This window comes from Quercus lobata, chromosome 9, assembly GCF_001633185.2.
Source record: "Quercus lobata isolate SW786 chromosome 9, ValleyOak3.0 Primary Assembly, whole genome shotgun sequence".
NCBI classification, from domain to species: domain Eukaryota; kingdom Viridiplantae; phylum Streptophyta; class Magnoliopsida; order Fagales; family Fagaceae; genus Quercus; species Quercus lobata.
The window spans coordinates 36610855-36682943 of record NC_044912.1 but is presented as its reverse complement, the minus strand read 5'-3'; the positions used below and the strand labels follow the sequence as shown (position 1 = coordinate 36682943).

Here is a 72089-nt window from a genome sequence, read left to right as displayed (position 1 = left end):
TTTTGGACAAAGTAAGAGTCATGAGCTTCAACTTGAGATTGAATACGAAGAAAAAGAGAACGCTTCATCCGAAATCTCCTACAAAATAAAGCGGGTGGATATATTGGTGTGGGAGCAAAATAATCAAGAAAAAGCCTCTCATGGCCTACCAAATGATTACGTTGGATAGAACGACGGCAACGCTTAGGTTTTGATGCTTCCATAACAAGTTCTTCGATTATCTCATCTTCATTTAAGTCATCAAGAAGGAACTTGCAAAACAAATAGTGATTCATGGATGTAACCTTCAAGACAATTGGAAATCAATTATTACTATAGATGCAAAATTAAAATCAAGTGACATAAACCACAACAAAATGAATATAACTAATTCACGCACAAATCACAACACAAACACATACATCTAAAAAAAAAAAAACTTGGAAATACTATGAATGCTCATTGTTCATAGATTTATTCTAAGACCTGTCATCTCAAAACCAAGCATATGATACTAGGAATGTTCAATGAATAGAAATAATTGGATGAAAGACACTCATAGTGGCAGTAACAGCAAGATATATAATAGCAAAATATACAATAGGCACTCATAGTGGCTATAATACTCATAGTTGATCAAATAATAGTTTCATTGGATCAAAGAATTATATCAATGCCTATCACAAGATCGAATGGAACTTAACAAAAGATAAAAAAGATTGCACTTCAAAGTCTTTGTTAGATTGCACTTCAAGTCACAACACAAATACATTTATATAGTTTAAGATAATTGATCAAGTAACATAAGTCACTGCAAAATACATAAAAGTCTAAACTACATCCAAAATACAATTAAACCCATTAATTACATGATCTTCGTTTTGCCATGATTTCCTCTTGGAGTTGTTCATAAAAAGCTTTTTGTGTTTCGGTTAAGCCACTTGTATCTATCATCATGATTCTCTCTTCCTTTAACCTTTCTTCCCGCTCACATTTTTTTCTTCTCAATCATCATTCTTTCCTTCTCAATCTTAAGTTTTTCTTCCCTACTTTCCCTTTCAATCACAAGTTTTTCCCTCTCAAAAGACATTTTTTTCCTCTTCCAACCGAGTTACATCCTCAATCAATTTCAATTTTTTGTTCAAATATTCCCTTACATCTTTTCTGATGGCTTTATTCTTTCTGATGGCCTTTTCGGCCTTCCTACCAATAGGTCTCTCAAAATTGGAAGTGTCACCAAGTCCGAACCCACAATCCCCTTCACTAATAGATATTGCCTCTGAAGTTGGAGGCACGGATGATCTGGATCTAGCATTGTTAGGATCGGCAAACTTTAGTTGGTCCTTTAACATGAGCCAACAATGGTCAAGAAGAAAGGGTTGCGACGGCGTGGACTGGGCTGGGACAGCGACGGATAGTGTGGGCTGGGCTGGGATGGCGACAGCGTGGAGTGCTTGATAAGTGAGAGAGATGAGAGCTTGATAAGTGAGAGAGATGAAAGCTTGCGACGGCGTAGGCTGGGCTGGGCTGGGACGGCGACGGACGGCGTGGGCTGGGCTGGGACGACGATGGCGTGGAAAGCTTGATGAGTGAGAGAGATGAGAGCTTGCGACTGCATGGGCTGGACTGGGATGGCGACGGTGATGAGTGCTTGATGAGTGAGAGAGATGAGTGTGGGAGATGAGTGCTTGATGAATGAGGGAGATTAGTGCTCTGATGAGTGCGGTGGAGATATAGAATAAAAAAATGAAAAAAATAAGGTGAGTTTTATTATTTTAATCGGGAGTTGGATTAAAAAAAAAAATTTTTTTTTTTTTTAGATGAGTGCTACAGTGCACATCTATAGATAGATGTGCGCTGTAGCAAATCAGCTAAATTTTATGGATTTGGCTCCACTACTGCAAGCCTTTTTTGCTATATTGGTGGAACTAAAATAGCATTATAGTTTTTTAGCTCCACTGCTACAAATGCTCTTATATTATTTCAATTTCCTAAAATAAATAAATAAATAACCCATCATATTTAGGAAATTGAAATAATAGAAGGCATAAATTTAGCATTTAATAAATTAGATGGACATGTGTCATGTTTTTATTTGTGGAGTATATAGTGGAGCAAGAAGAGTGGGATAGAAGATTTGGATTCCACTTCTACATGTATGCCCCAGTTGTGTTCTTTTAAAAAAAGTACTAAACACAACCGGTACATAAGAACAAGAGAAATCGAATACCTTTTTCATAAAATAAAGAGAGCATTCATGCTCTGAATAGTAATAATGCATTTGAAAATTAATAAATATATTTATTCTTGGTTTGTCGTGTCCTATTTTTTCAAAAATTACTGTGTCGCTGTGTCATATCTGTACACCTACATGAACCCGTACCCGCTGTGTCCGTGCTTCTTAGTAGGGCGATCTTGCTGGAGAATGGCTGCAGTGCATAGTGTAATAGAGACATCAATAATGGCAGTGCACTCAGTGTCAATGGTAAAGTTTTATTTAAGCTCATCCTTCATCGGTGGTTTATTTATAACATTGCCCATTTGCCTCTTTCATATCCAGGGATTTGATACCTGCAAATTATTGTGACTCATTACTGAATTAGAATGAGAAAACACCTTGTTTTTGGTCAGTCATCACTTCAGTGCCCTGAGTCATCTCTCCTTATGTTTCTAGTTCAAGAGGGTAACTTAAAACTTCAAGATCATCATAGTTGTATAAAATAACTAGGTTTGAAGATTGATATGGACAAAAATAGTGCTTAAGGCGTGAGCTGGCAAAACCGTCAACTTCTATTGCAAGCTAACGACAAGAAGAGATTTGATAGGGGTAGCGAAGGGAGTCGGCAGGCAGTACCAAAAGGCTGACAACATCAACAAGCTGACACCTATAAAACTGAAGGGAGTACAATAAGCTGACGGTCTTGAATAAGCTAACGGTCTTGATATGGTTTGCTTGCTGCCCACGATTGCATATATAAGGAAAAGTCTTGCCCTCCATGTTTGGTGTTACTCAAAGGGATTCTTATAAGGAAAGGATTCCGCCAAATACGCCCAAAGAGACTCCTATAAGGAAAAAACTTCTACAGCAAGAAAAAGATGTCAACCCTCTACTACTATAAAAGCTCCAATACCCTCACTAGCCAAGGTACGCATAATTTATCCGCTCTAGCACTCTAAAGTTGTGAGAAGCTCCAACTTGACCTTCGAAGGGTATTTGGCCAGCACCACACCGGTGCTCTCTATAAGGTCTTCCCTTTTTGTGTTGTGTAGGTGCTGTTGCGAGCACATGAAGGCCATGTAACTCATTATTGATTTTTCGACATCATCAGTTGGTGTCGTCTGTGGGAAACATTTAGCATACTTTAGCTTATCGCTTCCCGAACAAAGAGTTGCATGGTACTTACTCGCTCGATGGCAACTACCAACAACGTTCAAGGAGACGAGCCGCGACCCACTGCCCTGGAGAGGCAGGTCCAAACCCTCATGGCAGCAGTGGAATGTCTCACCAAGCAAAATCATGATCTTGAAGAACAGTTACGCCAAAGGAATGCGGGACACGGCACCCAGGAAGAAGGCCAAGAAGGTACCAGCGCCGAGCGACGAGACCGAGAGGGACCAGAAGGTAGCAACGCCTCAAGCAAACTGGAGCGACAAAATATGAGCCTCCCATCCCTCACAAATACGACTCCACCACATATTGTCACAGAGATGCAGGCAATAAAGGAACATGTGGAGGTTATGATGAACACTCTTAAGGGACGAGTGTCCAGCGATCTTGACGATCTCGTTAACCGAACTGACTCACCATTCACTGCCTCCGTCAATTCCTTCCCCCTACCGTATAAGTTTCGTATGCCGCAGATAGACAGTTACGACGGAGTCAAGGACCCTTTGGATCACCTAGAGACCTTCAAGACCTTGATGTACCTTCAAGAAGTAGCAGATGAAATCATGTGTAGGGTCTTCCCTATAACGCTGAAGGGCCCAGCAAGGGTGTGGTTCAGCCGACTGACGCCCAACTCCATCAGCACTTTCAAGGAGCTAAGCGCTCAGTCACACTTCATCGGGGGACATAGGAATAAGAAGTCCACGGCATGCTTGATGAGCATCAAGCAGCGAAAGGACAAGACGTTGAGATCCTACATAACCTGCTTCAATAAGGAAGCACTCTACAGGGCCACCAAGTACATGAATGCTGAAGACGCGTTGCTGGCTCGGGAGGAAAAGCCCAGGAAGAGGGAGAGACAGGAAGACACATGGCGGGACCAAGGGCGGAAGAAGGCAAGGACAGTAGACCGAAGGGATGAAAGGCGCTCTAAGCCCCTGGGACGAAGGTTCACAAGCTTCACTCCATTGACTGCCCCAAAAGATTAAGTCCTAATGTAAATCAAGGATGAGGGGGCTCTAACGTTCCCTGGAAAGCTGAAGGGAGACCCCAATAAGCGATCTAGAGACAAAAATTGCCACTTCCACTATGACCACGGTCATTACACAGCCGATTATTACAACTTAAAGCAACAAATTGAGGCCCATATCAAACAAGAAAAATTGCAGAAGTTCGTCAGTAAGGAGAGAATAGATCCACCCCCTCAAGAGCAACACCCCCGATGGGATAATGAGCGACCTAGACCCCTCATAGGGGACATAAGGATGATCGTGGGAGGAACGGTGACTACTGGGTCGTCCAAAAAAGCCAGCAAAACTTACCTTAGGATGGTCCAGAATGTTCAACTGACAGGAGCCGTACCAAAGATAGCAAGGAGAGAAGGCCCCATTATCGGGTTCTCGAAATAAGATGCACGATAACTTCACCACCCGCATGACGATGCTCTTGTTGTCAACATACGAGTAGGAGACTACAACATGCACCGAGTGTTGGTCGACAATGGCAGCTCGGCAGATATCCTATACTACCCGGCATTCCAACAAATGAGGATTGACAAGGAACAATTGATTCTGACGAACGACCCGCTCGTTGGTTTTGGAGGAACAAGGGTGTTCCCCCTGGGCACGGTCACATTATCTGTAATGGTAGGTGATTACCCTCAACAAATCACCAAGGATGTAACATTCCTAGTGGTAGACTACTCGTCCACCTACAATGCTATCCTCGGACGACCCACCCTCAATTCGTGGAAGGCCGTAACCTCAACCTACCACCTAATGATTAAGTTCCCTACCGACTATGGAGTGGGAGAGCTACACGAAGATCAGATGGCCGCATGCGAATGCTACGTGGCCATGATGGAAATGGATGACCACTTCCAAGCCATGAACACAGAAGAACATCGGATGCGACGGAGCCGGTAGAGAAGCTTGAAGAGATACTCCTTGACGACTCCAATCCTGACCGAATGACCAAAATTGGAACCCTCACTAATTCCGCGGTCTGCCAAGCGCTCACAACTTTTCTCAGAAATAATCAGGACGTATTTGCTTGGAGCCATGAAGACATGTCAGGGATAGACCCTTCAGTCATGGTGCATAGGCTAAATGTATCACCCTCCTTTCCACCCATCCGACAGAAGAAGCGTGTGTTCGCCCCAGAGCGAGATCAGGCCATAGCGGAAGAGGTTCGTAAACTACAGGAGGTGAGCTTCATTAAGGAGGTTTATTAGCCCAATTGGCTGGCAAACGTAGTGATGGTTAAGAAAGCTAGCGGAAAGTGGAGGATGTGCGTGGACTTCACCGACCTAAACAAAGCGTGCCCCAAAGACAGCTATCCTCTTCCGTGGGTCGACGTTCTAGTAGACTCTACGGCTTAGCATCAACTGTTAAGTTTTATGGATGCTTTCTCGGGTTACAACCAAATCTGAATACACGAAGATGATCAGGAGAAAACTTCGTTCATGACTAGCCAAGGCCTCTTCTGTTATAAAGTGATGCCATTCGGCCTAAAAAACGCAGGTGCAACATATTAGAGGTTGATGAACAAGATGTTTGCATAGCAAATCGGGAGAAATGTCCAAGTCTACGTTGATGACATACTAGTAAAAAGCCGAAGGGAGATCACTTGGAAGACCTCAGGGAAACATTCAACACCCTTCGCTCTTACAACATGAAGCTCAATCCAAGAAAGTGCGCCTTCGAAGTGACGGCAAGAAAAATCCTAGGATTCATGGTGTCTCAAAGGGGCATCGAGGCCAACCCGGACAAGATCTAGGCCATAATGGAGATGGTGCCCCCAAGAAATGTGAAGGAAGTACAAAGCCTCAACGGCAAAATAGCAGGGCTGAATAGATTCATGTCAAGGGCAACGAAAAAGTGTTTACCTTTTTTTCGCACACCAAAGAAATCTTTCGAGTGGACTACCGAGTGTCAGCAAGCATTCAAGGAATTAAAAGCTTATCTATCTTCCCCGCCATTGCTAAGTCCCTCGCAACCAGGAGAAGAGCTTTTTCTCTACCTGGTCGTCTCCCTTGCCGCCGTTAGTGCCTCCTTGATTAGAGAAGAGGAAAGAGTGCAAAAACCCGTGTATTATGCCAGCTGGGTGCTTCGCGGTGCCGAAGAAAGATACCCACCCATGGAGAAACTCGCAACCCACAAGCTCAAACCGTACTATCAAGACCACACGATGATTGTCCTAACCGATAAGCCCTTAAGGTGGGCGATGAGCAACCCTGAAGCAGCTAGTCGATTGGCGCTATGGGCCATGGAGTTGAGCGAGTTTGACATCCAGTATCACCCATGAACTGCCATCAAAGGACAGATCGTTGCCGACTTCATAGCAGAATTTACCAGCGACGAGGACAAGGGGGCAAAAGAGTCTCCTCTGTGGAGCATACATACGGACGGATCATCCAACAAACAGGCCGGGGGGGCTAGCATCGTACTACTATCACCCGAAGGGGACACGGTTGAATGTATGGTCCATCTCGACTTCCCTACCACCAACAATGAAACGGAATACGAAGCACTAGTAGCAGGACTCGATCTTTCCAAAGCAGCAAGAGCCACGAACATAGTCATTTACTGCGACTCTCAAGTTGTTACTAATCAAGTGAATGGGGACTATGAGTGCAAGGACGACAGAATGAAGAGGTATCTGGATAAAGTAAGAAAAACAGTAGATGACTTAAAGGCCAAAATCATCCAAATCCCAGAGGAGAAAATGAGCAAGCCGACCGCCTTGCCAAAGCCGCTTCAGCAGAAAATATGATCACCCTCGATAATGTACTCTCTTTTGTTTTGCTTTTCCCACTAATAGATTTTGATGACGTGCAGAAGATAGGTACGGAAAGTAACTGGACCATACCGATAGCTTCATATTTGAAGAACGGTGTCTTGCTAGACAAAATGGAGGTCGCGAGAAAGCTGAAGGTCCAGGCAGCGCAGTTCATTTTGATAAAGGATGTCTTGTACAAAAGAGGTTTCTCCCATCCATATCTGAGGTGTTTGGGTGCTGAAGAGGTGGACTATGTCATGAGAGAGGTACACAAGGGAGTTTACGGAAACCACTTGGGGCCAAGATCATTAGTGCATAAGCTAGTATGAGCAGGGTACTATTGGCCTACCATACAGAAGGACGCCGAAGCTTATGTCAAGACCTACGACAAGTGCCAAAGGTTCAGCAACATCATTAGACAACCAACCAAAGAGTTGACCCTGATAACGACCCCATGGCCGTTTGCTCAATGGGGTCTAGACATCATGGACCATTCCTTATAGCAGTTCGACAGCTGAAGTTCCTGGTAGTGGGCATTGACTACTTTACAAATTGGGTGGAAGTTGACGCCTTGGCCAACATTACGAAGAAGAACATACGGAATTTTGTTTGGAGATGCATCATATGCAGGTTTGGGATCCCTAGAGACTTAATCTCAGATAACGAGAAGCAATTCGACAACGACTCCTTCCGGGACTTTTGCTCACAATTAGGGATAAGAAACCACTACTCCTCCCCCACCCAACCTCAAGCTAACGGATAGGTAGAAGTCATGAATCGATTCTTGCTCAAGATTATCAAGACTCGGCTCTAGGGGGCAAAGGGTATATGGCCTAAAGAGTTGCCAAGCATACTATGGGCATACAGGACAATGGTGAGAATGCCCACAGAAGAGACACCATTCTGGCTAACATACGGGAGCGAAGCAGTCATCCTGGCCAAAGTCGGACTCACAAGCTACAGGGTGCACAACCATGATGAGAATAAGAATGACGAGGCCATATGACTATAGCTTAATCTAGTAGACGAAATCAAGGCAACGGAAGAACAAAGGCTCGCACGGTACTAGGACCGCATGGCTAAGCATTACAACTCCCAAGTCCGATACAGAGACTTCCGAGTTGGAGATCTCATTCTAAGGAAAGTCATAGGCACTGCTAGAGACCCTACCCAAGGGAAGCTCGGCCCTAATTAGGAAGGACCTTACTGAATCACGTCATGGCAGAGGAAAGGCACTTATCACCTGGAGACGTTAGACAGACGGAAGCTACCGCATCCATGGAACATCGAGCACTTACGGAAGTACTGCTAGTAAAGATGACGACATGAAGAACGACCCTTTTTTATTTACAGTTGACCCTAGCTGATTTTAATTACACTCTTCAGTTTTATCATTTACTTTAATTTTTGCTACAATACCATTTTTAAGCCCAAAGGGCAGGACTTTTTTCTTTTTAAGAACTACTTTTTCTACGTATGAATGGCAATAAGAGGAGTTTATTCAAAATTGACTGAAGTTTCTATCTACAAGTTTATAGTTCATGAAAAATAGACGACTTTAAGTTTACAAAAGTAGACACCCCTAAGCCCACAAAATAGACGGCTTCACCCTAAAAAGGATGAAAAAAGGTTCATGAAGTCCATAAGATGGACAAGTTTCTAAGTCCATAAACTGGACGACCTTAAGTTCACAAAAAGTGGACGATTCTAAGTCCATAAAGTGGACGACATTAAGTTCACAGAAAGTGGACGATTCTAAGTCCATAAAGTGGACGACATTAAGTTCACAGAAAGTGGACAATACTAAGTCCATAAAGTGGATGACCTTAAGTTCATAAAAAAGTGGACGATTCTAAGTCCATAAAATGGATGACCTTAAGTTCACAGAAAACGAACGACTCTAAGTCCATAAGGTGGATGGGCTCGTCCCAAGAGGATGAAGCATTGTTAAAGTCCCTCAAAAAGACGAGATTATAAAAATGACGAGTTTGTCAAGTCCATAACATGGACAAGGCCGCAAAGTTGACGGGCTCATCTAATGGATGAGATTATAAAAATGACGAGCTTGTCAAGTCCATAACATGGAAAAAGCCATAAAGCTGACGGTCTCATCAAATGGATGAGATTAAAAAAATGACGAGTTCGTCAAGTCCATAACGTGGACAAGGCTATAAAGCTGACGGGCTCATCAAAGGGACGAGATTATAAAAATGATGAGGTCAAGTCCATAACGTGGACGAGGCTATAAAGCTGACAGGCTTATAAAAAATGATGAGTTCGTCAAGTCCATAGAGGGGACAAGACCATAAAGTTAGCAAAATAAATCAGTCCATAGCCAAGCTCATGAAATCAACGAGTTTATCAAGCTTAATAGATAAGATGGACGAGCTCTAAATTGCAAAGAATATAAGTTAATTGCCCATAAGACTGACGAGCCTGTAAATTAATGGGTTCATCATACCCTTGAAAAGGACAAGTCAATCATCAATCCATGAAATAGGCGAGTTTGCAAAGACAGTAGGGATTATAGACCGACGAATTCATTTTAAGCATTCAACACATAACACATCAACAGATAATAGCAACGGGTACAAAGTACTACGGATAAAAGTAAATTGTTTACAAATAAAAGCCCAAAAAACAAAAAGGGCACTTAAATGCATTGTCCACAAATTAAATAGAATAAGGATAGGACTAAGCGGCAGGGGTGTCAGTAGAAACCCCTTCTTCTTTATCCTGAGCAGGAGGATTTTCTACGTCTAAAATCTCAACTGACGGGTTGGAAGAAGGGACAAGAGGATTTGCAACAAGTTGAGCCAAAACGATGCTATCATCTTTAGGATCATCACCATCATAAGCGACGGTGTCGCCAGCAGGTGTTGACAGCACGGACTCTTCCATAGTGATCCTGGATAAGTCCAACTCTGGGAAGGCTGACGCGACTTGCTTGAGGCAATCATCAAACCCAGTGCCATAATAATCAGCATAGGAATCAATAAATGATTGCGACGCCTTGAATTCCGTAATGGCATCGGCCCCAGCCTTCTCCACCTGCTCGCGCAAAGTCGACAGCTCTTTCTGCAGCATCTCCTTCTGACTACCTGCCTCCTCCAACTTCCCCTTTGTCTCCTTTAGCTCATTGTTTAGAGTACGAACGGCATCCTTATATTGCCCTGACTCATTCAATAAGTTTGTATTATGCTTCCTAACCCGGGTGACAACCCCTTCCTTGGCGACACAACGGTCCTAAAGTGCCTTAACACGAACCAAGGCCCGAAGAAAAGTGTAGCCATTAGTAAATAAAAATAAATAAATAAAAAACAAACGAACAACAAAAAAGACATGATAAAATCAACCAGGGAAAAGGGCTTACTCGGGTAAGGTCAAAAAGGGCTGACTCAGCTCCTCTGTGCCCAGCTCATCACAAGGATCCACATCCATCGGCCTTACAAGCATCTTCACTTCCTCAATGGCATAGTCCTTGTGAGTAAGAAGGCAATGAGGTCCCTCAATAACGGGACCAGCTGAAGTCATCATCCCCTTACCTGCACCAGGACCTGACTTAGGAGGTGACTTCTTGGAGTACGCATCCCTAGGAGTGACGGCTACTTTTTTAGGTGGACGGTCATTATCCCCATCAGTCTTCCTCTTAGCCGAACCCTTATAGACGGCCTTGGGGACTGACGAAGATGTCCCCTCTTTTCCCTTAACCTTTCTCTCTTCTTCTTTTTTATGAGCAGCAGCTGCCCTCACCCTTTGCTTTACTACATCCATTTCTGCAAAAGACAATTGACCTACATTATGAAGGTAGACGGTAAGAACAATAACTGACGAAAATGATAGAAAATCTACTCATGACGACGGCTAAGTTCGTCCAATCTGCGAACCTCTAGCGTCGAATCCGGGCCCCCACAGTACAAATGAAGAGTGTCAAGGGTGATTAAGGCTGTGTTTGTTTTGGGTGAAAATTATTTCTGGAAATGCTTTTCCGTAAATGTGGGTGTTTGTTTGCGCATGGAAAATAGCATTTCCGGAAATGCTTTTCAGTTGATCGGGTGTTGGGGTGTAAAATGATTTCCGTTTTTATTTTACCTTCCAATACCATTTTCCAGAAAACAGAGAGAGAGCTTAGTGAGAGTGAGATAGAGGAAGAAGAGAGAGGGAGAGAGCATACCCCTCCGGCCAGCTAAGCTCCGGCCAGAGAGATCGCACCCAGAGAGAGATTGAACCCAGAGCCCAGAGCCCTTCGACTTCGACTTCGAATCGCACCCTTCGACTTCGTTGTTCGACTTCGACTTTGAATGGTTCTTGTCACACCCCAAAACCGATCATTCTCGTCGCACCCCAAAACCGATCGTCCTCGACCCAGATTCGTCGTCCCCAATCGCGATCTCGCCTTCACACCGATCGCGATCGCAACATCGCGCTGATCGCGATCGCAGCACCATGCCGATCGTGATCGCAGCACTACGCCGTGCAATCTTACCTTCGCCTCTGCCGCGCAATCTCGCCTCTCGTCTAACCCAATCGCCTCTCTCTCTTCCTTCTTCTCTCAATTTGACCGGATTATGAATTTTTTTTCTGGGTTTTATTTGTGTTTCTGGATTGAGGGATGAAATTATATATTTGTTTAGTAGCTAAGAAAATGTGAGCAACAAGTAGAAAATGTATTTTCTATGGTATTTTCAACAACACAACCAAACACCAGAAAATATTTTTCACAACAAATTCTAAAATGCAACCAAACACTTAAAAATATTTTCCTTTCCTAAAAATGGCATTTCCGGAAAATAAGTATTTTCCGGAAAATATTTTACATGAAACAAACACGGCCTAAGTCCCTACACTTTTGCTGCTCAAAAGGAATATCAAGAACTCGATGAATGAATTCCTCCTGCTCGTCAGTTATGTGAGGACGAGTGCTAGCTGAAAACAAGGGAATAGACGGTGTTAGAAGCATTAAAAAAAAAAAAAAAACAAAGGAAGAAGAGCAGACAGAATTAACCTGAATCCCTAATGAAAGCCCAAGTATTGTCAAAATAACCACGAGGCATCGTCTCCCATTCTTCCTGACGACACACCCATTCCGTCCCCTTAACAGAGAAATATCTACCTTTCCAGTTCCTGTTAGAGTCTGGCATATCAGACACTAGTTTCAAACCCTTCTCCTGGGCAGTAAAATGATAAGTCCCCTTGGAAGACACGATGTGCTAAGGTCTGTAGCAATAAAAGAACTCGTCAACGGAAAGCTGGCGGTTCCCTCCGCTCAGACAACCCCATAAAACCTCAATACTTATAAATATCCTCCAGGCATTCGGGGCAATCTGGCTGACGAATAGACCTAAAAAATTAGCCAGCTAACGGTGCAAAGCCGTCAATGGTAGTCTAAGCCCCGTAGCAAACATGACTCGTTCAGAGATTTTTGCTCACAACTGGGAATCAAGAATCACTATTCCTCATCCACCCACCATCAAGCCAACGAACAAGTTGAGTTTACGAACTGATCCTTGCTCAAGATCATCAAGACTCGACTCAAGGGGGCAAAGGATATATAGCTAGAAGAGTTTCCAAGTGTACTATGGGCATACAAGACAACAGCCAGGACACGTATAGGAGAGACACCATTTCTACTAGCGTACGGGAGCGAGGCCGTCATCCCAACCGAGGTCGAACTACTAAGCTACAAAGTGGAGAACTATGATGAGAATAGGAATGATGAAGCCATACACCTATAGCTCAACCTAATAGATGAGAATAGGAAGAATCCTACAGAATCACTTCTTGGAAAAGGAAAGGCACCTACCACCTAGAGACGCTAGACAAATAGAAGTTGCACCACCCATGGAACACGGAGTACCTAAAAAGATACTACAAGTAGACGATGACACGAACAACAATACTTCTCATTTCCAATTTACTTCATTTTAGTTAATTTTTACTATCTACAGTACTTTTTACGCTCAAAGGGCAGCTTTTTATTCTTTCAAGAACAATTTTTTTACTTATGCACGCATTTATCACAATAAGAGGAGTTATTCAGATATGACCTATGTATGTATATGTCTTTACAAAACTACATCTATGATTAAGTCCACAGGTGGACGAATTCATTATTAGGCCCGCAAGTGGACAAGTTCATCCCATGGGGATGCCTTGAAATTATTAAGTTCACAAGTGAACGAGTTCATTGTCAGGCCCACAAGTGGACGAGTTCATCCCATGGGGATGCCATGAAATTATTAAATCCACAAATGGATGAATTCATTATTAGGTCCACAAGTGGACGAGTTCATCCCACGAGGATGCCTTGAAATTATTGTCCACAAGTGGATGAATTCATTATTAGATCCAAAAGTGGACGAGTTCATCCCATAGGGATGCCTTGGAATTATATAGTCTATAAGTGGACAAGCTCATTATTAAGTCTACAAGTGAATGGGTTCATCCCAATTATTAACCAAGTCCTTTAAGGGACAGGTACATCCTAACATGTATACGAGTCCCAAGGTGGATGGACATACGCATATCTTAAAATAAGAAAACACATAACAAGAGCATACTAAAAGCGGCGAATGTAAAATATTAAACAGACACCATAAATAAAATCAAGTGTTTACAAACGAGGCCCAAAAACAAAAGGGCACTTAATATTGTCTAAAAATGAGATACAAGAAAAATAAAAATTCAAACTAAGCTAAATATTCTGGACATCCTTGGTAGAAAGGATCTCTCCATCTTTGGCTGAAGGATTCTCGGCATCTTTTGTAGGAGGGTCCTCCGTAGACGGGACCAACGAAGCGACGAGTCCCTCAACAGCAGGTTGAGCAAGGACCACGCCATCATCTTTTGGATCCTGCTCAGTATGAGTAGAGTCGTCAATCTCATCACTAAAGGAATCACCACCTGCAGGAGTTGTCGGCAACGACTTATCCATGGAAACCTTGGACAAGTCAAGGCCTGGATAGACGAACCCAACCTGTTTCAGATAGTCATCAAAACTTTCACCATAGTAGACGGTGCACACTTCAATAAAAGACTGCGAGGCCTTAAAGTCCACCATGGCATCGGCTTTAGCCTTCTTCGTCTGTTCACAAAGGGTCATCAGCTCTGTCTCCAAGCTTTCCTTGGCCTTCAATGCCTTCTCTAAGAGATTGGATTCCTACTTTAGTTTTTCAATAACAGTCATCAGCTCCTTGTTAAGAGTGCAGACAGCCTCCTTGTACTGATCCATCTCCTTGTTTTGAATATCTTGATGCTTCCGAAGCCAACTAATCACCCCTTCCTAGGTGACGCTCCTATCTTGAAGCGCCTTCATATGCATCAACACCTAAAATCAAGACAACCATCAACCAATGAATGAACAACGGAGTGGAAGAAAGACTGAGAAAAACGTACCCTAGAAAGGTCAAAGAGACCCGACGCTCCCAAGTCTTCTGTCGTCTGCTCAGCACAAGGGTCTAAGTCCCTCTCTTTGATGATTGACTCAACCATCTCAACAGCATGTTCCTTATGCGTGAGAAGATGACAAACAGTTCCTTGGGTGAAAGGACCCATCGCCATCATTAAACCCTTACCAGCTCCATGGCTAGGTTTAGGAGGCGACGACTTCTTTAATTGTTTGTCACCTACAAGGAGTCCCGATCCTTTCTTAAGCAGATGGTCATCATTCCCGTCACTCTTTCACTTGGACGATCCCTTGCCAGTGACCTTAGGAGCTGACGTTGAGGTCCTTCTCTTTCAGCTTGCGTACCACGACTGACGCCCTTATCAAAGCCCTTTGTTTCGCTGTCTCCATTTCTGTAAAAGGGTAAAAGACAAACGTTAGATAAGCAGGCATAAGTATGAAGAAAATGAAAGGAAAGAGCCAAGATGTAAGAACTTATGCCGACGAGAATAAGTGTTCAGTCTACGGGCTTCAGGCATCGGCACAAGACCACCAGAGTAGGCATGCAACGTGTCAAGGGTGATCAGGCCCCTGCATTTCCATTCGTTAAAAGGGATCTTAAGCACCCGATGTATGAAAGCCTCTTGCTCGTCAGTTATGGGTGGACGAACGATGGCTGAAAAAGAGAAAAAGCAAATGACATTAAACACCTAAACAAATAAATAAAGAAAAAGTGAAAATGCAGATGGTACTAAACCTGAATCCTTGATGATACCCCAAGTATTGTCAAAGCCATAAGGCATCGTCACCCACTCTTCTTGACAGCATACCCAGTCTGTCCCTTAAACAAAAAAATATCTACTCTTCCAATTTCTATTGGAGTCGAGCATGTCTGACACCAACCTAAGCGACTTCTTCCTCACTGCGAAGTGATATATCCCCTTAGCCAAGGAGATATGCTAGGGTCTATAGCACCAAAAGTAGCATTTTTCAAACTTTCCAGGCAAAGGGATTAGAATGTTATCAGGGATTTGGTAATGATCCCATAAGGTCTTGAAGATATTGTTGTCATCGTCAGCTTAAAGTTGTTGACTGTCCATATCACAGGAAGGATGAAGGGGCGGGTGTGACCATCCCAGAGCTTCCTAAACTTCCACCCTCAGAAGCCCTTCAGTCACCCTCATCCTAACCCCCATCACCTTCTCCCTCATACTCCTCTTCGGTCTCTCCTTCCTCTTTGTCCCCTTCTCCCTTGTCGTATTCGTCCTCTCCTTCCTCTACTCCCTCTCCATCGTAATCTTCTTCATCATCAGGAGAATGGGCAGACAATTCCTTCTCTAACGACCAAGATGAGCCCTCCTCATGCCCATGGCCTAACGGGTAGACTTCGTTGTAACTTGCTCCCTCACAAACTGACGATGACTAATCACTCATTGCTTCTCTATCACCTGACATCTATTCACCTATAAGCGACGGAGTATTCTAAGAACCTATTTAACGAGTCTCTCTATAGAAGTGACAACTAGCTAGAAAAATAGAAGTAGAAAAAAGAAGTGAAAGGAAAAGAAAACTTACGGATTTGTTGACAACTTTGAATGGGTGAGGAGATCCGAAAGTTGACAACAACAAAAATGACGGAATGACAACTCTCTTTCTCAAAGATTTGCAAAGATATAATAAGAAAAAATGAGAAGAGGTGGTGAACTATTTATAGGACAAAAGAGCACGGGAAACAAAGCAACGCCTTTGTTCAGAAATGAGGCAATCCTTCGATGCCACGTGTCCTAGCATTTAATAAAAGCTACTCAAAGAGTCATTAATGGGCACTCTTTTTCCAAACGAATGAACAATGAAGGGAAAGTTACACTCCATAACCCGTCAGCTAAAACCGATGAAGTCATGGAGTAGGGGGCAGCTGACAAGGTTGTTTTTAGAAAGTGATAAACGCACTATATGCAAAGAAGCCGATGACCCCATTAGGCCCGTCAGCTTCACATGCACGTAAGAAAGTATGAAAATGATGATATCATAGGCCGACAGTCTCACCTCCATACCCAACGGTGTCTACACGAGATGACGGGAAGAGAAAAGGTCGACGGGAACAAGAAGAGGCCGACGAGAATAAAAGGCGTGACGGCTCCAGCATGGCCTTACTTGATCTCCATGAACATATGTGCAAGGAAATATCTTGTACCCCACGATTAACCCTAATCAAGAGAGTCCCCACAAGGAAATGATCCCACAAGATACGTGTATTAATGAAGATCTTCTCTCCAAGGAAAGACTTTCCCTACCAAGTGTTAAGACATATGTGATTTACTAGTTAGGAACATATGTCAATTTTTTATGTAATTGGCTAATCCTTTGACAAAACCACTTTACTTGTATTTGGGTAGATCTAGGATGTGTTTAATACTTCAAGAAACTTTGTTTCAAGTTCAAGTGTTAAAGTCATGCAAGTCTGTCCAAGAATCAAGTGAGAAAGTGTTGAATTTTAAAGCTTGATAGTTGCTTGACACCTGGCTTATCTGTCGAGCTCTTCAGTTGCTTTTTATCGCAATCTTGACACCTCTCGATAGCTAGGTCGATCAATCGAGCAGATTTCTGTCCCCTCGACACCTTCTCGACACCTCCTCGATAGTTGTATCTGTCGAAGTTTAAAGCTCAACACCTCTCGATCGATCGAGGTTACGGGAATTCAGATTTTTAGATCTAATTTTCGGCCCATGATGACATGTATGTGTAGGGTTTCTTTTCTCACAACCCTAGATCTATATAAGGCTTATTTTAGAGGTCGTCACATAAGAGAATACAAGGAGAACATATGCAAAAGGTGACTGAAGCCTTATTCTCTCTGAAAGAAGCTACTGCGTCTTTGCACCGTAGGTTTTTGTAACCAAGTGCTTCTTGATCTTCATTGTTGATGAAGTGAAGAACTTTGCAGCCAACATTCTACTTCCTCAAGTTGGTGAGTGAGTCGCGTACTAGGATTTGTACAAAGGAGTTAGTCACGTACTGAGGTCCGTGCATCAAAAAGGGTGGTGTTCATATATTGAAGAGTTCAGAGGTTCTGAAGCGGTAAAAGGTTTTTGCTATGAGTTCATCTACGGGGATTGTAAAGTCTAGGGACAAAGGTTTTGTACTAAATCTGAAACTTCTCTTTACCATAGTAGATTGTTTTTCGTCCCTAAGGTTTTTTACTGTGAAACTAGTTTGTTTTATTGGTTTTCCTGGATCATCATATCTTGTCTTATTTATTTGTCCGCTGCATGATTTTGACATGATATTGATGTTTGTTTGTTTTAACAAGGTTTATTCATAATTAATCTAATTAACAACTTGGGTTTAAAACTTGTTAATTCTATCAACCGGGGTCTAAATTTCCCAACACCAAGAAACGAATGTTAGCTCTACGCTACTATAAAAATCTCAAAACCCTCACAAACCAAGGTATGTATAATTTAACTCAGTTTTGACACTCTAGAGTTGTGAAAGTTCTCTAACTTTACCTTCGGAGAGTATTTGGCCAGTACCACACCGGTACACTCTACAAGGTCTTCTTTGTTTCTGTTTCGCAAGTTTTGTGTAGAGCACGTGAGGACCGTACGGCTCACTGACGATTTTTGGCATCATCAAAACATGTCCTTGAGGAAAAGTGAAAAACTACTTTTCCTTACAGTTAATACATGGCTTCGTAAATTCCATGAGACTGCGAATATAATGGCATTAGATCTTCAATTAATATTAACTTGTAAGCCATATGATAGCCACTTACTACAAAAAATGAGTGCAGACTTACCTTGAACTTAATTATAATATTCAATAGAAAGACATAATTTCAAATGCTCACAGAGCTTTTCCCTTCACAAATTAACCAAGATCTTACCTCTATGTAGTATAACATTTCATCAATGCTCCTATAACGAAATTTACCAATATATTTACTTGGTACCATGTTTTGTTCTGATGATGAGGATTTCCGTCATCATCATTTAAAAAAAAAAAAAATTGGACCAGCCATCTTGAAATATTTTTCAGTTTATGGGAGCCAAATAACCAAAATGTCACGGAGGGAGTGATGGTGGAGCAGTGGTGGTGCCATTGATGATTTTTGTTTTGGGGATTTAGGGTTTCATAGATTTTGATTAGAGAGAGAGAGAGAGAGAGAGAGGTAAAAATAAAGAAAGAAGTTTTTGTTTTTAATTGATTGGGAAAAGGGGGGTTTTGGTCTTTTAACTTTGTGCCACTTAAGTAATACACATGCGAGTCATGTGCTTGAAATTTCCTTCTAACACAATAGTAAAATTAACGTCAAGGTGTAAAGTGTAATAAAAGTCATAGTTTAGGGTACAAAACATGCATCGAATAGTTTAGAATGCAAAGTGTAATCTGTGGTACAGTTTAGGGTGATGAAGTGTAATTTCTCCCAAATTTTAGTTCTTTAAATTAAAAACACAAACACCATAATATTTCTACAACACAATTTTGACAAGTAAATATGATCATACAATAAAATGTAAAAAGTTAATCCCTTTTAATTGTTTGATTAAATAGAATGATATGCAACATTATATACCCTAATTGCTCCAAATTTTGAGTGCTCACAATGAAAACGTCTCTACCCTCTACTTGTCTTAAAGTAATACATTTTGGCTTCTTCCTCTCCTCACTCACCCGGAGGGGTTGTTCATCAAGTGTGTCATGTTTTTCAACTTAGGTTTTCTCATTGGATATATGCTAGTGATTCTAAGTATTGTAGATATGTTGCTCTTTTGTTGTGTGGATCATCATTTGTTCAAGTTTTCCCACAGAGGTTTCCACTGCTGCTTCGAAGGATAGATAATGGAATAGGGTGAAAGATGACATGGTGTAGCAAGTCCATTAGAAAAATTTCCTTTCAACTGAATCTTTCAATTCCCTCCCACTTTACTAATTTTTATTTTTATTTAAAAAAAAAAAAAACCATCCACCATCCACTCTCTGGCCACTTTGTGTTGCCACTCCAATCCCCTCACCCATCGCCATTGAAACCCAAAATTACACATCAACGAGTGAGAGATGTAGGATGTGGCAACTTAAACTTCTTTAAAACTAATATATTTCTGTGGAAAATTTTAAATGAACTCACTGTAAGGGTTGAATTACAGAGGAGACATTTGCTTGTTGATCACCTTATTCTTTGTGCAATGCTATTGATGAAACTGTGCATCATCTTCATGTTTTGTAGCCTGACTCGAGCAGTGTAGTTTAGGACAGAGTTTACCACAGGAATTGAGTCTTTAGAACTAAAGTCAATTATTAAAACTGGTTGGAATGAGATATGAGCATTCCTGACAACTGCTCAGTTTTTTAGGTCCGTTTGGATTGAACTTATTTTTGCTGAAACTGAAAACTGAAAACACTGTAGCAAAATAATTTTTAAATGTGTGCATAGGTCATGGGACTCGTGAACAATACGTAAACAGTACATGAATAGTGCATAAACAGTGCATGAACAATGTTTTTTTGTCCCCTACACAGTAAAATCATGTGATATTACTGTTCACGCGCAGGGGAAAATAAAAGTTTGAAAACGCAAAACGTAAACGCCACATTCAATTGAATCCAAACAGGTACTTTGTCTATAAATTGTGCTGTCATATTGTTGTCAATCTGGGTTTTTAGCAATAAAACAGCATATGAAGCTGTTATGCTTATGGTAGTAAATGATGTTTAGTTTGTTAAATAGCAGTAAACACCTGCTGTACAAATTCACGGAGGCATAGGGATTAAGGCAAAATACAACCATTGACAGGAGCAAGTTTGAGGTGGTGCACCAAACGTGGCAAGGTAAAAAATGGCGGGTTTTAATTTTGATAGAAGCTAGGGCACTAGTAAATCAAAGTAGAAGGGCTCTTGCTTTATTTGTAAAGACTGACAACAGGATCTTAGCAGCCTTTTATAACTGGATGACTTTTTCTAAAACTTAAAACTGTATGTCTTGCTTTGAGAGAAGCACTGTATTTGATGCATAGGGGAATAACAATGGTGATGATTCTTTTCAGTAAAAATGTAAAATGATGGTTTGTAACTTGTGCTCAGGAGGGTGAAAGAATGAATGGACCTTAGAAGATGTGTCTGCTGATCTAGAGTTGCTCATGAGATCCTTCACTGATTTTTTTTTTTTTTTTTTGTGAGGATTGATGCTAGAGTTCTAAATGCCCTCTAAGGCTTGATTACGTGAAATTAAACAACAACAACAACATCATCATCATCATCAACAACAACAACAACAACAACATGGTGGTTTATTTAACGACTTGAGAAACATTTTTTTCCTTGAGAAATCTATTGACATAACCATATTACACAATTTCAGTTCCTCGCTATTTTTTGGGGGTGGGGGTTCCTAATTCCTTACACATTTCAAAGTAGACCATTGGAGATCTCACAATATCACAAATGCACAACAGATACCTTGGATGCTTAACCACAGCAAGAACCACATGCGGGTAAGGAACCTGGTGGTATAGAAATACATCTTTATTAGAAAAATGAGTGTGAAAAAAAATGTTGAAAAAAAAAAGTTGGATTCTCTTTTTTTTAATAAGTGAGTTTTGGCTACCAAGGGGAGATTCAAACTAGTGATCTCTGCTTCATAAGACATGGTATCAAGACGATTGTGCCATCCCTTGATTTTTTTTTTTTTTTTTTAAATAAAAAAAAGTTAATAATCAAAATAAATACGGTGGGCAAAATTAACTTACTGTGGTCCCCTCGAACACTGTCAAGTCCACGAACATTGTCTAATCCACGGGGCGGCCCCCGTGGACCACTACCAGATGGTCCACCTCCTGGCCCCCCTGGCCCACCACCATCCCATTTCTTGCCACCACCAGAGCCTTTCCTGTAAGCATCTGACTTCTCCATCTGAGGCATGTAAGCATTAAGAACATAAATTTTTCTAATAGATTAAAGACCAATTTGATAATTCAAAGCTAGTATATATATCATAGTAGAGAAGACAAGGAAAGTCTAAGAATTACCGATAACATAGTCGTAAAAAACACGCCTATGTAGTTAACAATGGCCCAGAAGAAGTCAATGATTGTCCTGAGCTTCCAGATTGATCGCTTGGATTTCACAACACCTGAACAAGTGTGTGTGCCAAATCTTGGTTAAATCTTGCTCATGCTAATAATAAAGCGGAATGAATACATCTACAGTCTTTTCTTTTGGCCTCAACAGGAATTGAGTTTATATTATCAAAAATTAAACTAGAGCAAGACATGTCAAATTTGGCGACACCAGAGGCATATTCAACCCACAAACTATTCAATCAAACATGACACCAAATCACAAAAGCATCTTATAACATTATGCAACAAAAGTTGGTAATTTCAGTCTAACATTACATTGCAGAACACATTTTAGTGATTTCAGCATCCCAATGATCAACTTTTGTAACAGAATAGGTCAAACTGCCCATTGTGACAACATAAAGTAGAGCAGTGGTAGAGAGTTGCATTGGCAAAAGCACACTCAAAGTGCCAAGCCTTGAGCGCTTTTTGCACCTAAAGCAAAGCACCTTTGGAAAAGCACGCTTATTGCGCATTTTTAATACGTGCAAAAAAAGCAAGACTTTTTTATTTTTATTTTATTTATCTAATCCCATTTGTATGGGCTCTTGATTTGTCATACAAAGACCAATCATATGGTGTAATACAATAGACAAGGCCACCCCTCAATCCTCATTACAAATTCTAGAAGACATTAAAAATATCTAAGGGACCACAGAGTGGTTGACTGGGAGTGCTAGAGCTGCTGGAGTTGAAGAAGAAAGATTCAACATGATATCAAGTTCTAGTTCACAGCGTAATCTTATTCAAGGAGAGTGAGGCTATTATGATGATGATGATGATGATGATGATGATTATGTTGACAATGAATTTGGTCTTATACTTAATGAGGATGATAATTATATACTTTAGGTTTGCATTTCATAGTTTATGTTAGGCACAGAAGTCACAATTGCATTCTAGTACTATTTGGTCTTTACCTATTGGGCATTTTTTTTTTTTAATTCAACCTTGTACTTAATTTTGATGATGGTTGTATATATTTTGCAAAGTACAGGAAAACTATGTAAAATGTTGTTTTTGAACTTTATATCATTAGCTGTTCACCTGATTGTCAAATGGCATTTATCAAATAATATTACTACCTCCATCCCACATTGTTGGTTCAGTTTAGAAAATTCAACTTTTTTAAGAAAACATCATTCAATGAGTTGTTTTTAGGCTAAAAATGTATCAATTTCCAAAACTACCCTCATTAATTTAAATTTTAGTGAAAGAATGGATTGCTATTTTATATAAAGTAAAGGGTAAGTTTGAAAATTAATTTGTTGACTTTTCAAAGAAGACTACATTTTGACACATCCCAAAATGGAATAAAGGACCAACAATTTGAGATGGTTGGCGTAAAAATGAACTTCATCAAGGATCAATGACATCGAAAAAAAATGGATTCTAAAACACTTGGAGAGGAAAAACCAATCCATCTATATAATTTAATCAAAAAATACATCAATAATATTTTTTTAAAATAATTAAAAAAACCAAAACATCAATATCACTTTTTTTTTTAAATAGCATTAGTCTATGTCACATCACACTCACCACCTGCTTCACTCCATTCTGAAAGTATCAAAATATAGGCAACAATTAAAAGCTCTAATCAATCATCACAAGCATCCTTGAATCATTGTGCAACACAAATGATGAGATAGAAATATATTAAGATCCTTAAGAGTCATGGATCACAAATTTAATTAGTTAAAAAGACATAGGAACAAGTTTGCAAACTATACAAACATAATTTTGTTAAATACTATTTAGATTGGAAATTACACACAAAACAGGAAACAGAAGAACATATGCAGGAAGCTAGCCATAACTACTCAAACAACACAACTGAAACAAAGATGTTTACTTTTTCTCAATTAGAAATATTGTTAAAAAGACTGGATCATTGGACCTTTTCTTTTTTTTTTTCAATTAGCAAAGACATTGTTAAAACTACTGGATCATTGGTCCTTGTCCAAAACACCTTGAACATTCAAGAATTCTCAAGAAGAAGATTTTAAGCTTAAATCTAAATAGAAAATAAAAAACTAAAGTAGTATTAATATGAAAATTAAAATATAGGTCTTTCTAAACTAATGAATAGTATGTGTCATAGAGCGGGTGAATCAGTGGATCAATTTTTATTGCATTGCAATGTTGCCAATGCTTTGTGGAGGGATGTGCTTCAGATTTTTGGGATCCAATGGGTCATGCCTGAGTTGGTAATGAGCTTATTATTTTGTTGGAGGAATTAATTTGGGAAGCATGGTTTGGATATTTGAAACTTAATTCCAGGCTACTTGATGGGATTGTTTGGAGAGAACGAAATTGTCGTTTGTTTGAGAACACTGAAAGCTCCTTGGATCATTAAAAATATGTGCTTCAAAGCACTCTTTTTGATTGGTCAAGGAGCTGGGGTTTCACTGATTTTACATCCACTATTGAGTTTTTAGCTTCTCTTAGACCTATATGATTTTTTTGGACTCTCAGTTCCTTTGTGTTCATCATCATGAACTCACAAAGATTCTATTTGATATGATTAATGAAATTGCACTATTACTTATCATTAAAAAAAATTACCAAATAATCAGAATTAAGAACAAAGATACAAGCTGAGGCCAAAAAAGGAACCAGTTCAATAAAGTTTGCAAATGTCAACAGTAAGGTTGAAGAAGAGAAAAATAATTGAAATTTAACTAAAAAAGATATTTCTCTTTCTCTAGTGCGTACAGTGAAGGACTCTTGAGAAATACTCAGAAACTTCTATTGAAAATGATCAGTCACACGCATGAAAAAAGGAGACCCAGAAGGGGAAAAAGAGGGAGAGAGAAAGAGAGAGATGAAAAACAGAGAAATCAAATCAAATTCCACACGCCTCTCCAATACCCCCAACAAATAAATAGAAAGTCATGGCAAAAAGGAACCACCATTGGTTTGCGAATGATCAGTTGGTCATTTCCGAACTCAGCTCAATTGCTCATGTAGAGATGTGCCTAAACTAGATTCCGGGTCATTAAAACTTAATTTAATCAATACAAGAATTAACTAATACCTAATTTTCTGAGCTTGATTTTGGCTCAAATCAGCCCAAAATCAACGTGATTCATCAAATTTCCCATTTTAAATCACAAAAATGCAAGAATATCATACACAACGAAACAAATCCCAAATCGCAAACACCACTTGTTACAGCATATAATCAACTAAATAAATCCTGGCACAAGTTCTTCAAAATCAAGTTGCAGCTCATTTCATTGCATGCCAATTCATGTCAGCTCATCAACAAGACCAGAAATAAAGATACCAAATAATCAAAATTATAAGAGTGAGGTTGGATTTTTTTTTTTTTAATTCAATCTGTTATGCATAATTCTTGGGTTAGTGGTGAAAAAAATCATAAATTTTTTTTCCAGTATAGAAAAAATTTATTCAAAGCAAAACCATGTCCATGTCAAAGTTAAGTTGGAAAATTTTCCCATGGTTCCGGAGCTACAGATTAAAATTCAAAATTGTTGCATATCTGCAAAAGGGTCCTATCAAGCTTTGTAATTAATTTTATATATATATATATATATATATATGTTTAAAAATTACAAAAAACAAATCTGAGAACAAAGGAACAAAGACATTGAGCTATCCAAACGAGTCAATTCATCAAAAGGCATAATTATTCACAGCAAAACCGAATAATAAAAAGCCCTAATTTCAATATTCCAAACAAGTAAATTAACGACCAAAAAAGCAAATAATAGTTTCGCAAAGCAATCCGATTTATGAATTAATCACGAATTAATCAAAGAAAAAGAGAGAGAATGTGAACGAACCTCGTTCGATGTAAGCCATGAGACAGAGAAATTCTAGAGTCTTCGCCAAAGTCCGAATAAAGATAAATTTGATTTGAGAGAGAGAGAGTTGCGGTGCATATAAGGCGACCGACTCGAATTCGACGATAGTCTTTGTGATGACTAGTTTGGATGACGCGTTCTCTCGGTTTTAATTGGCTACTGCAGAAGTCCATTCTAATGCTGGAAGTCTGCGGCTTTGTTTGGATACGACATATTTTACTAAAACTGAAAAATTATTGATGAAAATATTATTTTTTATACAAAATGAAAATTTTAATCTAATCTAATATAAGTGTAAATGTGTATAAAGCTCTCTCTTAGGAACTTAAACTCCAACCCTTACCTCCCATATCTTATAAGCACTTATACTTGTAAAGTGACCATCGCACCAAAGGTGTGCGGTGATTTGGTGAAAGTATTATAGATAAATGTAAAAGTTAGTTGAAATAATATAGTGGAGTCATGAATAGTACCAAAAAGTATAGCGAGACCCATTAATTGTAGCAAAAATAAGCTGAATAGTGAAATAATTTTAATTTTTCATTCCAATCAAAACACACACTACATGTCATTTTTTAAGTGGCCTATTCATATGTGCTTTTCACGTTTTAAGAGGTTTTTTTTTTTTTTTTTTTTTAATAATATGGGAAAAACAATTCTATACTGGTAAGAATTCGAATAGATTCTTTAGGAAGAGAGAAAACGTGCAAGTTTACCATATGCATCTTTTTCTTTTCTTCCGTTGATCTCCATAAGAAGTCTCTCATCATTTTATCTACTGCATCACAAACCTTGATGGGAAGAGCATGGCATTACCTTTGATAGTCCGCCTGTGGACCTTGTAGATGTGTTTGAGGATGATCTCAATGGGTTGTTTTGTAATAGAGTCTGCTCTGTTTGTATTGTTGCTGCTTAGTTTGTAATGAAGCTCTTTTTTCACCAAAAAAAAAAGAGCATGGCATTGCATATAATAGGAGGACTAGGACTCTACAATATGAAGCACAAAAACCAAGCTATTCTTGCTAAACTATGTTAGAGGCTGCCAGTGAACAGGAATCCCCTTGGGCTAGAATGTTGGCTAATAAATACCTATCTCCAAGAAGAATAACTAAAGAAGGGAGGAAGCTACCTTGCTTAAGTATTTGGAAAGCTTGTAAAAAGGGAGGTCCAGTATATGTCAATGGGTTAAAATGGTCAAGGAAGAATTAGGAATGGCAACGAGTCGAGTTCGGGCTGAGTTTTTTCATACCCGGACTCGACCCGCGGGTCTATTCTAAAAACCCAAACCCGGCCCATTTATTAAACGGGTTTTTTTCTTAACCCCAAACCTAGCGGGCCCCGCCAGCCATGCCACGATTTGGGCCTAAACCGTGGCCCAATCCAAAAAAAAAAAAAAAATTTGCCTAAAGCCTTCATACTGTGGCCCAATAATTTAAAAAAAAAAAAAAAAAATTGTTTGCCCAGATTTATTATTTTTGAAAATGTGTTTGACAGATTCAAGACTTGAATCATGAATCTGGGCAAACATAATTTTTTTTTATACTAACAAGAGTATATTTAGGTAGAGAAAATCAAAGAATAAAATACCCACATACAAAAATTGTTGAAACATAATAAAGATTTGAGGATCGGTAGAGAAAATCAAAGAATAAAATTGAAAACTTGAAAAATAAAAAGACCCACCAGGAAATCATGGATGAACAATGACCAAAGATTTATGATTTTCCCTTTCAAAATCACAAAAACAAACACAAATCCTAACACAAACACAAACACAAATATTTCAAATTTATAATTTTCCCATTCAAAATCACAAACACAAATCCTAACACTAACACAAACATAAACAACTCACATGATTGAGACAAAATGAACCCAAAAAAAAAGGGGATAGAGAACGAGGTGGTCTGGTGGAGACACATGGAGGAACTGAGGAGGCTGGAGGCGCAAGTGATGGCCGGTGGTGAAGGGCTTCAGGCTAATCAGGCCGGCGATGACAGATCAGGGGTTGGGGCTGAGTGAAAGGGAGTGACCAAGAGAGTGGGAGAGGGGAAAGAGACATGCAGCTGAGTAAGAGTGAGTGAAATGAGAACATGGTGTTAGGGTTTTTTTTTTTTTTTTTAACTTATATATATATGGGGGTATTTTAGTATTTTTAAGTTACATATAAACGGGTCAGGTCCGGGTCCGGGTTCAGGCTGGGTTTTCGTTAAAACCCGGGCCCGACTCGGACCCGCTTTGGGTTTTTTTTTAAAAAATCCATACCCGACCCTATAATTTATCGGGCCGGGTAAAATCCAACCCATTAGGGTCGGACCGGGTCGGGTATCCGCGGATCGGATTTAAATTGCCATCCCTAGGAAGAATGGTGAGTCAATCAAGGTATGGAAGGATTTTTGACTCCCTAATGACCTCCTACGAAACCTTAACTCGAGAAGAAGATTGTCGGGGGCCCTTTTTCGGTGCATAACCACATGTTGTCCACTAGAGGGTGACTTTACTAGACCTAGGTTTGTATGGGGAGTTGCATCTAGAACTCGACATTGGGCCATATAATCCAATAACTTTCAGCATATTTTTAAGCCTACAAAATGAGTAAAGTCCAAAGTCTTAGAAACATGATAATAGTTGAAATAATAAATAATATGTGTTTGATATAATAGTTTTGATTAATAGTTGTAATAGTAGTTGAAATAAAGTAATATGTATTTAAAAATGAAGTAATCATATATTCAATGATGTAAATTTAGAGATATGGGAGCAAAGTCACTTATCTTTGTTTAGTTTGAAGCTCTAGCTATGTAGCATCAGTGAGTTGATAGTATTCCAGCAAAATGACTCTAGTAGTGGAGAGACAACTTGCCATGATAACTTCAAGATTGAAAGAGAAAAATGGGTGCAACTAGAAGGAGAGAGAGTATGTCAAGTTATGTGTAGAGGCTGGTTAAGTTTGTCCCATTTATCATGCACTTAAATGAATTTCCTCTTTGATAATGCTCTTTAGTTATTGTAAGTTTTGAATAGTATTGCCTTCCATGAGAAGGGCTTTTGTAAGATAGGTGCCTTCCATGAAAAGGGTTTTGTAAGAAGTATTTGTGCCTTCTAGGATAAGGGATTTGATATAAGATCTTGGTGCCTTCTAGGAGAAGGGCTTTAGTATTAGAAGTTTTATGTCTTCCATGAGAAGGGCTTTTATAAGAGAGGTGGAGAAGAGTATTGAGATGAGTTTATGGGCAGCAAAATAGTAGAATGTGTTATATGTAATGGTGTAGTAACTGTGTATGGGTTTGTGTATAAGAAATGGAGAAAGAGATGCTTAGAGATATATGTAGCAAGATAAATGATAGGCCAAGAATGTATTGACTCATTGTAATGAATTAACTGATTAACTAGTCAAGTTTATTAATTAATCAAATTAACATGCGATGTACATGATAGCACAAACAAATCACCAATTAAACTAAGTATGCAGTGGAAAATAAATTAACATGATGATTTGTTTACGAATAGGGAAAACCTACACGGTAAAAACCCTACCGGGTGATTTTAAAGTTACCACTCCCGAGAATCCACTATTATCAAAACAAGCGGTTATAAGTAAAGAAATCTCAGTACCTTATACCAACTTACAGTGGAACCCTTACCCCAATACCCAATTAGACTTGTTTTGTAGTGACAATCTCTCCTTTCAATGCACAGCTCCCAGTACGTGACTAACCAATCACGTGGATCCCAGTACGCGACTGGATCACCAACTAGAGAAGGATGTTGGTTGCAAAGTTCTTTTGTTCATCACACGATAAAGATCATGAAGTTGCTTGGTCACAAAACCCTATGATGCACAAACACAGCAGCTTCTTCAAGAACTAAGGCAAACTAGGTTTCCAATCACACCTTCCTTTACACTTGTGGAATTTGCTCTTGTGTAACTTTTTACAGCCCTTAAAATAATCCTTATATATGTTTAGGGTTGTGAGAAAAGAAAACTCAAACACACATTCATGGATTGGATGAAAATCAGCTTGAAAAACTAAACTTCATAAACCTCGATAGATAGCCATCTATCGAGATAGCTGTTGAGTCACAGACTTCAGCAATTTTTAAATCTCGATAGATGCTAGCTATTGAGTTTTAAAATCCTGCACTTTCTCACTTGAATCTTGAACAAACTTGCATGGCTTTAACACTTGAACTTGAAACATTGTTTATTGAAGCATTGAACACATCTTAGATCTACCCAATTACAAGTAAAGTGCGTTTTGTCAAAGGATTAGCCAATTACATAAAATGTTGACATATGATCCTAACATTGAATCACATATGTCCTAACAATAGATATATTTTCAGCTGGAGAGTAAGAGAATGAATATAAGAGGAGTAATAGTGTTGTAGTGTGTTTAGCAATGTTGATGAGATTTCAGCTGAAGGATGGATGAGGGCTTATAAAGGGAATTTATGAGATGAAGAGTTTAGTCCCTAATTTGGAAATTAAAAACTCAGAAACTTAGAATTTCATTAAGAGCTTAAGAAGATAATTAGAGGGAGAGAGAATAGAGAAGTTTATGAGAGAATTGTTCTTCTCTATTGGTGTTCCTTAAGGTGTTGATGAAGGGCTCTATTTGTAGCTAAGTTTAAGGGGGGGGGGGGGTTTAGCAAGTAATCTCTGCCAAAATCTGTCCCAATTTTCAAAAAATCATTCCTAAGATTTGGCCTAAAATGGTATGTTTAGCTTTAAGGTGTTCTTGCTATTTTGGATAATAGCAGTTAGAGTAAAGACCAGCAAAAAAGGAATGATTTTAGTAAGAAAAAGATAGTTTTTTTGGCTGGTTTTGGTTTTTAGCCAAATAGGGAAAATCTGTCATGTTAGGGCTACTGGGTCAGCTTTCCCATCTGCTCTGAAAAAACTGTCCCAACTGTCTGAAAAATCTATCATAGCTGTCATAAGACAGCTATTGCTTGGGGCTAAAGTACATGAGGTTAGTTGGATGATGTTAGGCTGGTGGAGAGAATATTCAGCATTTATTTCATGAGTTTGGTTGAAAATGGTAAGGTCTCTTTTAAGGATATCTTGCTATTTTTGGTATAGCAACTAGCTGCTAGGATTTGAGTATTAAATGGCTGGTGATGTCACTTTCAGCTAGGTGTCAAATGTTAAACACACTGCTGGTGTTTTGCTAGAAAGGTTTCCTCTTTTGGATATTTATATTTTTGGTCCATGATCCTATTACAATACATCTTTAATAAGTAATAGAATGATAGAATGATTTAATGATAGTTAATGAAGCTTGAGAAATCTAGTCAAGCTCTTATTGTGTTGTGACTTAATCTTGGTGAGTAAGAAGAGCATTTAATGCTCTACTCTAGCAGCTGGTAGGGGCATATTTGGTCTAATTATGGCAGATGGCAGCTAGGTATTAAAATATCATGAATATTTTATATTTGAAGATGTTAGGGTACATTTTTTTTACACCTAATTTTATTTGGATACCACCTATTTATTTTCAAACACCACTAATAAGTTATTGAGTATTCCTAAATATTTTTTGCTCTATTATTATGTTAATCACAAATGTTTCATATCTCATTATCTAAATTGGATTATGATATAAAATATCACAAAAAAAGCCTAAAAACTCATATTTTATTCAATTTTATTATCATATTCCATTTAAAGTTCAAGAATACTTATGCTTGACAATATTTGAGAAGCCCATGATTCAAGTCCATGGCAAAACAATTTTATCAACGGAATTCAAATCCATAATCAAAACCCATAATTTAAACTCATGGCAATTTATTTATCCAAAGCCCAATTTTCATTGGCAACATCTAAACCCAATTCTCATTGGCAATATCAAAAGCCCAACTTACGTTTGCACTATTTAAAACCCAATTTTCATTGGCAACATTAAAACCTAATTCTCATTGACAATATCAAAAGCTCAACTTATGTTGACACTATTTAAAACCCAACTTTCATTGGTAACAACAAAGCCCAATTCTCATTGGCAATATCAAAAGAGCCCAACTTGCCTTGGCACTATTAAAAGCCCAAGCTAACTACTTGGCACTATTCTATCAAAAACCCAAGATTATTAATACTTGGCAAAATACTATATCATAATTATTTCACTTAAAAGTCTGATAATGAACAATACTTTAAATTCTTAAACATATTATTATAATATTACAAGCTTATGAAATTTATGAATTATCTATTCTCAAAACCCAAGGAAATCATTTTGTAAAAGCCTATGGAAAGTTATGATTGTTAGATCCATGACATATATTTATTTCATGTTATAAACCCATGAAATACATGGACATCATTTGCATCGCGACATCCATAATATATGCCTTTGACACTCATGGTAAACATTCAAACCCACAAGATCATCATTTAAGTTATGATGCAATTATTAGAAACTATGAACATTATTGCAACATGGAATTCATCAAAGTAAATATTATTTACAAAAATATTTTGAAACTTGCCCAAAGGCCCATTGCAAGTATTTATGAAAAACTCCAAAATATTTACTAATAAAAGTCCATAAGGAATGAAAACCCGTGGCAACATGTGCATACAACCCAGTCCATGTGAGCAAGCACAAGCAAAAAACACTAGCAAGAGGCAAAGGAGAATGGGCAAACAGCCTTTGTTCATTCCTAACCAAAAAGAGCGACTAGGTACTCATACAAGGGAACCGAGCCTTTGAGAATGGACTAAGGGCTGTCTCATCAGTTTTTTGCCACCATCTGCCTGATGTGAACAGTGCCCAAGGGCTATCATATCAGCTGAAGTCAAAAGGATGAAGGGACTCCATCATCTTCCTTAAGATTGCACCTCCAGCGGAAGAGGAGCTGAAACCAAACTTCAACAAATTGATGCTATAAATGTATGTTATAAATATTAAAAACATTCAAGACGTAATTTATGTGCCAAGCCCATGAATCCCAAAGGGGAAAAATTGGGAACATGTGGTTTGGAGGGCATAATAGGATCTCTAGTGGAACCCCCTGAAGTGGACCTAGAGTTTGACACCTAGCTTGGGGTGTTGAATCTTACTTCTTGGGGGAGCAAATCTCAGTTTGCAGCATTAGGATTTATTCTTGATACACATCATAATCATATTGATTCAACTCAGCCCCAGAAATCATGACATTAAATACAAAGCACTCTAAAATCCCATCATTACCCAAAGAAGCAAGGCAACCCCTAAAGTGAATCTCTTACTTCTGACCAAAAATTCTCAAGAAACTTAACCTTGATTCATCACCTCTGAGTAGTCATACGTTTTTTGGATTCTTATCAATTAATGCTTCCCTCAAGCTCCATTATAAAAATATACACACCTCAGCTCACAAGAGGAGGAAGCCTCTCTAAAAATTTCTGTCATTGACTACTCTGCAGAAATTCAATCCCTATTTGCTTTCTTTAAGCTTCCCCAAGCTCTCTTGAGCTCACTCACAGCATTTCTCAGCCTATAGTCACCATAACACCAACATTCACCACCTTACTTACACCTTCCTACTCCATAAACGTCCCATAACTGATCAGGACAGCCACTCCCTCTGAAACCCTTGGTTTGTTTACTACTTTGCTCGTGGTTTAGCTTTCCTTAAGCTCACTACTCATCATCTTCAGTCTACACTCGTCTAATCCCAAATATTCTTCCCACCCCTCTATACAACAACAGCTCAAAAATGTCCTCCAACTAGACACAAACAGCCCATTACTCACAAAAAGCTTCAATCTTAGTGTAAATTCCATCTCTCTCACTCACTTAAAATAGCCCACATTCACCTCATTCATGCCTTATAATTATACACTCTCCAAAATCTTAGTTTAATACTTGCTGCACTGAGTTGGGGATCTTTCTCTCCCTTCATTCCATCCTATTTTTCCTCTTTTATTTGAAACTATGGAGCCTTTAATAATTGTTTATTATTATTATGATGAAGGATATAATGTATTTGTAACAATTGAATTTTTCCCTCACATTGATGTAATGATGGTTGAAAGTACTATAAATTCCCTTGACCAAGACACACAAGGACCCCTAGGAGTGAACACTTTCCTAAATTTATTTAATCATTGACTGCTAGACTCTAAGTATAATTTCACCCCTATCGTTGGAGATAATACCGTACCGCTAGAGGACTAATTTGAACTATGACGCCGTAAAAAGACTAATAATATAACAAACTAACAACATTAATGTATTTATTGGGCTTTATTGTTGTCTTCTTGTTAGGGTGCAGCCTCTATCTCTTGCTTGGGCGGACTTACACCTTTGGGTTTTATTTCAAGGGCCCATCCTCGAGTTTCGGCTTGGCTACTTCATATTCTATTTAGGAACATCATAATTTTCTCCTCAACACTAACTAACAAAATTATTAGCAAAATAGTGTTATTTTGAAAAAAAAAAAAAAAAAATCCAAAAATAGTATTAAACATGTGTGAGATATATTTAAATAAAAGTGTGCTAATTCTTAGGAAAAAGATTCTTTGGTTTTTTTTTTTTTTTTTTGAATTACAATTTTAATCCTATTTTTTTATTTTTTTATCAGTTTTTTTTTTTTTAAGAATAAAAATTATCTAATTAGATTAAAAATACTCTTGACATTTTTAAAGCCATAACTAACTTTCTAAACAATCTTAATACATAGAAAAGAACTAACTTGCCAATACATTCTTAAAAAAAAAAACTTGCCAATAAATTCTCATAATAAAAAAAAATAGCCAACAATTTTTTTGGGTAGAAATTAGCTAATAAATTGGATTTTGGGATTTTTTAGAAAATAACTACAAAACCCAAACAATATCATTAGTTAGGAAACGTTTCAAACTAATTTGGTTTCTAACAATTCGAGTCCAGAGGACTCGATTTTTGGGTTGTTATTTTATTATTTTGCCAACAGCTGAGGTGGCTAGATTGTCCACGTAGGCCAGAAATCGAGTCCATTGGACTCGGTTTCTAAGCATAGAAATCGAGTCTACTGGACTCGGTTTTCGTTCATGAAAACCGAGCCCAATGGACTCGATGAGATGGAGAGATACAAAACCCAGCAACCCAGAGAGTTCAAAACGCAGAGATGAACAATGAAGAAGAAAGAAGCAACGATGCCAACCCAAGCGCCGATTCTGACCAAACCCAGGTGGTGAAAAGCTTTAGGCGATGCAAAACGTAGAGATCGGAAGTGTCTTGCCGCCGCGACGATGCAAAAACCCAGCAACCTAGGCGCCGATCTAACCAAACCCAGGCGGTGAAAACTTCAGGTGATGCAAAACGCAGAGATGGGACGTGTCTCGTCCCCGCAACAATGCAAAAACCTAGCAACCCAAGCGCCGATCTGACCAAACCCAGGCGGTGAAAGCTTCAGGCGATGCAAAATGCAGAGATCGAACGTGTCTCGCCGCCGCAACGATGCAAAAACCTAGCAACCTAGGCGCCGATCTGACCAAACCCAAGCGGCGAAAGCTTCAGGCGATGCGTAGATAAAAATATGGAGAGTGGGTTTGATTTGTTTTGGATTTGATTTGTTCATGGGTTTTTGGGGCTTGGAAGTGGAGAGTGGGACGACATTTGGAGAAAAAAAGGAAAGGAAGAACAAGAAAAAAAATCTGTGTAAGTTTGAGTGAGGGCTGAACTGAAATCGAGTGCTTTAGGCTCAATTTCCATAAAGGTAAAGCGAGTCATTTGAACTCGATTTCCATGAAGGTAAAGCGGGTCCTTTGAGCTCGATTTCCAGGCCTAAGTGAACAGTTTGTCCAGCTCAGCTACTGGTGCAATGGGAAGTCGAGTGCAATATACTCGATTTATACACCAAAATCGACACCTTTGGACTCGATTTGTTAGTTACCAAAATAGTTTCAAACCTTGCCTAACTAATAAAATAGTTTGGATTTTATAGTTATTTAAAAAAAAAAAAAAATCCTTGGATTTTAGGTCAAAAACCTTCACAACTTTAATAAAGGTGATAATAATGAAATGTGTCCTTCTCCTTCCATGGTTGATTCCGCCTTCCCACCCTGACCACCGACTTGGGTTTAAGAAGAAGTAGGTCTGTTCATAAGTGACAATGGGGTCGAAAAGGCTTCCTGCTTTCAACCATTCCAACAACAACGATAATAGAGAAAAGAAACCTAACCGTAAAGAGGTAATGGCTTCTTCTTTTATCAAACTTTAAAATTCAAACCTTTACAACTACAACACTGACTGAACCCATTTCTATATGAATGACCATTTTTGTGTTTGTACTCACTCATGTTTATTTTTGTAGATTCTTGAGAAGAAGAAGGCAATTGATGATCTTATCAAAGCAGCTTCTGCTGATAAACACCCACTTGATTCTTTCCCATCCTTTCGTCATTTCCACAAGAATGGTAAGTCATCTTCTATCCCATGATTTTGCACCTACATATGTACCCATTTTGTTTGTAGATCACTGGCATTGGTTTGCTTTGTCTATTTTCTCATTTGATTTGTGATAATGTAGCATCCCAATGAGGAAAAAAAAGGGAAATTGAAAAAGATTATATTTTTCGATAGATATGGAAAGGGATTTGAACCTTCAGCGTCTGCTTCAAAGACACGTGTTGGTTTTTTGTGTAGGCGGGATTCAAACCCAGATCCCTTCTTCAACAACGCAAGGCATTATCAGTTTAATTAATTGTAACCCAGATAAAAAAAAAAAAAGATAAAAAAAAAGAATTTAATTAATCATTTCGTTTTATTTATTTCTCTTTATGTTTAAGGTTAGATTGAAGTCTTTTAGCACCTTTGTGATGTTTATGTTTTATTTTCTCTCTTGCATCTTCAAAGTACTTAAGTTTTGTACGAAAATGATAAGCTCATGGCCTTTTAAAGTTTAGTTTGGACCATGATAGAATTTGATTGTTCGAGTACCCTTTTTTTTTTGGTGGTGAAAATTGCAACCATATTGTTTGGTTTCCAAGTCAAGGCTAGCAGTTTTTCACTTTAAAGTTGAATATTTCTTGTAATGCCCAAGTTTATTTGATTTCTAGGCCTATCTGTATACTTGGAGTCAGGGTGTGGGGATAAACTCTCCTCTCCTACTAAGCAATACATCATGGGTCTTCTTAAGGTAATAGAAGGCTTACTATCTCATATCTCTGTAGTTCTCCAAAATGACTTCTTTCTTTTTTTCACATATCATTCCTTGTCTCTGCATGAACGTAATTTGCTAAACTTCAGAAATCTGCAGGCCAATATGGAGGGGCCATATGGATCTCAGTGGCCAACAGAAGAGAAGGTGAAGCGAAAGGAAATGGTTATGCCAGAAGCGCGTTACATATTTGTGCATGAGGCTCCAAATGCAAGTTCTGATGAGATCTTAACAATGTCAGAAAGGAAAGAAACTCTTACTGTTTGTTTACAAAATAGGGGATCCATGGTTGGATTTGTACAATATCGCTTTACTCTAGAGGAAGAGATACCTGTTCTTTATGTGTATGAATTACAGCTTGAGCCTCATGTCCAGGCGAAGGGACTAGGGAAATTTCTAATGCAACTTATTGAGCTTATTGCTCGCAAGGTGCTGAGTCATGTTTTTTCTTCACACAGAGATGTGATAAACACACAAAGCACACACATATTAACAGCGTTATCTGCTTTTTATTGCCTTGTATATTGTCATTAATCTAGAATTTTGCAGAACCGCATGGGTGCTGTGGTGCTAACTGTCCAAAAAGCAAATTTATTAGCTATGGATTTCTATTTAAATAAGCTCAGGTAAATTTTTTTATTTTATTATAGAACCATCTAATTATTTTTATTAAGCAAATCCCAATGACATATTAAACGTATAAGTGGGGAAAAAAATCCTTTAGCTGTCAACTCTTCCTTTCTTAGGCTCAATAATTAGTTCTTAGGGACTGGGAAGACAATTATTGACCTGTGATAGGCCAATCACTTCTCCCTTTTACATTAGAGAATTTTAACATCACATCTTTTTGATTCTCTCTTTCACAAACAAAAAGCAGAAACTTGATGGTTTTTCTTTTGAGAAATGCTATGTTTACAACATTTTCACAAGTCTTATTTTGCAGTTTGTTACTTGCTGTTACTAGTGGGCAAGAAAGTGATTTCATTGGTGAATTCAAATTAAAAACCAATAATAACCTGCCAATTAGGATTTGTTGTGAAGGTGTTGTGAAAATGTTATGGACGTAGAGCTTCTCTTTTCATTTTAAAGCTTACTTGCTCATTTAAGTTCTGATGAACTGTACCCTAAGAAAGGAAAATTACCAAGAGTTAATTCTGTCTAAGAAATTCACTGCTATCCTTGCAATTATGAATTAGTAAGGAACTACCATAAAGAATGTCTTTGATATTCAAATTAATCAAATATTTTAGTATTGAAAGTAATAAAAAATGATCATTGTAATTCATGCACAGATGCATTTATCATGGTAAACATGATCAATATATATATATAATATGATCATTGTTATTTATTCACTTACATGCATCATGGATTATAAATGAATAGAAAAAATTATAGCCATATATTACATTCTAAAAGGTACAGCACACTTTCTCGTGTATTCATTACTATTAATGTGGGAAGAAGTTGTTTCAAGCCTCTGAGCTAGTGAGGAACATTAAACTTTTCTTTTTTCCTTCAGTAAATTTCTTCATTAACCAAAACCAAAAAAATAAAAATAAATATAAAGGGATAGTAAGAGATATTTAGTAGACCCATTTTTCCATGTCAATAACTTTTCATCCCACATGTCACTGTAAAGGAGAATGCCTGTACATAGTTGAGGCCCATAACATTTGATATTAAAGGACAATTTGATCAATAAGAACCTCTGTTGTAATCTTGATAACCAATTTATTTTGTAGCACATTTGGAAATCATTTACTCAGCTTTCAGATTATGATCACATTGTTGGGCTATATCCACAAATCTATAATTGGTCCTTTCCACGCTTGCTTAGGAATTTGTTGAAAAAATTGGTAAAGTTTTTAGTTTATATAGCATTTTATCTAATGGTTGAATGTTAATTTCATGCAGATATATAATATCAACTATTTCACCATCAAGAGTTGATCCATTGGTAACGAATTATTATTACATTACATATGTTACCTTTCTTTTCTTTTCTTTTTTCATTTGTTATTTTTGTAAGATATACTTTTTCTGTTTTTTTCTCTTTCTTTAATATATAAGTAACTGTTTTGAGATAGTTTTACCTTTTTGTGCAGATAGGAGATGAGAAGTCTTATGAAATTCTTTGCAAAGCATTTGATTGTGAAGCTGAAGCTATCTTTGAGGTGACATTTTATCCTTAGTACATGAAGTATTTGTAAATTAGTCGCAACCTCATAACTAAGGTTGTCACGTAGATATAGAAATTTAAAATATGAAATAAGATGCATGTGTGATATCATGCAGGTATCTTGACATAAATATTGGAGCTTGAAATTTAATATATTAGTACATTCACATGAAAAGAAGTTACTAATTGTCTGATCTAAGGTTTCATAGATGATTTGCATTATTGGTGTGCAGTTAAACATCAATGCTAAAAAAGTGAAGAAATTGGTACTTATTTCTTGGACATTTTTCCTCCAAATAAGAACCTGAATAAGTTCTTCTTAGTAAATTTTTAGAAAAAAATTATTTACTATAATCATTAAAGCATGTTGAGGAAGAGAGAAAAGATGAGAGGAGGGGGCGGGGGGGTTGTTGATGGCAATATCAGTGGCATTGGGGTTATTGGGATGGCATGCATATAACTTGTTCTGAAATCACATATTCGGACTGTACTGCCTGGTATGACTGAAATACATTGTACTGAATCGCCATACGGGTATGGTAACCCTTTGGAATGTACTATAAATACCACGATATTATGAATCTTTTGGCTTGTTTTCCTGTTTCGACCTATGTCAGATTGGTATAGGATAAAACAGGGCTTTTAAAAATATTTCCAAGGTGTAAGACAATCAGTAATCATGGCTACCGAATGGTCCTTGCTTGATTATTTGGTACCTCTGGTCCAACACTTCAGTCCACTAAACCACTCTCCAGCAACCTCCCCCAGTCCTCCACACTTCTCTTTCTTGGTTGACCCTTCTCAAAGACTCAAACGTCTAAAGCCCATTTCATTTTTCATGGCTTCGATTGTTTTTTTTTTTTTTTTTTTTTCAGCAACTCTGTTCTTCATGGATTTGTTATAGCATCTTCATGGTCAGTTTTTTGTGTGTTTGTGTTCGATCTTGGATCATAGGCAGTGGTGGAGCCAGGAAATTTTTCCAAGGGGGGCCAACCTAAATATAATAGGGCTCTAAAAAAAAATTACTCAAAATTGATTTTGAATTTATCAAAAATTACAGTCTAAGGAAGCAATATCTATTTATTTGAGTTTAAATATTTGAATCTTTCTAAGGGTTCAATATCTAAAATTTCATTATTTGGGACAATAGATCTTAAACTTATTTTTTTTCTCTTAAAATATGTATATATTGTGGATATTTTCCCATGCATTGCATTACTTTGTAATCTATATAATTAGGGCTTTGTTAGCATTTGAGGAGTCCACAGGAAATGAATGGGCCTAAATGTAGATAATTTGTTTTGGGTTTTTTGTGGTTGTTCTGTACTAGTTCAAAAATTTGAGGCCCAATTATAAAGTTTAAAGGTCTAAATTGAAGATTTTGAGATGTCAAATTATTATATTGGAGGGGGGGCCGATAAGGAAATTGCTGTTCAATATATACAAATTGCACTATTATAAATGGGAAAGTTTGAAAACTCAGCCCCCTCCTCCCCCCCCCCCCCCCCCCGGGCAGGCGGCTCCGCCAATGATCATAGTTGTATTTGAATTCTTTACAAGTTCCTTGGGTTTATTGGATTATAAACTGTTGTCATGTCATGATTTGCTTTAATTATTAATTTTGTTTGTTCAATTCTAGTTCAGTAGATGCCATTAAGAAATTGTTTTAGGCTGATGCTTAGTTTAATGGATCTCATTAAATAAACATGGTAGTCCAAGTCTCTAATGAACTTTACTTGTTTATAATGATTATTTTGCATTTCACCCCTTCACTACAACATTTAAAAGCTACTTTTGTGCACAAATAAGAGTTGTTAAAGACCCAATTACTTTCATCGTTCAGCCTATGGGCAATGAGGGTGATATAGGGCAAATTGTGGAATTTGTCTATGTGAGGAAAAGAAGGCTTAGGGTGAAAAAGTTATTTGGGTTTTGCAGGTATGAGAAAAGATTTGAGTTTGGGTTGCAAGAAGATAAGAAGGAACAGAAGATCTACCCGCAATCTGTGAACAGTGCATGTAAACAATATTGTGAACATTGAAAAAATATCAAAGAGAAATGAAAGAGATAAGAGAAAATAAGAAAAAGAGAAAAAGAAGGCCAACCTGTCTCAATACTCGCACTCAATTTTATTAATAAACTCTTCTCTTGTTTGAATACAGTAACATTGCTTACTATTTTTTTAAAGTAAGAATAATTTCATTAAACGAGACTACTTCATTCACAAAAGGCACAAAGTAGACTAAAGAAATTCAAAAAAGACAAAGGAATTATGTACAAAAGGACCAAGACTCTAAAAACAAGGGAATTGGATCTCTCTTCGTAAAACCTCTAGCTCGAGACCAATCACAATAAGTCACTTACGTGGTCTCCAAATTTTAACTTTCCTAATGGAACTTGAACTCTTACTTTGATTAATAAGGGAAAAGGGGGAGGGGATGGAATGGAATGAAAAGAATTTTTTAAAGTATACTTTTCTATTCCCTTAATTGGGAGTTTAAATAGTAGGGATTGGAACGGGCAAGAGGGATCATGAGTTCCTTCATTTTCTCTTAAAAACCCATATTTTGATTCCACCCAAAATCATGTGTAATTAAAGGGAAAAGAATATTGTTAAATGAAAAATGATTCTGAGTTCCCACTTAATTCACAACCCATTTGTCTGTTATAACCTAGATTTTGATAGCCATATCATATCTTCTTATAACCCGAATTCTTGATTAGATTTGATTGTTTATTTTAGCATTTTACTCTTTTCGGGTCATTGTTTCTTCTTTCTTGTGTAATTCTTGTGCTTGGCATCCTAGGAGACAATTTTGTAACGTTATTGCTATCGAGTCACTAGTTCTTCTTGAATAAAGCTGAGTGTTGACACAGTTCCAATAGGAGTGTTGCCCTTTCTGGATGAATAAATTGACTGCTAAATAAGTGTGAGTGACCCACTTCCTCTTAAAAGTTCCTGATTAGTTGCATAGCTCAGTGACTTTCCGGTGTAATTATTTTTGTCCCCATTTAGGTTGATTTGAAACTTGAAAGCTTAAAATAACAGTCAAAAGGACTTTAGTTAGCATATTTTAGTATGGCCATATATGCTGCATCCAGACACACGGGCCTTCTCAATCAGGACCAAAGATTTTCTACCATCTCAATGGCCCCTGAATGCTCTTCCTGAAGGGTGGTCACTCTGTTATGACCTAGGTGTTGGATAAATTATTTGAATTTAGTTTAGAGATAGAATAAGGCTTCCTAGATAGACTAGTATTGTTATTTATTTGTGTTCAAATTAATTCTTATGTTTTAGGATAGGATTAGTTCCTATGTTTTAGGATTTGTTGATGAGGTTATCTCATCCTTGGTTATTTATGTACGTTGAATGCATTAATGAGAATTAAGCAGAAACTAAACCAAAAACTTTATTATGCCTCTAAAGTTTAGGAGGCTAGTCACCTTGAATCGACTAAGTTATCTTTTTAATTTTCCAGTTCATAACATTTGGTATCAAAGCCAATAGATCCATCCAATTTCTTGAAAAAAAAAAAAAAAAAAAATTCAATCGTATTCTCATCCCACACTATCACACTATCCTCCCATCTACAACCCAAGGCAAAACCATACTTCCAGGCAGCCGCTGCAACACCCAAAAAAAAAAAAAAAAGCCACATCTACCTATCAATAGTCTCAATCCCAGCAAACAAAGAATGGAGAACATGTTAGAGATTGTCAACCAAATGTTAGATAATACCAAGGACATGTCCAAAAGCATAGCAATGATGGAAGCAAAGATGCAAGATTGGTGGGATCAAATGATAGAGGTCATAGATAAACAATCTAATGTACTTTTGGAAATCAAAGAACAATCAAAAGTTCAAGGATCCCATGAAATTTCAGAGAATCAAAAGAGTAATATGTTGGAGGATACACCAGCTATACAGATCGCCTTCAAAGATCAAAGGATTAATGCAATTGAAAAGATAGATCAAAGGGATCTTGTGATTTCAAATTAGCCTCGTTTAATTTCGCACATTGAATTTGTCATTCCTAATGAGTTCAAGGATGTGAAAATCAAAGCTATTCCATTCACAAAAATGATTAAAGAATTGGTGTAGGTATCCATGGTCCAAATTCTTATCTTTCAACTCTTTAGAATTTGAGGTCAAGTTCTCTTCAGTTGGAAAGAAGGATATGGTGTGAGCAAGTATCAATTTCCATGTTTTGGAATCTTGAGGACAAGATTCATCTTGAAGGGGAAAGGAATGCTACGACCTAGGTGTTGGATAAATTATTTGAATTTAGTTTAGAGATAGAATAAGGCTTCCTAGATATATTAGTATTGTTATTTATTTGTATTCAAATTAATTCTTATGTTTTAGGATTAGTTCCTATGTTTTAGGATTTGTTGATGAGGTTATCTCATCCTTGGCTATTTATGTACGTTGAATGCATTAATGAGAATTAAGCAAAAATTAAACCAAAAACTCTATTATCCCTCTCAAGTTCAGGAGGCTAGTCACCTCGAATCGACTAAGTTATTTTTTTTAATTTTTGAGTTCATAACAAACTCAAACTTGTCTATGATGGTCACAACAGCCTTGATTTATTTTCCACAATGGCTAATATCTTAAAATATGTTCCAAACTTCCAAGAGCATTGAGACCTGATCTTTATGTCCTCATTTCCTTCTTCTACCCTTTTTTTTTCCTCCTCCTTATAGCAATATTATGGAGAATACTCTAGTTGATGCATTGTTATATCAACTGAACATAGGTGCGAGAATTAATGGAACATTTACCTCTATTGCATCATATCAACTGAACGTAGGTGCGATACTTAATGGAACATTTACCTCTAGGGCATATGATAAGATTTAATAGAACTTTGACCTCTAGGGCATGTGATAAGACTTTAATCCTTAGGACATATGATAGTGTAAGGTGAAAAGGTTGGTTGAAAATTTTGACACGAATGTTTACAGGGATAAGGTGAACAATCTAACGAAGACTTCCAAAAAGAAAATGCTGTATTTAACTTTTCTTAATGTATAATTTAATTGAATTACATTTAGGATGAACTTATTAGGGATAAGGTGAAAAATCTGCAGCTAAGAAATGGATTACAACATTAATTTCTAACTACTTTAAGATGAACTTATTTGGGATAAAGATAGAGCAAGAAGTGACCATTCTGAAATTGCAAAGCAAAAATGTGCAAGATATGCTACTTCAAGCACTATTGATGAAATCGATTTGATATATCAAATTGAAGTTACTTGGAAAACATGGAACTTGATGAACCAGTGCAATTATGTTACCTAAAATTAATATTAATGGTTCTTGAGCACCTGCACAAGCACAAGCGACAATATATTCTCTTTCTTTTTGAGAAATAATTACAATATGTTGTTAATCCCATAACTCGAACCCTTTCCCTCTTAGACCCCCAAGCACTTTGTGTATGGGGAGGTGTCAATTCAGCTATAAGGCCTTTGGCCAAGTGACAATATATTCTTAAGACCAAAAAAAAAAGGTGCTAGAAGATGAAGGGAATGATGCAATGACTTAAGCATTTAATAACATATCTGTAACTCTTGTGAGGTAACATGAGTTACAAATATATTCCTCATTCCCCCCTTCTTTTTTGCATTGTGCTTGGGCTTGAAAAATAATTTTATTTTGTTAAGTTAATCTTATTCTATTCTTACTGATAAGCAAAGCTAAACTTGATTATGAAACCAACTCTTATCCCTGTTGAGGTTTATATCTTGTGATTTTTAGGGTAGAAATTGCCCTAATGTTAGAATTCATCATAATCGTATTGATTAGATTTCATCATAAACTATTTCTTATAAAATTTTTAAAGATCTTTCAAATATAGAATGATTATATTAATTTCTTTATAAAATGCACATGTGTTATCTAAAAAAAAAAAAAAAAAAAACCTCAATCCATATTGGCGTTCTTGGGTGGATTTATAATGGCTTTAATTACGGACTTAGGCAACCCAATAACAATAAATAACTTAAAACAAATAAAGTAATATAAGTCAATAAATATAATCTATATATATATATATATATAAAACCGAAGCTTTTGAAACTCCCACAATTTTCCACGTCAACACAATATTTAAATTAAATTTAAATTAAATTAAATTTTCCACCTCATCACTGTTTTCCTTTTCCAATGCAAATTAGACTTCTAACCAAATAAGGACACTCTCCCATCGCATCTACTCTCTCCTATTTAAGAATTGCTTGCGTAGAAAACCTAAGCCCCAAAAACTTATTTTTGCCGCAACACAATTTTCTCCTTAAAACTTATTTTTCTTCAAGATTTTTTTTGAGGGCGGCTCATGCTTCACAATTCACATATTCCACTTATGTATTGGACTCCTCTCCTTCTTCGGTTAATGCATCAAGGTTAGGGTTATTTGATTTGTTCAATAAAAATTATAGATTTGTTGCTTTTTCTTATAAGTTTGTCAATTGTTGTTTTGTTTATTTAATTGCTGAGCCTGAATCTTTTAATTAAATCTTCAAATTTTTATTGAACAAATCAAATAACCCTAACCTTGATGCATTGACCGAAGAAGGAGAGGAGTCCAATACATAAGTGGAAAAGCTATAATCATGGATTCCCTTCTTTCTATTGTATTTCTCTATTGCGTAATTATATATAAATATATATATATATAAATATATATATATATATATATTGTTTTATTTCAATACTTTTGAAGCTTTGAATCTTCTGATTTTTAAAATTTTTTTTTTTTTTGGCCTTTTGGAAGTTTTAACATCATAACTTTTGGGTTTTATTTTTTGTATTATCAGAAATTATTTAGAAGATTTCAATGAATATCCATGGATTATTCTTTTTGAGGGTAACCCATCTTTATCTTATATTTCTATTCCTAACTTTTTTTTCCTATATTTTTTCTTTAATTGTCCATGTTTACGTCTCTTTTGTTTTTCTTATTTTTTCTTTAATTGTCCGTGTTTATGTCTCTTTTTGTGTGAGTATGTGTCATCGTATTTGGGTACGTAGGTAAAATCTATAAAGACTAAAGATGCTTTTTTTATTTTGGTAATGAATCCTGTGTTTTTCATAACTTTAGTGAGTCATCTATATATATATATATATATATATATATATAACCGAAGCCTCTGCTGGCACCACAATTTTCCACGTCAGCACAATATTTAAAAAATAAAAAATAAAAACATTATAACACCTCAAAACCCTAACAACCTTACCCCTCTCTCAAGTTAAGAAATATAAAGCCACAGTTTCTGCAAACTCTCTCTCTCCAAACGTAAATATCAAATTCAACCCCTTTAATTTCTCTTTATATTTTTGAGGCTTCTATAGAGTTATAGTAAGTTATGCTGATTTTGTTTTTTGTGTATGTGTATAGATGGTCATAATACTCCGATATTCCAAGAGAAGTTTGTGTTTTCGTTAATTGAAGGTCTTAGAGAGATAAGTGTTGCAGTTTGGAACAGCAATACAAAAGACGATTTCATTGGCAGTGGAAAGTAATTTCTTTGTCTCATATTTTTGTTTTTTGAATTGATGTTGTGTGCTTTTTAGACCCTTTTGGATCAATTTTGTTAATTGGGTGTTTTTTTTTTTTGATAGGGTCCAATTGGGGAAGGTTCTTTCAAAGGGTTATGACGACTGCACTTGGTGTCTGTATACTAATAGGGGGGATAAGTGTTATAAATTACTAACCCTTTTAAGTGTATAATCTATTTCTAAAATTATCTATAATATTTTGTCCTCCGAAAATTTTATCTCTTTAATTTTAGTATATTGTGTTTCTTAAGCTATAGACAGATTTTCTTTGTTTCTTATTTTCAATAATAAATCATTTTATTGCAATACTGGTAATTGTTTGAGAAATCCAATATGTTCATATCTCTATAGAATAGAGAATAGTAGAAGCCAATTTTATTACAATTACAAAGTATAGCATGAAAGATAATGGAATTAATTGTTGTAATTTTTATTTTCTTTCCATGTTTTGAATTTCCATGTTTTTATTGTTAATGAGAAATTAAGGCTCAGTTGCACAATATGTGTAAATTCTTCAGAAGGCTACTTTAAATAGTAAGTCAATGTGTCTCTTACATTTGGGTATTAGTTAGAATTATTTTCAAATGATTGTACCAATAAAAGTGAATGTGTATAAATTTTGTTTAATTATCCCGTGCATCGCACGGGTTAGCGACTAGTATATATCAAGCATATACTTTGGTTTCAATCCCCTCATCACCGGTTGTAATTATCAAATTAAAAAAAAAAAAAAAAAAAAAAAAACAATTGCACTACAATTTTACATGATTATAGCTGACGTCAAAATCAAATATTACTCATATTTTGCTATATTTTCACAGAAAAACTCAATGACTACAATTTCTAATTTGGAAGACTAAAAAATCAAAAGGATTTCATATTAACTATTTTAAATTGGTTGATTTGAACAACAAAGGAATGGGGGGTGGAGGGTTGGGGGTGACTTGATAGTTGTCACATTTGGTGGTGAAATTATATTGACTTTTTTAGAAACCTTCACTGGTGATCTTCTGTAGAAATCGGATGGAAATAGATGGGAAGATGATTACTACTTTACATGGATAACACGTGAGAGAGGCAAGGACCACCCCCCCCCCCTTCTCCAAAAAAAAAAAAAAAAAGGTTCTACTAGTAACTTATAAAATCATTTAACTTAAATATATGGTTATGATAAAGGATTTAAAATTAATGTGAACTATTGGATTTTGTGACTCGCCCCCGGCTATGTGTCCTTTTGACCCTTCGCCTGCCCGCCACCGGTGGAAGCAAGCTAGCCTCCTATGTTGGTTGCCCCTTTCCCCTTTTCATAAGAAAAATGTAAGAATTCAAGCCCAAAAAGAAAAGGCCCCTTATGTTTAGATAACACCTTCTATTATATAATTAGAAAGCAACCTTTCGTGCAGCTCAAGCTTACTTTCTAAGCAAACGTGGGCTTGGGCTCGAAAGCAACAAGCAAGGGATTGAGCTTTAGAAAGCCATTGTGCGTTAGCACTTTAGAAAGATTGTAGCTAGCATGCCCCTATTAGTCAAGCTTTTATTTGAAGCCAACTGAAAAACGGATGTGCGCTACTAGAATGGCTCGCTTCGCTTTTGTTGCAAAGTGGGTGCCTGCTCTTAGTTGGGTTGGGGGAAGAAGGCATTTCCATCGCGAAGGAAGGATTCAATCCAGCCACAGGTTCCCCTATGGCTACCTTGTTATGACTTCACCCCAGTCGAAGACCCCACCATGGTATGTACCAATAAGACCACCAAAAACCTTTGTGGCACCAGTGGAACACAGAAGTCATGGGTGATCATTGGTTCGATGCTTCGGGCGAAACCAATTCCCAGGGTGTGATGGGCTATATGTACAGGGCCCAAGTACATATTCACCATGGCATGCTGATCTGCGATAACTAGCGATTCCAACTTCATGTTCCCGAGTTACAGAGAACAATTCGAACGGAGGCAATCTTTTCGGATTCATTCTGCCTTACAACCTTGCTTCCCAATGTAATTGCCATTGTAGCATGTGTGTGGCCCAGCCCATAAGGGCCATGCGGACTTGATGTCATCCCCACCTTCCTCCAATATATTACTAGCAGTCTCTCATGAGTGTGACACGCACCTTTTTGTTTGTTTCGGAGCCGTTTTGGTGGGGCGTACTAAACCCACTACGTAGCACACCACCGGGCGACTCGCCTGAATGCTGAGTCTTTCTTCGCCGCCAACTCGACGTCATCGTCACTTGTAAGATAAGGCCAAAAACTTGACTTTACTAAACAAGGGAGAAAAGCCTTTTTTGTATTATTAGTAAAGCGCGCTAGCTGCAATCTTTCTAAAGCACACACTAGAAAGTGCTTTGAAAGGCGCCGACTCCCTTTTTACTATAGCACAAGTACGTGCTGGCACTCAATTAGTAGCGCTGGCACGTCACTCGGCTCTTTGGCTTACTTCAGTTGCAAAGACTTTCTCCTTAGGCGCATGTCTCAGCAACACAAAACAAGGGTTTCACTTGTTATAGGACTTGACCAAGCATCTCACGACACAAGCTGATGACAGCCGTGCAAAACTTGTATAAAAGTAAGTACCATCCCGTTAAGGATAGGTCTTGTTTTTCATATGTCAAGGGCTGTTAAGGTTTTGCGCATTGTATCGAATTAAACCACATGCTCCATCACTTATGTAGGCCCTTGTCAATTCCTTTGAGTTTCGATCTTGCAACCGTACTCCTTAGGTGAAGTGTTTCACGCGTTAGCTGGGCCCTTGATTGGCGTAGACCAAGGGCGAACACTCATTGTTTACGGCATGGACTACTAGGGCATCTAATCCCGTTCGCTCTCCAAGCTTTCGCACTCCAGCATCGATAGGGACCTAGAGAGTTGCCTTCGCTTTTGGCGTTCCTTTGTGGATCTCCAGATTTCACCCTTACACATGAAATTCCACTCTCCTCTGTCTCAATCAAGTGAATTGGTTTCGAGAGCATTCCACCAGTTTTTGGCAACTTTAACTTTCAACCTGATTCACTGCATACATGCCCTTTACTCCCAGTCATTCTGAAGAACACTTGCCCCCCTCCTGTGTTACTGCAACTGTTGGCACGGAGTTCGCCGGGGCTTCTTCCTTAAGTCCTGTCATGATTACCCACTCAATGAAAGAGCTTTACAAGAGGCATTGCCCTTAATCACTCGCGCGATATTGTTGGATCGGGCTTTTGCCCATTGTCCAAATTCCCCATTACTACCCCCCGTGGGAGTCTGGGCCATGTCTCAGTCTTAGTGTGGCTGATCATCCGAAAAAACCAGCTAAGCATCATTGGCTTGGTTAGCCTTTACCTGACTATCTACCTAATACTACACGGGCTCATCAAACAGCGCATTTTAGCTTTCTTTAGGATTTGGCCTAAATTGTTTGGCAGATTCCCACGCGTTACGCACCCGTTCACCACTTTGTTCTCACCTCTTGGGCGAGACAAGCTACCTTTAGCTAGGAGCCTATTTTCCTTCTGCCTAGCTCCCTGAAAACGACATTCGACTTGCATGTGTTAAGCATATAGCTAGCGTTCCTTCTGTGCTTGGATCAAACACTTCTTTTGAGTATGATTTGGCCCCGTGGTGGTAGAACTTGGTGAATTGGGCGTACTACTTCCCAACCTCCTATGGACTTGCTTCATTTATGACTTTTTTTTTAATAATGAAAAATAGAAGAAGGAATGAGGATTGCCAAAGGAGTTTGACAAAGTGTGAAAGAAATATCTACTAAATCCTCCCATCTTGGTACCATTAACGCTTGGTCGACCTATACTGATGTATCTGTCAGTACTGGAAGCATCCATGAGTTGTCCTTGGTCAGCACGATGAAACGGGTAGGAAGGAAAAAGCCATATACTATCTTAGCAAGAAGTTCATTGATTATGAGACAAGGTATATGGTTCTAGAAAAGACCTGTTGTGCTCTTACATGGGCCTCGCAACGCCTACGCCACTACATGTTGAACTATACGACCATGCTGATTGCAAGGATGGGCCTGCTGAAGTATCTCTTTGAAAAGTCGACCCTCACGGGCTATATAGCAAGGTGGCAGATGTTACCCTCAGAGTTTATATTGTGTACGTCATCCAGAAGCCCTGAATGAGTAAGGCAAGGGGTAGGCAATAGCAAACCACCTGTGGGCCATCCCATGCCTGACTATGAGCTTTATTTTATTAGTAAGGGGGCGAATTTCTTGGGCGAAGCTATTCTATTTACGGTAGGCGAAGAAGAAGACGAAACTCCTCATGATTGGAAAATCTTCTTTGACAGTGCAGTAAATTAGAACGAAAATGGAGCTGGAGCGGCCCGTTTATGCTATCTTAAAGCTCTCCAAAAGGAGCCCATATTCCCATAGCTATCTAGTTGAGGTTCTTTTGCACAAACAATATAGCAGAATATTCTGCGTGTATCACAGTTGCTTCTTTGAAGCGCCTTCGACTTGAGAATCAAGAAGATTGATGTATATGGAGATTTGTCACTTATCATCTGTCAGACAACTGGTGATTGGAAAAACCAAAGATTAGAAGTGCATTCCCTACTGTCAGTATCTGGAAGATAGCAGCCTAAAGTATAGACAAACTACTTTCAATTATCTGTTGAGGACGAAGAATAAGTTTACTGACGCATTGGCCACACTAGCTTCCGTGATCAATAGAAGGTATTGATATCCAGACCAATAGAGTCAACGAATAGGATTGAAATTAGTGTGAAGAAGAGTCATTCGAGGACTAATCAAGCACAACTAAATAGTAGTCATGTTCACAAAGAAAGGAAAAAATATCGTCAACGCTTCCAACATCCGTAGGAACTAAGTAGGAAGTTGGGCCGGAACTAGAGGACTCTGTGAGACCCCATTTCCTGTCTACCTCTTTGAATCCTTAGTTTTCAGAGCAGTAGAGACTCACACTTTAGCCGCTTCCTTTGAAGGAGGGCTTACAAAAGTCACAGCACTTGAAAGTGACAATAGGCAAATCAACAAAAATGCAAGAAAAAAGAGGAAACTGTACATCAAGCCTTGTATAGCGGGACAGAGAAAAGAAAGGGTACCCCTCCGCCCTTTATTTTTAATAAAATGACTAGATGTATCTGGTTGCAATCAGATGTAGTAGAGAACCTCGTTTAGGAGCCACCATATACGTTTACTCTTGAATTGATTTGTGAGATTTGTGATCGCTCTTTCCCCTCGCCTCACTGGTCCTCCAAATCTTCTTAAGTATTCAAAGAAAAGTTGTTTGATCATTCAATGGATAAAGCAAGGTGTTGATTTCTCTCTTTTCAAATCAAGGTTTTCTTTGAAAGAACCAAAGTTAGCCGAGTACCTCAAGCGGGAGTTTATTAAAAGCTAAAAAGCGGAAGACTAGGGCCCTTTACAAAAAGTTTGGGAAACCAAAAACGAAATACCTAGCTAGGTCACAAGGCAAGCGAGGACAGAACCCCAACTCCAACTCACCAAGGAGAAGGTAAGTACTTTTATATCGTTTCTTCTAGAGTGATATAGATCAGTGCCTGGATTGGGGGGGCATCGGCCCACAGGAAAACGTTTGCAGATGCGATTATGAATCGAACCAGATCAAAACATTCAGCTGTCAATGGACAAACTTTGCCGAAACGTCGAATGCAAACGAAGGATGGCCAAGCCCTGGTTCCCAGGGTTAAAGTATTCCTTAGTATAAGCCTACTCAAATCAGAACAAAACTAGTGGATTCTCTTTCACCTATCGGCAGGCTTTAAGCAACCTTTGCATTTCTTGTTAAGATCCTAAGTTTCCAAATGGGCCCTTTCGGTCGCCCGTTACCTTGGCTTTTTAGAGAATCCTGCTCTTGTGTCGTTGGACTTGTAGCTCGGCAGTTCACCGGGTGGGTTTTTTTATCCTTCCAGTTTTGACTGTCTTTTTGGATAGTTATAGCAACCTATAGACACAGGATGTACCTTGTGTGTGTGTGTGTGTGTGTTTGGGGGGGGGGGGGCGGTGGTCCCCTAGACATATTCCTTTCAGGCAGTGGCTGTTTAGTCCATGGTCCATTAGATGGTCAGTGCAAGGCCAGAAATTGGAACACATTGATTCCGCTTGTTCCCGTCCTTCGCTTCAGGGCCTGTCCCTTGGTGTGGTCAATACTTCATACTGTCAGGCAGCAAGGCTTACACATGTTCACTAATTATGACGGTTCACCAGGCCTCTTTTCTCCTCCCTTTTCTACTCACTCGTAGGGGTTTGGGCACCCATAAAGGGGAAGGGAGTCTATTGAACATCTCAACCATTGGCGGGAATTTCTCCTGCATCCAATCCTCAATTCTTGTTCACCTTAGATGATCATGTTGGGTGGATTGTGACCTCGTAATGGGAAGCGGGCTAGTCCTCGAAAATGCCTATTCCTTTGTCGTTGGGGCCAAAAATATTCCTTTCTCGTTTCTAAGAACTCAGTAATGTGACCAGTATGTTAGCGGGCATTGAGGCAGGTAGTCAGTACATAGAGTATAAGTAGGGACTCTTTTTTGAGACATAAGGCCCTAAAGGAATGATATGCAGTTCTCTAATCATTCCAGTTAGAATTTTCAGTCCAAAATTTCCTATTTGATTCAGAGCTGGAAAGGAGGAAGAGGCAGGTCAACGGTAGCATATGCTCCTTGATCTCTCTCCCAGAAAGAGATAAGAGTCTGATTCCAAAGTAAGAAGAAAGGATAGTGAGAAAGATTGATGCTACTTTACACCTTATGAAACGCAATAAAAGAAACAGTAGGGTAAGCCTATGCCTACAAGTTCCATTGGTAACACCCCCTTGATACTTCCTATGGGGTAATTTTGTATCTTGCTTGTGATTAGTGCTTCCCGATTCTACCAGAAAGTATATAGGAACTTCTTACGAGTGGATCCATTGGATCGGTTCATCAATAGCGTTAGGTTTGAATCCTGTTTTGACTTTACACCTCTTTTAGTGATCAATCCATTCGAAATTCCTTCATATTCATGGAGATAGGTAGAATATGTGAGCCTCTTCAAACGTTTGAAAAAGGGCCCTTATTAGTTGTTGCAGGCGTAGGCGTAGTAGCATCTGAGCAGTTGGAGAGAGGGATAGAGACATTTTGTGATTGAAAGCCACTTGATCCTTTCGATGAAATAAAAGCGAAGGGCATAGATCGAAACCCAATAGCCTTTTAGGTTCTAGCTTCACCTGGCATTGATTACTGATCTTTGGCTTTTTTTTTTGGCTACCCAAAAATGAGGAAAAACCTATGAATGGTTGGCAACTCAAGGATGTACAAATTCTTGGCTCGGAAAAAGGTATGTTGGATGGAATGCTACTATTACTCTTCCATCCTTCCCCTTCTTTCTTAGTTTTGAGTAGGCGTTTGGTAGGTGCTAGGCATTGAAAAATCAATGGAAGGGACAAATTACCATGGTCGGCTTAATGGTTTGTACATGGATGAAATGGTGAGTTACCATAAATGTGTGACAATTCCCTCTCTCTTTATTACATCAATGAGTAAGCAGAAAGAAAAAGTGAATAGATGTATGAATTTGGCATTCCATTCTCTCTATCATATAACTTAACTTTTTCATGTGAATGTAAGCTCGAATTAGGTTGGTTAAAATAGTAAGCAATTTGATTTGGCTTGTGGACCCAATCAAAGAATTTCTGATATGAGAATCAACTCGTACATTATAGTTTGCATGGCATTAATTAAGTACTATCTTGTGGATGGTTCATTTTGATCGTTACGAACCAAAGAACTTATGATTCGTGCATAGAAACTCCAAACATGGCATGAATGGGTAGTTAAGGCTTTTTATACCTGTGTTAGCAATAGATTGGTAACAATGTTGAAAAAGCAATATTTATAAAAGAGATAGGCAAAATCACCATTTGATTATCAGATTGTGGTAATAGCTCACAAGTTTTTATTAAAAAAGTTTCTTCTACTTCGGCGTCTAGTAGGGAAGAATTTGTCACATGTGTCAACTAATTCAAAGGATCGTCGATATCCCTTAGACCTTACTATTTAGGACCTTTTTACTGGCATGAATGGCTTAATGGGTGAGTGGTTGATAGTTTAACTCGGCGATTAGATGATCCAGACAACTTGGTGCTGCTGGGTTAGGAACGAAGGGCGACTGGGAAGGCGAAGCGAAATCTAAAGTTACATGAAATTCGACGCCTAGCTCTTTTTTATTGAAGTTAGGGGTGAGGGTAAGGGTGAAGGATAAGAGGCTGTGGCTTTTAGAAAGAAATTTTGGGGAAGTCGTTCGGATCCAAATCCATAGCTTGTTGGATATCTTTCCCAGTACAATCTAGTGGACCTGGGTATAAGTACTCTTTTTAAAGGAAAGTGGGGTGGTTGATAGTAAAAAGGCATTAGATGCGAAGGCATAGGTAAAGGTGGTGAGTTGGTGTGGCACGTAAGGCCCAGTTCCAGTTGAAGTATCACAATTGTATTTGATTGAGTTTAGGTAGCAGAGGTGGAGATAGTTGAACCAGAGCCTGTTGATTAAGATCGATATCAAGATTCGGCAAGGACTGAAGCAGGGATAGCAGGAGCAGGAGTCAATTGGTAGGGTCACGAAATAGACAATCACAAAGAGTCCACAAGTAGAACTCAGAAAAGCCGATAGAAGCACTCATTCTAAACTAGCAAGCTCCCTATGTCTGTATGGAGGGCATACTCATCCAGATAGGCAGGATGATAAACATAAAAGACTAGAGAGAAGGGGAGACATTTGGAACAAATAGAGGTAGAGGCGGGGATTCCATCACTGCTATACTTCCTGTCTTTCTTCCACTTAGGCAAGACCTTGCTAATGCTTGACTTCACTGTGCAACTACTCTTCTAAAGCTATAAGCAAAGAAAAAGAAAAAAAGACTCAATAGAAGATATGGCACGGTACTCGGCTTTTTCTGTGTTGGACTTGGATACAATTTCTTGTTTCTTGCTTTTCCAACAGATCAATGATGAGCCAAAGAAAACACAATAGAATGTCCCTTGCACGACCACTACCTGAGATTGAGATTTGATAAGCAATGGACTAGAAGACAGATAAAAGCAAACATTCCATTGATTGAGCACCCATTCCTGTGTTTGATGATGATCCAACCTGCTATCTCAATGGATGTGATTTCCTTGGGGATACAAAGATGAACATAGTCAGTAGTCAGACCTTAATGGCCTAATCAGACGAAAGCAGAATCATGTTCTTCCTCCCGGGATTGGTCGTTCATGAGCCTTCCTTTCTTTACGAGATCAGGCCAAAAGGAGTAGCACTAGCTTGGCAAATTCAGGTTGCACATTGCGAGGCTTCACCATTCAACAGTCGATAGAAGCAATCATCCGAGGAACCTTCGATCACAGTTAGTGTTGATATTATAGAATCACATGTTGATTTAAACAAAAAAAAAAAAATGCTGATTTAAAATAATTAAAACCCTTCGTCATTTTGGATAAAGCAACCTAAAACTAAACAAATTAAATCATATTTTATATCCTCTAAAGAAATTTTAATTAAATTAAGTAATTCATCTTGTACAAATGATTTCATTTGAATTTTAGTGATCAAATATGTATCATTATAAATAATTGGGTAAAGTATTACTTTGGTCCTTAAACTTTACTAGAAGTTTATTTTTTGTTCATAAACTTAAAAAAAAAAAAAAAAAAATCATTTCTAAACTATTGAAAATATTTCAAATTGTCTTTAAACTTTAAAAAATAACTTTCTTCACCTTTTTTTTTTTTTTTTTTTTTTTTTGAGAAATGAACTTTGTTCATCTTTAAACTATTGAAAATTTTCTTTTTTCATCTCCATGGAGGGCTCTAAGCATGGCAAAGCCTAGAACTAGAGAGGCAAACATGGACATAAAGCATAGAAGCAAACAAACATACACATACATATAGGAGAATGATCCAAACCCTTTAATGTAGGCCTAGGTGTATGGACATCAGCCTAGACCACAAGATCTAGATCTATAACCCACCAATATGGGCCAAAACTCAAGAAAGAGAGATATTAAGGACAAAAGGACAACAATAGCACATGGCATAACAACCAAACATGTAGATCCAAACATAGGAAAAGATACGGGGCCTAAAAAGAAATAGATCCAAGCATAGGCATGACAAAGGACACATAAAAGCATATATCTATGCATAGACACAACAAAAGGGGCACATGAAAGCATAGATCTAAACATAGGCATGACAAAGAGCACATAAAAGCATAGATCTAAGCATAAGCAAGGAAACAAGCATAGAAACATGTAGATCTAAACATAGGCATGGAAGCAAACATAGAAACAAGTAAATCTAAACATAAGCAAGATATTTAGACATATCCTAGCACAAGAAGGCTAGGCCAACAATATCAAAGCAATAAATCATGGTAAAAGGCTAATAGACATGCTATAAAAGCAATAAAACATGTTATTTAAGCAAGAAAAGCTAGAAAAAAGTTTGATGAAGCTTTGTAAAGAAAGGGGTGTGGATTGTAGCAAAAAGCTACATCCACACCCCTAAACCTCAAATCCACGGTATGGAACCAAGGAAAGAAATATTGGTGAAAAGACAAGAATCAAAGGTGTTTTTGGAAGAGAAATATAGAGAAAAGAGAGAGAGAGAGAAAAAAAATTCCCAGAAAATGCTCCAGTTGCCCAAAATCTTTTTTTTTTTTTTTTTTTTGGGGTAAAATAAGGGGTATGGGTATATTTATAGGCCAAAATTGACCCTTCAACTTCTAGCGGCCATTGTAAGGCCGCCACTTATTGCCGACGGCCTTATATTGGCCGTCGACCACCCCTACTAACATTAGCAGTTCTAGCTTTAACTAATCCAGCTTTGAACAAATATTTGAAGGCCTTTCCAGATTTGGATTGGGCTGATCTTGGTGTCCCTGGAAATTTCTGGATGTCTAGTTTCCAGAATACTAAATAAATTGAAAATCCAACGGTTGGATCAAAAGTTATGGCCTTGGGAAGTGTGCTATGCGCTTTGCACAGTTTTCTCGATATCTCAACCATTTTGACTTCGATTTTGACCCATGAATAGTCATTGGAAAGAGAATTTGATAATCATTGCAATGGAGTTGGTCTTAACCCATTCTAATGGTCAAATCAAAATTAGGGTTTCTAAGGCCCATCAAGAGTCAACCTCGATTCAAACTTGGTTAAAATTGACAAAAAGTCTCCGAGTAGCTCAGGTTTGATATAAAACTATGAAAAATGTTGTTTTGAGAGGATTTTGACATTGTTAGACTTTTGCTCAACCCAAGGTCGACCAGGGGCTTTTTGGAAATTTTGACCAAAAAAGGTACTTTGAGTGCTTCGATTCCTGAACGGGTTGCGCCACGTCAATCTAGATGTTTCCACGACCCCATGAAGAAAAGATAATATTTTTGGGATTTGGCACGTAAATCAAGAGTAGACAAAATACGATATCTATAACCGCAAGGGAATTGCTCAAGTTTGGTTACAAATTAGGCCTAGGCCTTGAAGCCGTAGGAAGTGGGATCCCTGCTCTCATTGAACTTTTAGATAACAAAGGAAGATTGGGTTTGGGGTACAAACCCACTCATGAAGAACTCTTTCAAGCTTCCAGAGGCAAGAAAACGAAGTGCAACACTTCAGGGATGTTTATTCCCCATATCAGAACCACTTTTCTAGCTTTAGCTGAGCTCATTATGCCAAAACTTTTCAAGGAATTGGAAGATGAAGAGCCTAATATGGCTTATGTTATTCGACTCTATCCCAAAGAGTTCTCCATGAACACTATCATATCTCCTGAAGATAATTTGACTTCTACCATCCGACCAGGGATGCCGGGTGAGACTGCAGGCCTTTGGACCATCGAGCCCTACTTTGGGGTTGCATCGGCTGAGTAAGGAGCATTCCATCATCAAGTGATTGGGCCTCCCAATCACCCAAAAGGGTTGGAATAGCATATTTAGTTTGTTTTGCATGCTTATGTTATTTCCTGCTTTACTTGTATTCCCAGTTCATTTCCCCATATTGTTTTTCCAAAAACAACAAAAAGGAGAGCATTTCCCTTTTATCATTATCAGGCATGAACTTTGTTTTCCCCCCTACCCATAATCCATTAATGAAATATTCAGTGTATTATTCAGCAAATTCTTGCATCTCTCTTTATTGCTTTCCTATGAATATGTGTGTGCAAAATACCTTATGTTTCTTTGTATATGTTCCGCTCTATAGGATCTGTTCTGATTCCTAAGTGGGTACATCGTCCCTTTGCCATAATGAACGTGTAGATGATGTGAATAAGACAATAGAGTTGGATCATGATGTTGAAGGAATGAAAGAGATCTCGAACCTACCTTAAGACATCCTAGAAGCTCTGAACAGAGAGAGCGAGGGATCCAAGCCCAATATAGGAGAGATAGAGGTGATAAACCTAGTTAAAGAAGGCAAGATAGAAAAACCCGTCAAGATCGGGGTAAACTTTCCCAAAGACATGAAAGATGAGCTCATAGCTCTGCTAAAGGAATTCAAGGAAATCTTTTCTTGGTCTTATCAGGATATGCCAGGACTGGATATCGAAATCGTTGTCTATAGGATTCCATTTAAATCTGAATGCCCCTCAGTGCGGCAAGCCCTTTGGACAATAAAGTTAGAGATTATCTTGAAAATCAAAGAAGAATTAGAAAAGTAGTTAAAAGCCGATTTTCTTACTGTCATAGCCTACTCTGATTGGGTTGCCAACATTGTTCCCATGCCAAAGAAAGATGGGAAAGTACACATGTGCATTGATTATAGAGATTTGAATCGGGTTAGCTCAAAGGATAATTTTCCCCTGCCACACATTGATACCCTAATTGATTACACCGTGACCAACATGTTTTTCTCCTTTATGGATAAGTTCTCGGGTTATAATCAGATCAAAAAGGCTGAAGAAGACAAAGCCAAAAAAGCGTTCACCACTCATTAGGGAACCTCCGCTTACGATGTCATGTCGGCTTGAAGAATGTTGGGGCGACTTACCAGCGTGCCATGGTAACCCTGTTCCATGATATAATGCACAAGGAGATCAAAGTCTACGTGGACGATATGATCACCAAGTTGTGCACTCCTAGAGATCATTTAATAGATTTAAGAAAGCTATTCAAGTGCCTCGTCAAGTATAGGTTAAGGCTTAACCCTAACAAGTGCATCTTTGGAGCCAATTCAAGGAAATTGCTCGGCTTCATAGCCAACCAGAGAGGAATTAAAGTGGACCTAGCAAAAGTCCAAACCATTAGGAACATGCCTACATCAAAAACCGAGAAAGAAGTTCGAAGCTTCTTAGGAAGGATCAATTACATATCCCACTTCATTGCACAGTTGATAGCCACATGTGATCCCTTATTCAAGCTCTTGAAGAAGGATATGAAGATAGAATGGACAGATGAATGCCAAGTGGCCTTTGACAAGATTAGGCAGTATTTGTTGAACCCCTCTATTCTGGTTCCCTCGACTCCAGGAATTCGTTGATTCTCTACCTAGCGGTGCAAGAGGCATCCATGGGTTGCATGTTAGGCCAGCTAAATGAACCCAATCAAAAAGAGAAGGTGATTTACTACTTGAGTAAGAAGTTCACCAGCTATGAGATCAATTATATCGCCATTGAGAGTGTTGTGCCCTAGCATGGGCCTCGCGCTAGTTGTGGTAGTACATGCTCTACTTCACCATGCGGTTGATTTCCCACATAGACCCTATCCAGTACATCTTTGAAAAGCCTGCCCTTGCAGGGAAAATCTCCTACTGTAGATGCTGTCTACAAATACGATATCGTATTTGTAACACGAAAGGCTATCAAGGGCCAAGCCATAGCCGATTACCTAGCGGACCAGCCGTCGGACAATCCAGAATTTTCAGAATCCCTCTTCCCAAATGAGGATGTTTCGGCAATAGAGCCAAAACCAAGCAATGTAGAACCATGGCGTTGGAAGCTTTATTTCGATGAAGCTGCCAATAGCACTGGAAATGGAGTAGGAGCAATTTTAGTATCCCCGAAAGGCCAACAAATCCATGTTTCAATCAAGCTAAATTTCTATTGCAGTAACAACATCACAAAGTATGAGGCATGCATAGTAGGCCTGCACGTTGTCTTAAAATTCAGCGCATACAATCTAAGCTTCTTTGGAGATTCCCTGTTGATCATCTCCTAAATAGAGGGGAAGTGACAAGCCCGAGACACCAAGTTGATTATGTATTAGAAGTGCATCAGCTGCCTAATCCCAAAGTTCTGAAACATTACTTTTGCTTATTTTCCTTGAGCACATAACCAGTTCGCAAATGCTTTAGCCACCTTGGCTAGCGTGGTTAAGTTGACAGAAAGAGATAATATGCGATAATTGCGCATAGAGGTCCGCGGCATGCCAACCTACTGCATGAACATCAAAGAATGTATGAACGTCAAAGCTGAAGTCAACAAGAAGCCATAGTACCATGATATCAAGGCTTATATCAAAATATAGTGAATAACCATCTAGGGCCACGAACAGTGAGAAGAAATTAATTAGGCGCATGGCATGCCAATTCTTCTTGAATGGGGAAGTCCTGTACAAAAGGAACCACAATACAACCTTGCTTCGATGCATAGATACCCCCAAGGTTGACCATTTGATGGAAGAGATGCATAAAGGCTTGCTTGGAGCCCATGCCAGTGGACCTCTGTTGGCTCAAAAAATCATGAGAGTCGGCTGCTATTGGCTCCATAGAAAGCAACTGCATCAAGCATGTTAGGACATGCCACTATTGACAATCTATCAGAATAGAAAGAATGTTCCTTCTCTGCCTCTGCACTCTCTAGCAGCGCCATGGCCTTTTTCAGCCTAAGAAAAAGATGTCATCGAACCTGTGATTCCGAAAGCCTCCAATGGGCATGAGTATATCTTGGTGGCCATCGATTACTTCACCAAGTAGGTGGAAGCGACTTCCTACAAAAGCGTCACCTAAGATGTGGTGGCCTGATTCTTGAAACAGAACATCATTTGCCGCTACGGTGTACCAGGAGAGCTCATTATAGATAACGGAAAGAATTTGAATGGGAAGATGATTGAGCAACTATGACGACAGTTCAAGATCGAACACCGAAATTCGGTTCCTTACCGTCCTCAAATGAATGGTGCAGTAGAAGCCACCAACAAGAACATAAAGAAGATCTTGGTGAAGATGACAGACACCTATAAGGATTGGCACGAGTTCTTTCCATTTGCCTTGTGCACCTATTGCACTTCAACAAGTGCAACCCCATATTCCTTGGTCTACGACATGGAAGCCATCCTCCTCGCAGAGGTAGAGATCCCATCTCTCACAATCTTATCATAGACAAAGCTATCAGAAGATGAATGGGTCCATTCTCGATATGAACAACTAAATTTGATAGACGAGAAGCGCATGATTGCAATGTGCCATGGACAGTTGTACCAATGTCTCATCAAGCGAGCATTCAATAAGAAAATTAGACCCAGAGTCTTTGAAGAAGGCAATCTAGTCTTGAACAAGCACAACCAAGCCATGCCTGATCACAGAGGAAATTTTGCCCTGTCCTATAAGGGCCCATATATGGTGAAGAAGGCCTTCTCTAGAGGAGCCTTGATTATAGCTGACATGGATGGGCATGACTTCAATATGCCCACCAATTATGATGTTGTCATATAGTACTTTGCATGAGGGAGCCTCCAAATGCAACCTATTTTTCTACATTCCAACGTAAATGGACAGAAAACAAAAAAAAAAAAAAAAAAAAAAAAAAAAAAAAAAAAAAAATAAAAAATGTACCCAAAAAAAAAAATGAAGAGGTAGATTGAAAACTCGAAAGGGTGGTCTACGCAAAAAGAGAGCAAAAGAAAAAGCATAAGGGAGCCTGCTAGATTGAAAACCTAAAAAGGTAGTATAGGCAAAAATTAAAGTAATAAAAAGGGTTAGTTAAACTACGTGATGACTTGATCCTTCTCAGTGGAGGTACGTAGGGAGCCACCTTGGCCCGGTCACATTTTAAAAGAAAAATTATTCAATTGAATCCACTTGGGTTTATGATCAAGATCAATGGAAGAAGCATGCACCCTCTTGGGTTACTTTATGTTTGCAACACACATGGCCCACTATGGTTTTATTTGAAGATTTTATGGCCCATGCCAGTGGAAGATGTACCCCAATGGGAAAGGAAAAGATCCATCTAGAATAGGAGGTATCCTTTGGAACCTGAGATATTGATATGCAGACTTACATTTACCATTTTGTTTGTATGATCTTGTATTTTCAAAGCATTTGCGCTCATATTCATTAAACATGCCTGTTTTGTGCCTTTCTAATCCTTTCATGCATTCATCATTATGCATCCAAAACACAAATCTCATAGATATAAATATCTCCTAATAATCTATATATGCAAAACCATCTACGTTTCCACTTGTTTTCCATTTTTAATCATGGCTTACGAACTAGACTATGCTTTAAAAACCCAAAAGTGGAAGGTTATACACAATTTCCTAGCAATTTACGACGGACCTTTCCATACATAGTGGAATTCTAACTACATAACTCATGTACAAAAAATGAAAAGAAACAGAAAAGACTCCAGCAAGTCAAACATTGCCCAAACGGTCTAACACTGCCCTGCATAGCATCTCGAAACTGATGAGAAAAATCGGATCATCTGAGGAATGGGTATGAAGCAACCCTACTACATCAAAGCCCAGATCTCTGACAGTCTCTCTAAGTTGGCCATATGGGTGTTGAAGACAAACCAACTCCCTCTCCATCCTAGGACTCAAGGTGTAGCTCTGCCTCTCTATATCAAGCAAAGCCTACAAGGTGCCAACCTTTGTAGTAGCAACTCTCAATGCCTCCTTCTTCTCGACTACCTCAGCTTGAAGATGACGAAAAACCAACTATGGCTCACTAGGCTCATTAGCCGACCCATACTCCAAGCTCAAAGTGGAATGAATGAAGAACCTAGCCTCCAATAACCTCAGTGCTAAATCATCGCACGACTGGCCTCCACTATGGCCATCTCCTTATCTCTTGTCTAGCCCAAGACAATGAATCTCTTAGTAGGATCTGCTAACTTACTCTCCAAGCTAAGGACTCGGGATCTCAGCTGAATACACTCCGCCTCTATTGCTGAAGGAGTCGGACTCCTCTACTAAAACTCTACTGTAAGGATGGCAAGTTCAACCTCGTAAGCTCTCCCCATCTCATCATAATCCTCCACCGTGGCATCAAGGATCTCCTTGCAGCAATCCTTGTCCTTGATAGCCTCTGTCAAACACTCTCTTAGGTCTTTGAGAGTACTCTCTGATCTCAAACTTTAGTGCATAATCCTTCAATATATCAGTTGGAATGTGGGGATCAAAAGGATCTGGAACCTATAGATCAACAATGAAGCATGGGTCCCTACTAGCCCTCGACTCTTTAAACTACATAGTGGACCACTCATGACCACCCCCAAGACAAGTAGGATAGTCGATAGTCGATCTGTGCTCCTGCTAGAAGCCAAAAATAGGATCTATGATGACTATGTCGATATCCAGGAGCCCATAATCACAAGTGATGACAAAAAGATCACTAAATCGAAGGACATGCAGATCACCCCCGAGCTTCCTCAAGGCATACCCGAAAGTACCCTATACAACCACAAATGCCAATCAAAGGGATACCAAGCAAACCAACACAATGGGTTCAACACTGCCACCTTGTGACTCCCCACTTGACCCTCCATGTTCAGTTAGTGGGACCCAAGCCAATCAAATACTGCAACCAACCAGTGGTGTCCCTAGTAAAAGGAAGATCAAAGGCCATAGTGATCTTAACTCTATTCTTCCCCAAGAACCCAGCAAGTTGTGCCCTAGATATCATACTAATATGACTACAAAACTACAACTATAGCAGATCCACACAACAACCATGCTTACCACTACCCGTCTCACGACACAAAGAAAGAGACCGAATAGTCTCAAAGATAAGAGAGGGAATGTAAGAAGTGTTATGAGGTAGAGTACTCACCAAGGGTAGAACTGCAAAGCTGATAGAACCCAATTGAAAAGGGAACAACATTGAGCCAAAGAAGGCCACCATGAAGGTCTGGCGCCTGTAGAAGGTCCAATGCTCCTCCAAATCCACAAAGTCTCCTCGATAAGTAGCAGGGCACTCAACTTCACCAAACCAACAAAGTAGAAAATTGAAAAGGATGCTACCTCCCCAACCACTCCCATATCGAGTCAGTGCATCCATAACAGGTGTCTTTAGGCCTAATAGCTTTGCCAACCGCTTTCGGAAACAAGATCGAGTCAATGGTCGATAAACTCGACTCACATGGGTAGGAAGAGAAAGAAAGCGATCATACTCCTCCAAAGTAGGGACCAAGTCCACATCCCCAATGGTAATGCACCTCAAAGCAAGATCCCAACAAGTAATTATGGCCTCTCGTAAGTGCCAATCCAAAGGGGTGCGAAAGAGTGAAGTGGCATCTTTGAGGAATTGCTTGATGTAGGCTCGATCCTTGGAAGAGAATGAAATCCACCACCTCTTGAGCTCCCTCTCATGAAAAGTCTCCCGCTCAAGCTCTACCACAAAATCATAAGTCTTAAGCCCAAGAACATTCATGATCAGATCTAAAAGAATCTGGTGTTCTGATGCAAATCCGTGCAAAAAGGCAAAGAAAAATGGTGTTTCTAGGACTTTTCAATGAAGAAAAAGGGTAGAAGAAGTCCCCAGAAGTCACAAACTAGAATGTGAAAGTCTGGGGTGGCACCCAACTTTTATGCACGCTTCCCGAAGCCAACGTACCTTGTAGGGCCGCCACCCCTTGGTACACATGCCAGGGTTTTTCAACCCCCCTGGCACAAACCCACACCTATTCTAAACTTAAATCCAAAGGATATAGGGCTTTGGATAGTTCCAGAGCGAAGATTCCCTCGATTTTCGCACTAACCGTGATGCGCTGCAGGTTCAACAGAAAACTTGTCCTTCAAAAGATTTTTTTCACACAACTGAGACTGTACAAAGCCTACACTGGGGTAGTTTATCTCTGTGCGTCTCTTTTAGTATCCTGAAATATCTTGAACCTCATCTTCGAAACCCAGTTCAGCCAATTCAGGGATCGGTTCATCCCTCGTCGTCAATTCCTTTAATGGGACAGTGCTAGGGCCATTCCTAGTCACTAGCAGTAGTCCATCCAACATGGTATGAAGATTGCAACAATCAATTCCTCAAGGGAAATTTTCTTGAAGCATCAGTCAATTTAGTCGATATCCGAGACAATCTGTACATTCCACCGCACGGCAAGTCCAAAATCCCACTGGGGAAATCCATGATCATCATTGGGGTTGTCAAGAAACCCATATCATCCAGTGTGATTCTAATCCCACTTCTAGTCGAATGATCATTTTAGAACCACACAAAACCCTACACTAGGGTAGTTTATTTTGAGTGGTTCAGTCCATTTTTTGCTAATCAATATGCTTAAGAAAGGGTCCATCCCGCCAAGAACATTTCCTTTCATGATAAGAACCGCATAAAACCTACACTAGGGTAGTGTTATTTTATGTGGTCTTTCCCTTCTCTATATCCCTCAGCGAGTTAATCAACATCAGATTTATTGGTAAATCCATGAAAGAACAACGGTGCAACCGGCTCCAAAATGCTAAAGTGCTAATGACATACATAGATGAGGCCTACCAAGAGGCAGTGTCCAATCATACATTTGAACCTACCAACAGACAAAATCTAGAGTCATACATGTGAGACCTACCAAGAGGCAATGTCTAATCATATATTCAAGCCTACCAACATGTGAAATCTAGAAACATACATGTAAGGCCTACCAAGAGGTAATGTTTATCATACATCAAGAGCCTACCAACACGTGAAATCTAGAAACATACATGTAAGGCCTACTGAGAGACAATGTTCATGAAGACATCAAAAGCCTACCAACAAGTGAAATCTAGAAACATACATGTAAGACCTACCAAGAGGCAATGTTCAAGAATCATACAGAAGAGCCTACCAATAGGCGAAATCTAAAAATATACACATAAGGCCTACCAAGAGGCAATGTCCATACATACATCAGGAGTCTACCAAGAGGCGATATCATACATTAGGGCCCACTATGAGGAAATTTAATACATACATGTCTAAGGCCTACCAAGAGGCAATATAATACATACAGTCCAGCCTACCAAGAGGCAGTCTAATATATACGTGTCTGGCTTGCCAAGGGGCAATGCCTACAAAATACAAGAAAAATGAGGAAAACATGCCCACACAAGGGTTACATCATCATGGTACAACAATACATGATTGGCGTAAGGAGAATCATCATCTCTAATGGTGTCATCAGCAAAGCGCCTAGCACGGTTGTCATCGACATCATCACCCGCCGTAAGACCTGTAGAAGGACCGCCTCGATCCGCTGGAGAACTTGAGGCATATCCCGGAGCTTGGAATTGTGCCTGGTCTGGTATAAGGCCTTATGCCCAATCATCTGAGGGGACATATCTCGAACTACCGGCCGGTCCAGAAGAAGTAGGCATATACTCTGACTTATGTTAATGAATAGGAGGATCTTTGCCAAGAATATGAGGTGCAAGAGGTACAGGCATCCTATACCCCCTCATCTCGCCAATCAGAAGGCCAATGCTCCCATGAAGTAGGCCAATCTTAACTTTGAGCTGATCGCTCTCTCTCTCTCTTTCTCCATGGCAATGGCATGGGCCTCTCTCTCTCTTTGCCATAGGTCCCTCTCTCGAGCAAGCAACCTGGCAATCTCCTCTTGTATATACCCCTCTTTAGGGGTGGCTGTGCCCTCAAGATCTCTCACCCTAGCCTATAAGGTATCTACATGCAACCTTAAGTGGGCCTCCGAAGCCTAACAAGTGCATGCTTTAACACCGAGCACTCTACCACCACTCATAGGGTAATCATCCATGATAGGTCCGGCTGAGGACTACAGGAACCAAGTGAAGTAATCAGTGTCCTCTGTGATGAAACCGTCGAAGGAGCTTGTCATATAGTCAGGATTATCCAAAATCACCTCGGAACATGAAAGCTCCTAAGGTGGGTCCCTGGATACTCTAAAAGATCGACATAACCTGATGGTAGGTCCTCTCAGCCAAGAAAAACTTTGAGCTCGACAAAGCCCAGAACTAGCACCATACCTGTGACTCAACCATAGCATAGGTGAACTTACACCTAGCCAATTACCGCCCATCATAGGGGTAGTTGAGTATCTCGCCCTAGGTGACACAATCCAACGCAGCGCCATGGGTGGACGGCTACATCAAAACAACTTTGGTGATCGTGCAAAGGGGCTAGGCATATGCCCTAGGATAAATCTTTGAAGAAAGGCCGAAATACTGTGGACGCAGGGTCAAGATATACTTATATGCCCACCATGTCAAAATCTACCAACAACCCTCTAGGCTCCTGAAGCCCTATAGCAAAGCCTACCTTAAGAAAGTGATAAAGAATCCATAAGAAAGGGACCCCTAATCATAGGCCCCTATATTTGACACTATTCTCATGGCTCCTAGCAGCTTGTAAGTCAGCACTAACCGTTGTTGCCAAACAAGCAACTTCTGATTAAATAGAAGAAGAATTGCTTGAAAGTGATGTCATCTGGCTTCAACTCCCAGGGTATGCTCACCCTCAGCCATTCCATGTGGATCTGAGGCTTGTCTGTAGGTCCAAAATACTGTCTCCTCACTAGGGTAAAGGGATAGCGAATGCCTAAGAGCTCTTTCACAACATCAAAATCTACAAAATCGGTCAGGACCAGATACCCACCGAATCTAAGGCTCAGAATGGCTATCCAGTAGAGGGGGAAGACTGCATACTCCCTATAACTCAAATGAAAGGTACCAGTCTCTGCGTGAAATCGTTGCACCAAAGTCTTTGGTATCGCATGCCTCATGGAATAGGGAGGAATACTCAGGAACTCCTCAAAACCCTACTCAATCAAAAAGCCACAATAGTGCACATTTGTCTCAAGGTTGAACAAGCAGAGAAGGAATGAAGATTGGGCTCCCTGAACGTGAATCTTGTCAATGGCCTACCAAAATTAGAAAAGTTACCAGCTAGCATGCATATCTACACATTTAGATTTGACAATTGAAAGAGAAAAAGGAACATACATGAGCCTTCCAAATTTAAGTGGAAGGATGCCTTTCCAGACCATGCTGAAGGTGAGTACCGGCTATGTTGTCATCGAACTTTCCAGCATAGTCCTCAGCCCTAAACAAACCAGATAGAAACCTCGGTCTATGACTACGATGCTTCAAAGTTCCTGGGCCTAGATCGGCCCTGTCATTGGCCTCTAAGTCAGCATCCACATCAAACATGAGCTCCTCATCCAACTCCTCACTCCTTGGGCCTTCCCCCTCCTCAGTTCGAGGGAACTGTGAAGAACTGCCTCCTGAACCAGTGCGAGATTGAGATGAAGCACTAGCCATAACCACCGAGCACGACTCCTAGTACGATGTGCTTTATGTATGCCCCTAGGGGGCGCAGGGTCATCACCACCTTGGTTAAAGTTCCTCTAAAGAGTCCGCACAACTTGTAGACTAGTTGACACATTATCATCATCGCTACTAGACGAATTAGCTTGAGATGGAACAATGGCAAGAACCTTCCCGCGAGCACTGTTGGATCTCATCCATCAAGACATAACTTACGAAAGCAAATTTAAGATTGGTTAGTAAGCCCAAAAAACATTTGGCAATGCAAGTAAACATATGAGTAGGTCCAACCCTACTGCCTAACACCTGTCATGCATATCCATACCAAAATGTCATTTTTTTCTCAAAAATATCAAGTTTTTCAAAATGCTTCTTTCTCAAGATTCAGACTCGACCATGACCGTTTAATCCTATCTCTTTTGCCTCAAAAGTATCCAACTTTTCAAAATACCTCTCCTTTGGGATTCAAATTCGGCCACAACCTTTTAATCATATCTATTTTGCCTCAAAAATACCAAGGTTTTCAAAATACCTCTCTCAAGATTCAAATTCGACCACGAACATTTAATACTATCTCTTTTGCCTTAAAAATATCAAAAATTTCAAAATACCTCTCTAAGGATTCAAATTCGGCCACGACCATTTAATCCTTTATCTTTTGTCTCAAAAAAATCAAATTTTTTCTCTCTTAAGAAATTCATCCAAGACCGTTTATCTCATCAGAATTCAGATTTGGCCATAACCATTTAATCTTAACAGCCTTTCTACGAGATTTAGATTCGTCCATGACCATTTATCTCATCAAGATTCAGATTCGGCCATGATTGTTTAATCCTAACAGCCTCTCTACAAGATTCAGATTTATCCATGACTGTTTATCTCATCAGGATTCAAATTCAGCCACAACCATTTAATCCTAACAGCCTCTCTCCGAGATTCAGATTCTACCATGATCGTTTAGTCTTATCAGGATTCAAATTTGGCCATAACCGTTTAATCTTAACAGCCTCTCTCTGAGATTTAGATTTGATTGTAACCATTTAATCCTAACAACCTCTCATTAAGGATTTAGATGCCTCTCTTCGAGATTCAGATTCAGCCACGACCGTTTAACTCATCAGGATTCAGATTTGGCCATGACCATTTAATCCTAACAAACTCTCCCCGAGATTTAGATTCGGCCATGACCATTTATCTCATCAGGATTTAGATTCAGCCACGACTGTTTAGCCTTAACAACCTCTCTCTGAGATTCAGATTCAGCCACGACCATATATCTCATCAGGATTCAGATTCGGCCATGACCATTTAATCCTAATAGCCTTTCTACGAGATTTAGATTCTGCCACAACTGTTTATCTCATCAGGGTTCAAATTCGGCCACGATCGTTTAATCCTAACAGCCTCCCTTCGAGATCCAGATTCATCCGTGACCGTTTATCTCATCAGGATTCAAATTCAACCACGACCGTTTAATCCTAAGCTCTCAAAAATACTCATACCTCAAGTTACACTATCGCCAGGTCTTCAAGATCTCAAGATTTCCAGTTACCATGCATTTTCCTTTATGTCTACTTTGCATTTTATTTCTAGCATTCGTAGCATCCAACATTCTCATGTGGCATAATAAATTAAGTTTTTCTAGCATGAATAGGTACAAACACACGCATAAAAAAATTTAAGTTTTTCTTGCCCAAACATGTGGCCTAAAACACTGGTAGGTCACCCTAACATTCTTCAAGCCGAATGGCATGACATCGTAGGTGTGAGTTCCCCAATGAATGGTGAACACTGTTTTGGCTTTGTCTTCTTCTGCCATCTTTATCTGATTATAATCCAAAAATCCCTCCATAAAGGAGAAGAACATGTTAGTCGCGGTGTTATCAATCAGGGTATCGATTGTGGCAAGGGAAAATTATCCTTTAGGCTGGCCCGATTCAAATCTCTATAATCAACGCACATGCGTACTTTCCCACCTTTCTTTGGCACGGGACCAATGTTGGCAACCCAATCGGAGTAGGCTATGGTGGTAAGAAAATCGGCTTTCAACTACATTTCTACTTCTTCTTTGATTTTGAGGATAATCTCTAACTTCATCCTTTGTAGGGCTTGCTGCACTAGAAGGCATTCATATTTAACTGGAATCTTGTGGACAATGATCTCGATACCCAATCCTGGCATATCTTAATAAGACCATGCAAAGATTTCCTTAAATTCCTTCAGTAGTGCTATGAGCTCATCTTTCATGTCTTTAGGAAAGTTCACCCCGACCTTGACGGGTTTTTCCGTCTCGCCCTCATTGGCTAGGTTTATCACCTCTGTCTCTTCTATATTGGGCTTGGACCCTTCGCTCTCTTTGTTCAGAGCTTCAAGGATGTTCAAGGTAAGTTTGGGACCTCTTCCATTCCTTCAACATCATGATCCAACTCTATTGTCTCATTCACATCATTTACACCTACGTTATGGCAAAGGGACAATGTACCCACTTGGGAATCAAAGCAAATCCTATAGAGCGGAACATATACAAAGTAACATAAGATAATTTGCCCACACATATTCATAGGAAAGCAATAAAGAGAGATGCAAGAATTTCCTAAATAATACGTTGAATATTTCATTAATGGATTATGGGTAGGGAAAAACAAAGTTCATGCCTAATAATGATAAAAGGGAAATATTCTTTTTTTGTTGTTTCTAGGAAAACAAACTGGGGAAATGAATTAGGAATACAAATAAATCAAGAAATAGCATAAGCATGCAAAACAAACTAGATACGCTATTCCAACCATCTCAGGTGATCGGGAGGCCCAATACCTCAATGATGAAATATGCCTTACTCAACTAGTGCAACCACAAAGCAAAGGCTCAATGGTCCAAAGGCCTACCGCCTTGCTTGGCATCCTTGGTTGGATAGTAGAAGTTGGATTATCCTCAGGAGATATGATAGCGTTCACAGAGAACTCTTTAGGACAAAGCTGAATAATGCAAGCTAGATCAGGCTCTTCATCTTCCAATTCTTTGAAAGGTTCTGGCATAATGGCCTCGACCGAAGATGGAAAAGTGGTCCTTATATGGGGAATAGGCATCCTTGAAGTGTTGCACTTCCTCTTCTTGCCTCTAGAAGCTTAAAAGAGTTCCTCATAAGTGGGTTCGTACTCTAAACCGAATCTTCCTTTGTTATCTAAGAGTTCAATGAAAGTAGGGCTCTCATGTCCTACGGCTTTGAGGCCTTGGCCTAATTTGTAACCAAACTTGAGCATTTCCTT

General features: G+C 38.9%; 4 protein-coding genes across 6 annotated transcripts in view; 1 reads left to right on the top strand and 3 right to left on the bottom strand.

Annotated features, from left to right (window-relative positions):
* The window catches only part of LOC115961676, a 2244-nt gene extending 913 nt beyond the window's left edge, over window positions 1-1331 (bottom strand). The window contains exons 1-2 of the mRNA XM_031080612.1: window positions 1137-1331; window positions 1-284 (exon numbers count right to left, since the gene is read on the bottom strand). The exon at window positions 1-284 is cut by the window's left edge and continues 251 nt beyond it. Of these exons, the coding sequence (XP_030936472.1) occupies window positions 1-284; window positions 1137-1331 (479 nt within the window). The remainder of the gene's footprint in view (window positions 285-1136) is intronic.
* A 13127-nt stretch (window positions 1332-14458) lies between these two features.
* Window positions 14459-15350, bottom strand: LOC115959226. Its single transcript, XM_031077558.1, has 3 exons — window positions 15286-15350; window positions 15024-15204; window positions 14459-14941 (listed from the first exon to the last, which is right to left on the bottom strand). The coding sequence occupies exons 1-3, from the start codon at window positions 15329-15331 to the stop codon at window positions 14770-14772; spliced, it is 399 nt and encodes a 132-aa protein (XP_030933418.1). The 5' UTR covers window positions 15332-15350; the 3' UTR covers window positions 14459-14769.
* Window positions 15351-20792: 5442 nt separating this feature from the next.
* Window positions 20793-25612, bottom strand: LOC115959095 (selenoprotein K homolog). Its single transcript, XM_031077399.1, has 4 exons — window positions 25459-25612; window positions 21554-21657; window positions 21275-21437; window positions 20793-21028 (listed from the first exon to the last, which is right to left on the bottom strand). The coding sequence occupies exons 1-4, from the start codon at window positions 25475-25477 to the stop codon at window positions 20994-20996; spliced, it is 321 nt and encodes a 106-aa protein (XP_030933259.1). The 5' UTR covers window positions 25478-25612; the 3' UTR covers window positions 20793-20993.
* A 9835-nt stretch (window positions 25613-35447) lies between these two features.
* LOC115959148 (N-alpha-acetyltransferase 40) lies at window positions 35448-40955 on the top strand. Of its 3 annotated transcripts, none has more exons than XM_031077459.1 (8): window positions 35448-35643; window positions 35767-35869; window positions 36512-36591; window positions 36712-37041; window positions 37162-37238; window positions 38530-38572; window positions 38721-38789; window positions 40733-40955. In XM_031077459.1, exons 1-8 carry the CDS (start codon window positions 35566-35568, stop codon window positions 40736-40738), a joined length of 786 nt encoding a protein of 261 aa, XP_030933319.1. In that variant the 5' UTR covers window positions 35448-35565; the 3' UTR covers window positions 40739-40955. The 3 variants fall into 3 exon arrangements, with proteins under 3 accessions (XP_030933319.1, XP_030933318.1, XP_030933320.1); XM_031077460.1 differs by having other exon boundaries at window positions 35552-35643; window positions 36702-37041; XM_031077458.1 differs by lacking the exon at window positions 40733-40955 and having other exon boundaries at window positions 38721-38988.
* The last annotated feature ends 31134 nt before the right edge of the window (window positions 40956-72089 follow it).

What these genes read in the sequence shown, in the direction of transcription:
- LOC115959226 (XM_031077558.1), bottom strand. Translation starts at nt 15,331, where the DNA reads ATGCCTTATGGCTTTGACAATACTTGGGGTATCATCAAGGATTCAG. An exon ending in GGGTATCATCAAGGATTCAG is followed by an intron (nt 15,205 to 15,285) that starts GTTTAGTACCAT and finishes TCTCTTTTTCAG; the next exon opens with CCATCGTTCGTCCACCCATA. An exon ending in ACTTATTCTCGTCGGCATAA is followed by an intron (nt 14,942 to 15,023) that starts GTTCTTACATCT and finishes ACCCTTTTACAG; the next exon opens with AAATGGAGACAGCGAAACAA.
- LOC115959095 (XM_031077399.1), bottom strand. An exon ending in TTTTTACGACTATGTTATCG is followed by an intron (nt 21,438 to 21,553) that starts GTAATTCTTAGA and finishes TACATGCCTCAG; the next exon opens with ATGGAGAAGTCAGATGCTTA. An exon ending in CAGTGTTCGAGGGGACCACA is followed by an intron (nt 21,029 to 21,274) that starts GTAAGTTAATTT and finishes CTATACCACCAG; the next exon opens with GTTCCTTACCCGCATGTGGT.
- LOC115959148 (XM_031077458.1), top strand. Translation starts at nt 35,566, where the DNA reads ATGGGGTCGAAAAGGCTTCCTGCTTTCAACCATTCCAACAACAACGAT. An exon ending in TCGTCATTTCCACAAGAATG is followed by an intron (nt 35,870 to 36,511) that starts GTAAGTCATCTT and finishes TTTGATTTCTAG; the next exon opens with GCCTATCTGTATACTTGGAG. An exon ending in ACATCATGGGTCTTCTTAAG is followed by an intron (nt 36,592 to 36,711) that starts GTAATAGAAGGC and finishes AGAAATCTGCAG; the next exon opens with GCCAATATGGAGGGGCCATA.